We start from the raw sequence: 72,089 nt of genomic DNA on the forward strand, positions 1-72,089 counted from the left end.
GGAGTTTAGATACAGTCATCTAAATTTGTAAATTCTGTTGAAACAATTTCCTTTAGTTAAATAGCTTAGGAAAATTATTACAATAATGAAACTAATATTGTGTAAAAAGAACCTCAGAAAAAGCCAGCCCTCTCTTTACAGTGAAATCCTTTACAATAATTGAATTTTTTTTATCCTTCTTCATTTCAAGGAGGTGAATAGGGCTAGTGCATGATATCGTGGATAGTCATATCCCAGTTTTATTTCTACATAAAGTTTTAACTGGGTAGGTGACTAGCCTGCCGTAGTTTTTTCTTTATATCAAATGTTTAAAGGTTATTAGTTTTTATTGTTTATTTTTAGTATCAAATATTGTGAATATGTGAAAATTACTTGTACCCTAATTTGTTAAAGAAGTCACCAAAGGTCAGGTCACAATTATTATTGCATACCCATACGCAATTCAATAATAGCACGAAAATTCAATGCTTCTAATATATTTATTGCGTTACATTTTGCTTTAATAAGATTTTGATTAATTGCAGTGTAGCACTCTAAAGGAATTTAACGCAAAAGTAAATTAAAAAAGTTAAACAAAAGTTAGTGCTCTTGATTTTGAATCTTGTTGAATAACTAATTTGAAATATGTGTAATTTGTTAAACCAGGGAAATTTGAAGGTACTGTAGTATATGTATTTCTTCTTCTAATAGAGGCTTTTACTCATTTTCAAAATACAATTCTAATTGATTCTAACTGATTTCCTTCATATTCGTTGTTTTATTTCCATTCAGCAAAATTGTGGATTATAAATTTTATAACTGCGAAGATGATACCAATATTTTACATAGAGTACATCTTCTTCAGATTTATCGTTATTCTGGATATCTACACGAGTAATATATTATTGTACAACGTTGTACTTACAACTATATTTTTTTTAAAATTTATAATATAATAATAATGTACAACAAAATTAATTTAATTTATTATAAATGAGAAAATTATTTGAAATGTTTCAATAACAAGTAAACTCTTGGATTTACAACATTTACACTTTAGAGTATAAAATAATATACATATAAACACACGTACTTACAGTTTTTGTTCTTATACAATCAAATTTGGGGGCCTATACCTACTTCTAAACAGGATATTTATTTTACTACTTCATATATATAAAAATATAAAAGAAGAGTTTCACATTTTTTTTTCTTGTGTTTTTGTTGCTTTTGAGAACTCCTTTGAGGAAACTTTAGAAAATTCATCATTTTCAATATAAATTTTTATTAAATTATTTACAAATTTAATTCAATAGAGTATAGAGAAATTGTGGTTTTAATTTGAATATTTTTTTTTGAATTTTATGAAATTTTGAATAATTTTTATTATTTTTATTTAAATTAAATTGATTTTCTTTTATGAAATTCTAATGTGATACTGATAGCAATTTTATTCGATTTCCTATATAATATAATTTTCGGAGGAAATTTAAAATTGTATCTACCTATCTTTATTTACTTATGTAATAAATACAAATTTAATATTTCCTATTTAAATTTTTAAAATTGGTAACTGAATTCTGTTTTATTATTTTAATTTTAATTTGAAATTAAGAGAAGAAAGTGAAACGAAAAAAATATTCTCCAATATTGTTGACCAAAAATACTCAAAATAATTAAAAATAACTAAAGAAATTTAAGGATACAAAAAAGAACAATTACTATAAAAGTCCAAAATTTAAAAAATCCAAACTGACTGAAACCATAATGTCATGTCGTCTCTCGTTAACTAAATTGATGTCAAGAGCGCATTTAAGCAATATAATTTTCGCATTTTGTTTAAAATTGACTACTCCTAATGGAGGAAAAAGACATTTTAATATAGAGCACTCCATATTCAGTGAAATTTTAAAATGATTGCTTTTATATTAATTTTTGGATCACTGAGTTTACTAAAACAAAAGTCCATAGTGGTTAATTGTACGGCATTGGAATGATTGAATCACCAAAACCATTTCTGTTGCACCAAATTATACAATGTCCTCTTATCTCTTTTAAGGGTTTATTACATGTTTTTGGTTTTCAAAATTTTCATTGTAATATCAAAACTTATACAGGTTAGTTCAAGAGCTTCTATTGACCAAGTAAAATAAAAATTGTACGAAAAGTTTTCAAGGTTAAGATTTTCTACAAAATCTTTAAGTCAGCTTATTGAAAATTTTCACTTTTATGGACATCAGGCTTTGGTAAAGTTTCCACGGAGTTTGTCAGAGTCATTTTGGAATGAAGGTCCTACATAATGTTGATTTGAAATAGCACACTTAAGTAAACTACACTGTTAAAACAGGGTATATCTTCAATCAATAATAATTAAAAATTCATTGAAATTCGAATTTTAACCCTAATTAATACCATTTTTTATTGGGATAGCCTTTAAAACAGCAACTCTCATGTCTGAGACAAATAAAATACAAAATTTATATTTAGAAAAAACTTATAGTATCCCAAGCCATATACAGAATAAAATATATATCCTATACATATACAAGATATATATATATATATAGGATGTATATATGAGAATAGTATATAGAATCGATTTATCTTCAACAATATTAACCCCAATTTAATACTAAAACATTTGTATTGAAAAGAAAGTAGATTTTGAATAAAAAAAAATCAATTCAAATTACTTTTAAATTAAAGATATAATTACTCTTAAATCACTTGTATTCAACATATCCATACACACACATTTATGTAGAAGAAAATACAAAACTATTTTTAGAATCTTATATTATTTATGTTGTAGTATATAGAGTTATTTTTTCTATATATCCTTGAATTAAATGTTAGAATATCTTATAGTATTTATATTGAAAATTTTGTATTATTTGGAAATTGTATTACATATGTATATTATATTGTGCACACATATGTATGTGTGTAGATTATTGGTGAGAAAAAATGACGAAAATTTTTATTTTAAGATTTCGTGACAAAAAGGAAATGAAGTTGTTTACTTTTCTTAATAGTATAGTAATTCTTTTTTAATGATGTTATTATAGTTAAGATGCCTTAAGAATTCTAGATGTATTTTACAATTAACTAAAATAAAATTTTTGTAAATATTTTGAAGGAAATTTCTTATAAAGAAAAATTTGTAAATCCGAATAAGATATCAATGCATTAGGTAAGACCTAAATGGTTTTACTGTTTCACAACATCTACAATTATGATTGTAGTCAGCAATAAGTTCAATTTTCAGTAAAATTGACTATGTTAAATTGAAATATGCTTGCATTTGAAAAGTGATTTGAATATTGTTTGAACATAATAATTCAATTTGAAGAAGTCTCAATCTAAGTCTAGTAATTTACTGTAACTGTTATAAACATTCCATAACTATGAAAGAAATTTAAAAATTGAAAACGAAGAAAGATACAAAATTTCTTATGTATTTCGTCATATATAGGGTGATTCAGAAAGGTATACAACAATATATTCCATTGCTTAGAGGATCGAAAATGGGTAAAACATTTGTTTCGGACTGGGTGCCAAATCTCAAGGCTTTCCGAAATCCAGGGATTTTAACGAATTTTCACGAAATTTTTACTTATCCAAGTTTTTTTAATTATAAAAAACATGGGGACTTCAAACAGTTTCTGAAAGGCCTAATAAAGGGCTTAAAATAAACATGTTGCTTGATTCTGTATTTTATCTATCTTCGGAATACAAAGCATTTTAATTATAGTCAAAATCAAATTTTCCGTTTTTTTATTTTTTCAGGTTATTTTAACTAGAATAATTTCGTAAGAAATTTTTAAAAAAATTGAAAATTTTTTTAATGGAATTTTTCTTAGCTGTTTAAGCTTTAATGTAAGTCGTCAAGGATTAAAAAATTTTTTATGGTACAGAAGATATAGCACTAAAACCATTTCTAAGTAAATATTTTAAAGGCCTTATTTTTCACTATTTTTGATTTTTATTGATTTTAAACGTTGTTAATAAGTTGATACTCCAATTATCAAGAGTCACAATTTTGATGACAAGAGTCACTCAGAAAAACCGTTGACATTTTTAAGAGCCAGTATGTCCTGAAAATTATAAACCATCTAAATTTTAATGTTTTCATTGAAATGTAACAAATAGTAACAAAATTGAAGCGATATTTTATACAAACTTTTAATTTGAAAAACAAAAATTGATTTTAAAAAATTTTAAATTTTTGAAAATAAAAACTAGAATTTTTTATTACGAAAAATAAAAGAAAAATCTAGTAATCAAAAATTTTTTTTCGAAACTTTTCTTGGTAAAGAAAATTGATAGTTTTTAATTTTTGCCAATTTTTATAAGAAATGGTACCTATATGGTTTGAAATTTTTAAATGCATTTTTCTCAGATTGGGTGCAATTTAAAAATTTGAAAAAAATATTTTCGAAATCTAGGCACCATTTGGCATCTGAATTTATAAAAATTCTCCAGGTGGAACGAATTTTTAAAGACATGCCATATAAATTTTGATTTTTGTTTTAATATAGAAAAAATTTTTTTTTAATAGGAAAATTTAATTTTTTACACAAAAAGGAGTATGTAAATGATATTGTATTAAAATTATGAAGCTAATAAATAATTAATAAATAATTCAATGGAATTAATAAATTTCAAACATATTTCTACAAAAACTGAAATTGGTATACGGTTGACGCAACTAAAGTAGAAGTTATTATTTTAATATGTTAATTATTTAAAATAAATAAATTATGTTAATTATTTGTTCCAGTAGAACAAATAATTTAAAACATGCGATTGAATAGAAACAAATTTGAAGGAAGAAAAACATAAATGTTTTCCGAATTAGGTGAATTTCATAGAAGAATTTTGTGTTCGTTTTGAGAAATTTGTAAAGTTTTTGATAAAAGAATATTAAATTGAATCTAATTTTAGTTTCATCAACATCTGGTTTAATTTTAATTGAATTTGTGGCTCACAATATTTGCAGTTTTTGTAACATAATTTTTTTTAATGTTTAAGGACTTAAATTAAAGTTTAAGCAGCTGGGAAAAATTCTGTAAAAAACAAATTTCAAGATTTCAAAAAATTTCTTACCAAATTATCCAGCTAGAAAAAACTGAAAAAATTAAGGGAAAAATTTGATTTTTCCTAAAATTCGAATGCTTCGTATTCTGAAGGTACATAAAATACAGAATCAAGCAGCAATTCTATTTTTAGCCCTTTACTAGGCCTTTCAGAAACTGTTTGTTTGAAGTCCTTATCTTTTTCAGCATCGAAATTATAATCAAAAAAACTTGAATAACTAAAAATTTCGGGAAAATTCGTTAAAATTCCTAGAATTTGGTAACCTTTGAGATTTGGCATCCAGTCCGAAAGAAATGTTTTACCCATTTTCGATCCTCTAACGAATGGTATATGTTGTTGTATACCTTTCAGAACCACCTTGCATAAACTTCCAAAAATGAGGCTTTAAATTAACAATATTATTTAGGATAGGTTCTTTATTATTTATCAGAGCAATTTTTTTCTTTTACACGACAAGTGGAATTTTTTTCAAATTCATATAGTCGATAAATATTTTATTATATATTCGAACCGAATTTTATTGTATAATTATAATGTGAAACTCTGCAAATATTCAATTTTGAGTTCGCAATTCCTGCAATACTATAAATTTCATTGAAATTATATTTAAAGAAAAATGTTGCAGTTATCATTGCCCTTTACTGTTATCATTGTCTGTGTTATCTGACAATAATTCAAAATTTCACTTGATACAAGATACTATGAATATTATATCATCCTTGAAATCCGATTGAAATCATAATTAATATAAAACTTTTATTTTCTTAAACCTTTACAGATTTTTCAAGACACTCAAAATTTTTTCTTAAAAACATACATTTGAGCTCACGTAACTGAATATTTTTTATTACAACATTCTCTTAAGATCACTTAGATTATATTTACAATTTAAGAGTTTTGCAAGCATTTAATGTACGACAAGAAATACAAAAAAGTTTCCCATAAGTGAATTTTACCCCCAAATGTATTCCATAAAATGTAAAAAATGCATTTTTCTTATTGCCAGGGCGACCATTTCTAAATTTCTCACACCCATAGCCCATGCAATTCATTTATTCTCTCTCTATACATAAAATAAAGATCTTTTGTTCAATGCCATGTTGATATTTTAGAAAATTATACATTTGAAATAAAAAAAGAATTATTAGTAAAGAAGAAATAAAAGAGAAAAAACCTCCTTCGAAATTATTTAAGAAAAAAAACAAAAAAAAAAAATGGAGAAAAAATTTTAAGAAGCTCGAAGGAAATGTAAAGGCACAATGGTCTAACAAAGATAAAAAAAATAAAACGATTTTGATTTCTTTTTTTTTTTGAATTTTTGTGTGGTTTCTTTCGTATGGCATTATAGGAGAAAATAAAAATATATAAGGATATGAAGGGAGGTGAGATAGCAATAATAAATTTTCATTCAATTTTTACATGCTTTCGGTAATGTTTTATGGTTATATAATAGGTTTCAGGATATAAGATGAATGCAGAAGGTTTTTCACTCTATATCTATATTTTTGTTAGATAAAGTAAAATAGAAAAATTTAGTACAAATATTATGAACATTTTTTAACGTATATGATGTTAACTCTTGCGAAGCAAAAGCGTAAAAATGCTGAAACGGAATAAATTCTCGAATAAACACAGTCATAGAGATTCACATTCAATCTGTACAATTCTACGCAAAATATCATTTAAATTACATTCAATTGTTGTAAATTGTTACACACATTATAATATTATTTTGACACAGATTCCAAAAGACTTCGAATTGATGCAAGAATTCACATATTATTGTGATAGAAACCATAGAAATCCTGGATAAGCTAATAACCTAATAAACTTGGAATTTAATTTCTGCAAAGCCTTTCTGCAAAGGTCTGTCTGTCTTTGAAAAGTGCTGGAAAACAAAGTTTTTATTCCTTTTTTTCCCCTTTTATGAAATATAATTCAAGCTTGATGTTTTTCAGCACAAACTTCTAGGTACATATTTAATTGTTATACTGTATGGAAATATTTTGTGAGAGTTTTTCGGCGTATTGTCACTAAATAAAAGTTCAAATTTATTTCGAAATTATGGCATAATTATCAAAATGTAACACAACGCAGAATTCATGGAATTTTTTAATATCCCCTGGAGAAGGTTTTAACTGGTAATTAGAAGAAATGGTCGCAGAAAGTAAGCGTTTTTGCCGCACTTGAATTCACATTAATGAACAAGGTAACCAAATTTATGTTTTATAGGCAATCAACGAAACTATTTTTAAAAAATTTTAAGTGTTTTGAAGTCAATTACTTCATCTCGTTAGAATAAACAATTTCACTTTTATATTTATTTTCAACCATTTCGGGATTTCATTTCGTATCCACCAATATGAGCTTCGACAGTATTTTTATTTAATATTTAATATATAAGTTTTTCGCAAGTCAAGAAACTATATGACTGACATTATTATCGTTATTAATTGTGGAAAGTTGAAAAGCTACCACGATTTCAAATAATCGCAAGAGCTATTCTTAAAGGATTAATTTCCATGAATTACTTACTTTGAAATTTATAACATGCTATTTCAGACAGCAATTTTTATGGGTCTAAATTCTATGAAAGTATTTTTGAAGCTGTGAGTTGTCTAGTCATATTTTTTTATATCAAAAGTTTTGTTTCTCTTCAATATTCTTGCAATAATAATTTTTTATTTTTTTTTCTCTATTGTTTTTATATTTCTTTCCTTTTCAATCCTTTTCGATAACGTCGCAGTTAGTTGCTTTAAAGATGGGATTTTTTTTAATATTTCATTTTTTTATTATTTTACTCGTTTTTTTTACAATATTTACTTTTTTTTTATAAATGCTATTTTGGACCTTTTTCAAAAATTTTTGAAGCGTATCTTGTACCTACACAAGATATAAGAGGTCATTTTAAAGCAGTAAAATAAGAAAAATGTATGTAATCTATTATTTTATTTATTTACATTATGAATGAGGTTGTATAGTGGAAAGTATTACAAATATACATAAATAGCATAATAATATAGAAAACATTAGCGATTAAAGATGGATAAGAAGAATGAAAAGAAGAAAATTATGAAAAAAACCAAAAAACTTATTTAAGAGAAAAAAGCTACATACCATTGTAGGTGAAAATATGGTGGTTAAAAAGTATAGTTTTGGTGTTCTTAAGATTTGCTTTCATATTATTGGGAACAACAATACGGATAATTTTTGTTGAGATATGATGCTATAAAACCATGTGCTAGGTCAGTTAAATTTTTCTGTTCCATAAATTACTTATGCAAAAATATTGGCTTTGTGATCTAAATATACTGCCTTCAAAAATCAAAAATCTTTTGTTATATTGTACAGATTTAGAGTCTCATGCGTTTATGCATCATCGTACAAGTAAAATTAGGAAGGACGAAACCATCAAAATGGAAAAGCAAACATTTAATTCTTAACATAGCGCAGAGCAGACTAATTTTGTTGAAGGATTTTCATGTTCTAATTTTTTATTTTCAATTTTTCTCATTCCGAACATTTTATAGTCCATTCCTTTACGTTGAAAGTTTGTTATATATGAAACGTTAAAAAATTGTGATATTATAGGAACAAATTTTTTTTCTTAATTTTCTCTAGAGATTTTGTATAGCTACAAAAGATTTTGAACAAAAATTTAATTTATAAATTTTTATTTAATATGTGCTATATTATATACTACTATATATAGAACGTATAGATAGTATAACAATATTGGAATCCTTTATTTCATTGAGTGAAATTTAATAAAATTTTGATTTAAAATGGCTTGTTCTTTAAAATTTTTTATAAATCAAAATTTAATTGAATAAAATACTTATTTTAATTTAATTTTCATTTAAGAATTTTAATGTGTACATTGTGTAGGATTTCACTATCACTATACTGACATTATGCAATTAAATTTAGAACAATAAAAAATTTTAAAGAATAAAATTTTAAATATTAAAAATTTGCTAACGAATTTATTTCTCAATTATAATGTAGTCAAATAAATGTATTAGAGAAGCTACATAATAAAAAAATAAATATTTTCTTTTTAAAAACCAACTTACTATCACGAGTTGAAGCTCTTATTCTTCGATCGTTTTGGTTCTCTGATTTTCCCCTACGCATATGCAATAAGAATATAGAATTTTGTTTTCCACTTGATTATCAAATATTTTAATATCGTTCAAAATAAAGAGATCAATAATATTACAGTGCCGTTCATTGACTTGATTTAAGTAAATTCCAAAATCAGTCTACTCCTTTTCTCTTGAAATAAAACGTATAAATTTCAATTGAATTTTGAAGTAAATAATAACATTCTTTAACATATAGAAAGTACCAAATTTCCAATAATTTACAAAGATATTAAAAATTTAATAAAAAATTTAATAAAAAATCTACAACAATAACAGTTACTTAGTTTATATTTTTAACAATTTTCACCTTAATTATAAAATGGACACGATGTTGTATTGTAGAACTTGAAGCATAAAATTCGTAGTCGGATATTGTAAATATAAACTGACTATTAAAAGCATGTCTATAAAAATAAACTGAAAACGATATTGGAGTATAAAAATTTTTGGAGCAACAATTTTCATAAAAAAAAAATTTATTTCTTTCTCTTTAAAATTTCTTTTTAAGTACTCAATAATTGCATATTATCTGGAAAAAAAATTCTAAATGAATTATTTTTAAACGCCATAGACTTTAATTTTAAGGATATTTTTTGTGTATTGTTATTATTTTGTAATAAAATGTACAACAAAAATTCCTCGATCACAAAATAAGAAATTGGAAAAAATTGATTGCTTAAACCTTTACATCTTCATAAAAATTTATTACGTGATATTAAAAAAATTTATTTAAATCTTTTATATGATGGCCTTGATCTCATGCACACCTTCCTTCCTATCAACTACACTTAATTCAACATTAATTGCATTTAAAAATCTTTTAAAATTTACTCAATTTTATTGAAATTTTCATCATCCTACATACATATAAATAATAATATATAAATATATGTGTAGGTATATCAAAAAAGGTTTGATATTTCATAAATTTTTATGCCATTAAAATAAAATTTACCTTTATCCTCTAATATTTTGTTAGTATTGTTGTAATAATGTTTGTTAGTATCATAAAAATATTTTTCATGAGTAAAGGTCAAAAAGTTTTTAGATTAAAATACTTGCAAGGATGAATATTTTATGTATATGTATAATATTCCTAAATATCCTTACATACATACGGTTAACTGCAATAACCTTTAAATTATTTATATTTAAATTATATTAGGTTTTTATTTGAAATATTTTTGAAAAAAATTTTGTAAAATGTTTTTGAAGAAAAAATTCTTATATTTTATTTGTATGTCGAAAAATAAAATGAATTTAATATTAATTCTGGTAAAATGTACTCCTTTTGCCTACAGCGCATTTTATGTATTCAACATGAAGTATTTTTTAGTCGGATATGAGTAAAAATGTACATTGTTGTTTTATAATTTAAAAAAAAAGAAAAAGTTTTTTTATTAAAATGAAATTTATTAAATTGGTGACAGCTTCCTTGGTTCATTTTAGAGTTTCAAATTAAATTCGAAAATTCAAAATTCGTATACTCTGGAATTTTTTGACATTTTACACAATACAACTGGAATAATATCAAAATATTCCAGAACCAATTGGGGCACAATTTATTAGTAAAAATGAACGACTAAACTAAAAAATATTCTAGTGTTGTTAAATAGTTCTCAAATTTATTTTTAATTTGAGCTAGAGCTAGTTATCAAAGTAAAAATTTTGAGTTTATGGAAAAACCATATTAATATTTTAACAAAAGGTAGCTACAAATACAAAATTCTGGTACAGGGAGAACTTTTAATTTGTTGATCCCAGATTTATGCAATTTTTTGGAATTTTTTCAAAAACAAAATTGGAATATTCAACTTTTCTCCTAGTAAAACTCAATAATATCTCGTTTTCCATTTCAACATGTATTATTGTTCAAGAGGGTCGAGTGGCAAAATTAGTTTCTTTTTATGTGGAAAATGAAAGTTCTTAAATAGTTTGCTTTATAACAGTTTTGTTTTGTGCTTATATAATAGCACATGTTGCAAAGCTATCTCATGTTTAATATTCTATTTTTATCTTACTCCCGATCAAATATAAGTTTTTTGGCAATATTATTCTGTAGAAAAGAATTTTTATCAAACTTTTAATAATTTTTAAACATTTTCCTACAATATCGTTATGATAATATATAAAATATCTTAAATTATGAAATAATAGCTCACAATTACCTATTTCAAAATTTAAAATTAATACCAACGTTAATTCCCCATTTTGTTTGATTTAAGGATAATGAGTTCCAGTGAAGTTTTGAGAAATACGTATAAGATTTAAGATTACAGAATTAGAGGTGGAATTGTGTAGTCGGGTTATAAAGATATTTTAATTCAATTCGAAAATCGAAGTCGGATGTGAAATTGGCATTAAACTGATATTGGAATTAAAAAATTGCAGTCTTAATTCAAGCTATGATTAAGTGAAATTTTTTTTTTCCATTTCACCCATGCGAGGAGTATAGGGTTGGTGCATGATATCGTAGTTAACCATGCATCAGTTTCTTGTGACATTGTGCTTTTTTTTGGCTATAGATAGGTGAGAAGTCTACCTTAGTTTCCTTAATAGTAAATATTTAAGGTTACTTATATTTATTATTTTATTTTGCTGATATTATTAATATTGGATAATATGGAAATATAGTAAGTGGTTAATGTTAATTTTTTAACTGGCAATTTGACTCTTTGGTTGAAGGAACGATGCAATAAACACTGCACCATTGGTCAGGTGTTAAATGAAAGTATTAAATATTTATTATTGCTTTATTTGAATATTTTTGATAATTAAAAAATATCTTAACCTAGCTACCTACATGATTATTATTTTTAATATGAACTAGAAATGTTGAAAAATAACTAGAAATTGGCGAACAAATCTAAAGAAGCTTTTTTATTCCTACTCGTACATGCTAAATTTATTTTACGCAAACAATAACATAAAATCTTATTTTACAAATTTAATTTAGAATGAAAATATCTATAATCTTGTTTGCTGCAGCACTCTGAAAAAAAAAAATTGTTAAGAAATCATTAAAAGAAAACTATTAAAATAAAACAAAATTTCAGTCATTTTTACACAAACGCTAATTTTCAAATTAAGTCTAGACTATAATCTTCTTTACTGGAATTTATAATATTCGCATAAACATATGCTTAAAACTAGTAACTTTTGTTTCACTTTATTATAATGAAAATATTTGCGTTTAAAATATTTTGCACTTTTCACTTTATCTGGATTCTTTTGTGTTTTCCACCCCCATATTTCTTGTAACTTAAAGGCTTAAAATTGAAACAAAACAAAAAAAAAACTGTATAAATTTCACTTCATCATAAACCTTCTTCCACAATATCACGAAAAATACATTCATGTTTCTTTTATCTCAAAAACATTTTTTTTTTATTACATTTCGTTATTATTCTGTTTTAGACGGCGGCGCGCAGCAATAAAAACAAAGATGATTGCTAAAGATACACAAAAATTTAATTTCGAATACAAAAAAATAAAATAAAATGAAAAACAGAGAAAAAATATTACAAAAGTTTTTCTCTTGTTACAGAATTAATATTAGAGCAAAAAAAAAAAAATTAAATTTTTATTTCAGCTAATATTTTAGCCCGTGCCTCAACAATACAAAATTTATTACTTTAATTTTAATAACTTGGCCATTATTCACAATTTAAGTGATAAACGTGCGTAAGTTTTGTAGTAAAACATAAATGAAAATTTTTTATTATAAACTTAAAAATGTAAAAGTGTAAAACTTTTATATTCAACTTGAAAAATATTGAGGCTAGTTTACATGTTTTTTTAATCTTAAAGAATTCTTATGAGTTGGTAATCGTAAATTAATGATTAATTAGCGAATTAATGGAAACTCAATTAAAATTGTATTAAATTGAAATTTAAGACTCAAATTATATTTTTTGTCATTAATTCTTTTCAGTTTGCTTAGATGCAGAAATAACTCGTCTGCTTAATTAAGTATTAATTAAATGTTAATTGAAAATTCTATCTGCAAATCAATATAACAGATTTTAAACCATTTTTTGAATTAGAGCTAGAAAAGCATATAAAATTTTATTTAATACAAAAAAATATATTTATTAAAGCCGAAATATGTCACATTTAAAGGCTCCTTGGTAGAAAATAATTGAATCAAACCTTCCCAAAATTAAAGAAATTTGAAGGTTAAAACAAGCTTAAAATTCATTTAAATTAAAAAAATTTAAAATGAAAAAAAAGAAAACTCAGGAAATGGACAAAGGATTTACTCGTAAAAAAATTTTTGCCAAACGATTAGATTATATGCGTTTATATTACGGAAAAGTACGGAAGAAAGTAATAAAAAAGTGAAATTCTATTTAATCGTAAAAAATTATTTAAAAATAAAATAAGAAAAGTTCATATAGACCTAAAACCATTGAAATTTCTTTTAATATTCTACAACGTACACCAAAACGTTCACTTAATTATTAAAATTTCCTTTGGAAATTTTAAAATTTTTCACAATTTCTTTATGCTTAAAATGTACTATTACTTTTATTCCACTGATTACTCAATAAAGTATGCCGGCATTAAGGAAACAAATGTTTCTATACTCTTATTCCCACTATTGTTTATTTTGATTCTTTTATTTGCACATATAAGTCATTTACACAAAGAAAGTATAGTAAGTTTTTCTGTTAGTCTAGTTTAATAATAAATTTTGTAAAGTTAAGGATTTTGTGTAGTGTTTTCTTTTTAATTCAACATATATGAAATGAAAATAAATTGAAAATAATTAGAGAATTTTATAACTTTTAACTCATACTATTACTGTTTATTTGAAAATCTTTGTTTATTTGAACGGTTTTTTAACAAAAGTACTCTTTAAAAATCATATGAGTTTTTTTTCAGAATTCACGTTAGTTATTAAATTTCTTTTAGAAATAGTTTTAAATGAAAAATAATGATTTATTTTCATGGTTTTCGGTAAGTTCATGGAAAGAAAGTTAAAAGAGTTCTCAAGTAATTGTTATATGAACTTTAACGCAAGGACTTAATTTTATAATTTTTAATGGTGTCATGATTGAAGATTTCTCTCTTTATTTGAAACGCTGCAAATATACACATTTGTAATAGCACTAACTTAGACTGTCAATAAGAATATACAAAATTTTGGAATAAAAAACTCTTACAATTTAATTTTTAATAAATGAGTTGAATATTAACATTTGGAATTACCACATTAATAACTTAATAATGCCGATGAAAAGTATACAAGATACAAGTACTAATGAATTATAAATTTGCTCTAATTATATGACTTACATTTTTGTAAAATTTTTGAATTCAAATTTTCAACAAATCAAAACTATTCAATTCCAAAATTATAAAATTATAGGTGCTTCTATGAGTCTCAAATTACTGATTGATATTTAGCTGAATTTCTTATATTTAAAAAACATAGTTATTGTTTTTAAACGAAAATTAGTTTGAACTAAGATCAATTTAAAAGAGGCTTAGTCTATTCTTTTTCAGGTTACTGCAATTATCAATTATATGGGCGTTGTATAATGCTCGTTAAAATCTAAATTTAGTAATAGGTTTGTGTTAAAATATCAAATTTCTGGAATTACAATTAGTTGAATATTATGATTTTTGAAGTCGAAATTATTTGGTTGAAGTTAAATTTTGCAAGACCCATTCTATGCATATTTTTATTCAGTTAAGCTATTTTCTATTTTAAGCGATCGGCTATTAGAAAATAATATTAAATATTTTTTTCTAACCGTCAATAATATTAAGACTATGTTAATAATAAATTAAGACCGGCTTTGTAAAGGCAAAAACAGTATATAAAGAACGCATAATTACTGATAATTTAAAACATAACTTTTGTTTAACAAAGATTCAATGTTCCTGTAACATTAAATTCCATTAAATACTTTCTTTATGCACGTATATAGGTCAACGAATCTTGATAAAATATTTTCTTGAATCGCTACACAATTTAAAATTTTACAAATATTGAACTCATGATAAAAAATTAATATTTTTTTCAAGCACTTTTTAAAATAAAAAAAAAAATAAAATTTTTCCAACTTTATAAATTATGTAGATATGCCTAAAATATTGAATTTGGACTGAATAAATTCTAAGATAATAAAATATACTTATTGTGTGTATTAAGAAATCTTAAATAAGGATTGATAAAGTTCATAAATATTTTGGGACAAAAGCCTTCTATAAGACTCCATAAGAAACCCAATTTTTTTTTTGCCCTTTAAAATTTTCATATTTTCAAAAAAAGCAAAGTAAAATGTAAAATGTCAGTAATTTTTACTCTAATCCCATTCCAATATTTTCCGACAAAGAAAAAAAAAATATTTTTTTTAACCATTACCAGTTTTGTTTCCAGTTTCCTCAGTTCCTACACTCTTTGAATATATTCTATTCTAGTTATTTTCTTAGTGTCAATGAAATGAATACTAAAGAATCTATGTAGTGTTCCTTAAATTTGATAGCCGCATATAAGAAAGAAAGAATAAAACGAAAAGGAATTTTAAGTTTAAATAAAAATGTTAAAACTAGACTCAAGAAAATATTTTCCTTTTTCTTTTTTAAATATGACATAAAAATATAGGATCATAATATTATAATATCCTTTTTTTTTTGTTTTCCTTTAAAGGACATTCAAATATGAATGTTTTATTTTTATATCTATTTTATTGGTTTTTCTATTCGAAAGGTTCTTTTAAGAAAATTTTTCACTAAAATTTTTTTTTTTTTTTATTGTTATTTTTGATTACATTTTTTTTTTGTTATTGTTGCTCAAACTTCCTTCGAAAGTAATCGATAAAATTATTATTTCAATTCAAAAAACGCAAAAAGAAGCTACTTTTTTTGAAAAAGGAAAGCAAAGAAAAAAAAATATTTTAAAAATTTAATTTAAAGGAAAAATTGCCTAAGTACAGGGCGCTATTAATTTTAATAATTTTAAAATCGGAGCTTATTGCACATTTCTTGTATTTTGAATATTCAATACGTGGTAATAAAATATTATTGTTGTTGTTTATTATTGTAGAATAAACTGTGGCATATATGAGTGATAATCCATAGAAATTAAAGAAAAAATTTGTGTCGGATTCATTAAGGTTGCATGTGCCACATTTAAAAATTACATAACTGTGTCAATTGGGAAAATATTAATTTATAACTTTCCCAATTTAACTTTACAATATAACTAGATCTTTTCTAAAACACGATGTTCATGAAATAAATCTACTTTATTTCGAGAAAATTTTCACAATTAAAACACAAATTGTATTTATTACTAATTATGATAGATAATAATTAAGCAAATAATAAACTTCCATAAAACACTAAAATCAGTAAACAATTATCTGTAGACAATATGTAGATAGTGCACATTTAAGTTATATTAATATGAAATTATTACAAGCAATGACAATTTGAACAAGTAGGAAGTAAAAAAGTTTTTAAAAAGCAATCTGATTGCAGCTAAAATATGCATTTATACAAAATTTCAAATCCCTAGCTGTTATTGTTCTCGAATGAGAAATTCAAAAACTGGCGGACGAGCAAATGGAAAATTGCTGACAGATGAGTGGATATAAAAAGTTAAAATTGAACTCAGGTCAAAAATAAATATAATTTATGGGGTTATCAATGTCTCCTTGGTGTTACATACGAATCAATTTATCTCCAACTTAAATAAGCATAATTATTACATTCGCGGATTCTGTGAGTTTTTGGTGATCACGACCAATTAATCTATTTCTTAAAGCGGATAGCCACAAAACTGGTTTAAAGTATTTCAAAAGATTTTTAAAAATATTTAAAAAAAATGTACTTGCTGCAGCTTATATCCTTTTTGTTCCTGAATTTTTTTGAAAGAGTGGATGTTAAAAGCGTTTTTTTTAAAAAACATTGATAATGACGTTGATATATTATTATTTACTATAAATGTGAGTAAATAATAATGTTCATTAATTCAGAAGTAGAAAAATATGTGCACATGATGACGTTTAATGTTTATGGAACACCCTATTCATATATTGCAGAAGTAAAAAAAACTCTTTCGTCATTTTGTACCAATAAAAAATTGTTTGTATACTTTTTCTTTATGATTTAGTTCATTTTTTATTTTTGTTAAGGACACAATTTTTTCGAATTCGTTTCTGAAAATTGAAGATATTAAACTTAGTATAACAGAGGAAAGGCGTATAGAATAGAAATTTTGTATATGAGAAAAAAACATAAGTGAAAGTTCTTAACCTTTCCATTTGGGGATATATTACGTAGGCAAATAAAGATCGGCATGAAAAAAAAAAGGAAAAAATAATGTTAAATCTTACGCCACCGCCATTTTTATAACTGTATCATGATATTGCACATAAACTCATATAACATGTATAATCATAAAAGAAGATTCAATTTTTTTCTCTAAATCATACGCAAACATAAACTCTGTGCTCTTCTGTTTGTATAATGTAAAAAAAAAATAATATTTTTTTTTTACTGGTACCATTGAATTGCCTTTAAAAATAGCCTAAATAAATAATATAGAAAAAACAACATGAAGATTTTCTAAGATTTTTTTCATTTTTTTTTGTTTTTTTTTTTTTCTTTTTAATAGCAAATTTTTAGTTTCGTGCTATTACAGATTTTATTTCATGGATGTTATTATGTATGAAACGTGAAAGAAAAATATGTTAGTCTGAATTTCCGAAATCATTTTAGCCCTGAATTCATTATTTATTTAAGAAAATTGGGTATCATAACTTGAACCTCTATTGGCGTATGTCCTGTCATTAGTATAAAAGCAATTAGTTGTAGTACTAAAAAAGATTTAATTATAAGTTGTTAATCAAAAAGGTGTTTTTAATTTCATGGAACTTCACTCCTTTAAAAATTTAAGTTAAAGAAAAATTGGTTATGTAAAAAAACCTGACAACATTAAAGCCTCTTTAGCATTGAGAAAATTAAAAAACGGCATCGCAGAGATGCCGTGTAAGACTCTGTATATAACTATAATTATTGTGAGAGTTTAAAAATCAACTAGAATGATGAAATACAAAGTGATATATTTTAATAGGTTGAATAAGTTGCATGTATTATTTTCAAGGCAAAATTTCAATACATGGAAAAAATTGCGACTCCGAAATTACAATCAAATATTGTGTACTCAAAATTGCAGTTCTTGTAAGATGTTTCTTGAAATTTAATATTTGAGAACTGTTTATTAAAATTGTCAAATTGAACCACAGAAAGTGAACCTTTACCAAAACCAAATATTCAATTTTCCAAGTTTTATTAATTTCAAGGAATTTATTGAAATAAGTGTTTAATAAGCGTTTTCGTGCCAAAACTTGAACAATGAGGTCGATTATGTGCTGTTACATCAGTTTTTTTTTTTATTGTCAGTAAACTGTAGTACATAGATGCTCGTATATGAGTTAAATATTGTAATTGCTCTCTAGAAGGAGTTTTCACAATGTATTTTAATGCATGATCTAACTTTTTATATCGACGCAATAATTTCGAACCTAGTAATTGTACGCACATTTAATTTATTAAAAATTATCACGAATGCTATTTTCCAGGTGTTTATCTTGTCTTCCAGGACTGATCGAATGCAAAACTTCTCATATAAGAAAATAAAAATGAAATTAAAAAAAAAAAACTTATTTTTTTGTTTTTTTGAATTCGTCAAAATAGAAAAAGAGAAATACCTACTTATATTCTGACTCTGAGAGAAAACCACCAGACAGTAAAGTCGCAGCACATTATACAGTTATCTGCTCAAAATATATATAACATTTAAGCCTAAAATCACTATGACGTTCGTTTGAGTTAACTACGTTTACAAAATTGTAAGGAATATTAAATGTCTATCAAATTACTTTCGAAATTTCATAGTAGCACAACATTTAATGAAAAAAGGTGAGGGTTAACTTGAAAAAGGAGAAGAAATTTGAGGATTTAAAAATGAAATTTTTTTACTTTTCGTATATACACTTTTCTTTTTTTTTGTATTATTTTTAAAACGATCCTTTAAAATGCAAAACAATTTGAATATTTTTATTTCTTTTTCCTATATAGTGTATTTGAATATACTTATGTATAGTATGTACGTCTATGTATACATAGTTATACTTTCCTTAAATATATTCCTATTCTTTCCTTTTTTTTAAGTATTCTCAACAAATTTAAATATCGAACGTAGGTATCAAAGATACCAGTTTTCTTTTTATTTTTTTTTTTCATTTTTATTATGAAATTTATAAGCTTTTATAAGAGTTCTTTTATTATTCTTCCAAAATAGAAGAACAACTAAAACATAGTTGAATTATTCGCGCAAAATAATTCTCTATAGAAACCATAATAAAAACCATTCGAGTTACAATAAGGAAATGTTCGCTATATGCCTATTATTATCTACATATATAAGACACCCCATATCTCTTTTAAAAGTATTATTGGAATTAACTTAAATCTATTCATAATCGTGCTTAATTGATTGGATTTTGTTCAGAATTTGATGATTCCCATTTAAATTGTATTTTTGTATTTCATTGTTTCTAATTTGCAATTCATTTTCTACAAAAAAAATTTATAAAATTCATTTTTATTAAGTTCAAATATTGTTTGAGTATATGGGGAGTTTTTCAAGAGAAAATTTTCCAAAAAATTCTTTATCATTTTTATTAATATTATGTAAATTAATCGCATTAATATGAAAAGTTTTTATACTAAAATGTAGTTGCTCCTGGAAAATGAAAATATTTGTTATTTTGTTGTTGTTGTTGGAATAAAATGTTTATCGCATTAATATTTTAATTTTATACCTTGTAAATTGTAATAAGAATTTCTTTGAAGTGTTTTTTTTGCTAATCTTCTATTCAAAATTACAGGATTAATTAGAATGTTATTGATAATAATTTTATATTGCTAAATAAGAATTAGTATAAGGATACAATATTTTTATTTATTTTTAAGAGATAGCGAAGCAATTCGATTAAAAATTTGGAAAATTTTTGTATATGGTGTATATTAGCGACTCTCAAGTTTAATTTATTATGTAATTTTCAAGATACACCTACAACGAATTCAAAGAACTTTCTGAATTTAAAAAAAGCACTCATTGGATTTTATATCGTTTCTGTTGGTAATTTAAAATGTTATGCATGTTTGAATTATTGTAAATTAAATTTTATTAAAATAATTTTTTTACGGGAATAACTAAACATACATTATTTTAATTTCATTATTATATGACTGAAATAGTTGTTTAAAGGTTAACACTTTGAATCAGATTAATAAGGTTCAATAGATTGTGTGTACTACATGCGGCAACTGTGTTACAATAATAGATGACAACATTATTAATCGAGATTCTAAATCTAACACAATGTAATTCAAAAATTTTCAAGTTTGCCAATATTCGATATCTAATGTCTCCTTTCTATTATTATGCTTATCAAAAACTTTGCTGTATTCTCTAATTACCTCAATTTAATTCAAATCTAGTGTTAGTTGACTCTGCTGTTATTTATGATTTAGATAGAATAAAATATGAATTTAGCGTATTGATTGTATGACCGTCATAGTTAGTACTTAATATCAATTAATAATTTTAAAATTGTACATTCCTGTAACATGTAGAAATTTATTCATTTTGCACGAATTTCAAATTACTGTAACAATTTTTATTTTTTCAAGATAAGGATATTCAAAAGCTTTTCTTAACACAGAATTCATATTTTATTAGAATGCAAGTTAATATAACCCTAACACAAACTCATAATATTGGATTATTGTAAGATTTAAAGCAATCGGATAATACTCGAATAGCAGGATGATATATTCCATTTTTTGCATTTTTATATACAACCCAGGAAATGTAGCACGAATACCAACTTAGTGCACTCATTTTAAAACTCTTAAAAGTCACTTTCCAACAATGTATGATTGATACTAAAGGCTTTCTTACTTTCAGAGGTTTTTATGTGCAAATTCAAAAGTTTTAAGAAAATTTCTCTAATAAATACATATTAAATTACCATGTGCTCCTAATTAGGCGTTAGTAACCTATTATTGTTAAGAAAGAATTTCCAAAACTATTCTGCTTAATTTGAAAATTAAAAAATTTGGTTTTCGTCCCTAATAATCGTAAAAACGGTTCAATTCGTATACAATTCACGCATGTTAAAAAAAATATTACAGTTTAAATCAAAAATTCCTAGCTTTAGTTCAAAATATCTTTTAAAAAATATTAACAATTTTATTTTTTATTATTGATTTTTTATTTGCTTTTTTTTGTTTTTTTTTTTTATATACCTTCCCAAATATATTTTATTCATGTTCACACAACCAATTTAAACAAATTATTCGTAAAATTTATTCAAAAAATTCACATTAATTTAAAATCCTTACATAGACGAACAAAATAATAAAAAAAAAGAACGAGAAAATAAAGGTAAAAAGAGTGAACGAGATGATAGAAATATGTATGCGAAGTAAAAGAAGAATAGGAAGGAAAGTATTTGTTGTGGATCAATTTTTAAATTTGGTACTAGAAGAATTCCGTAGTAGGTAATCATTTCATTCCAATTTAGAAGTGATTTTTGTATTCAATTTAATTTTAAAGGATTTTTGTTTTTTTTTCTTTTTTTTTTACAAATATTTTTATTACCTATTTATTTTATTTCTTATTTCCGCCAGGTTCTCACATTTTAATTCGTAAACATTATTATCCTATTTGTTTTTATATTTTTCTTCTCTTTTTTTCGATTTTCTTTTTTGTTTGTGAAGAAGTGAAATATTTCCTATTTTACCATTATACGTTTAAAATTTTTTTTTCTAATTACATGTGTATATATCAAATTTATTGTTTATACAGGGTTGTTGTTATTGATATTATTAAATTTTAAAGTTAAGTACAATAAACTTGAATCAAATCAATGAATCGTAATGAGAAATGCAAAGTAGCATGTCTCCTTTGAATGTATTGTTTCTAGTTAAACATTATTAATTGTAATTTTAATTTTAACTTTTCAGGGAATTAGAGGCAAGTCCTGTTTATAATAGAATATTAGGAAATATTAAAATTCATAATTCCTAATCAACTGAATCTATTTTTACCAGAAAATATGATTAAATTTTCAGCATTGCCCCAGTTGAAGCTCTTATGTAAATTGTTACCCGATTTTCCTGGCTTTCGTAAATCTGTGTAAAAATAAAATTTCTCATTTTAGTAAAATAATTCATATATGTATTTTTTATTGACATGAAATTTGAATAGGAATATGAAAAGAACTAATCTTCTTGTCAATTGAAATTACAACTATAACTTGAAATGTTTAAATTATAGTTGTAATTTCAATTGATGGACTAACTGGATTTTTGAGGCAGCTAAGAAATTTCAAATAAGCATTTTTGAATATTTCTGTTATTTCACATATTGTTATTACGATGTATATGCATTATTTTAAAAACATTCTTTAATATAGTAATTTTTTAATAGTTTATAAAATGTTAGAGAAAAGGAGCAAATTCAAGCTCACGAAATTCAAGCGATAAATGGCTTGTATGGATGTCCAGTTTGAATTGGCAAAGTTCCAGTTAATTTGAACAGCTCCAGCCACATTCAGAATAAACTTTCATTATTACCCATCTATTTATTGAGCATTCACATTTAGGCGCCAATACCATCGGTTTTCACATGTGAGACTTGTAATTTTTTACTCTAAGAAAATGAAAAAAATTGGAGAATGCTACATAGAGTTATCCCAAAAATTATTTGTGCATAGACAAATTTTTATGAATTGCTTTCAATAATCAACTGTAATTTCGTAAAAGAAAAATTGAATTCAATTCTAAATATAAAATTAAATTAATATTATTGAATTCTTTTTCATGATAAGAATGAGAAATTTTTGCCAGCGATGCATATCATAACAAAATAACTACCAAAAAACAATGTTAACTGGTCTATTTGAGCAAAACTGCATGCTATTTAATTATTTGAACTCAAACTTAACTCACACTCAAGCTGAAATATGCAATGAAGTGAGCGCAAACACATATTGCAATTTTCTCTTCTTTTATTTAACAGAGCGCACCTTATATTACAACAATGTATTTGAGAGAAAATTATGTTTATAGGTGGCGCACATATAAATAATAAAATATTCATCTTATAAAAACATTGAAAAGCACTTTTAAAATATAATAGGATAAATTTTGTGTATATTTTATGTACTTTAAGTATTAGGAAAAGGATGTAAAGAAAAAAACAGAGAAATCTGAAAAAAAATCAAAAATGACAAAATTCCAATAAATATTTTCCAAATATAATTTTGCGTAATAGAAAAAAAAAGAGAGCAATTTTTTTTCTTTCTCTATTTTTCACAATATTATAATTTTTTTCTTCCGTTACATTTCACTTCTACCTAGCATTTTTATTAAAAAAAAACAACAACAACAATGTTACATTTTGTGACATACACATATTCATTATTATGTTCATTATGTTGACACGTATGTACTTCTATGTGACGACATATTGACGTACCAATTTGTGCGTCTACCTTTATGATAATATCGTTTTATTTTATATTTTTTTGCAGTAACAGTATTACGACAGTTACTATGGCAAAAGTATTCATATTCGTTCAATTCTGTAACTTGGATGTGATCATCTCATATATTTTTATAAACATACACATGCAAACATAAATATTTTATGCTTAAATTTTTTTTTAAAAAATAAATTCAATAAAGTACCATTAAATTATATTTTTATTTATTGGTTTTTTTATTATACATAAAATATATTTTATAATATTTTTGAGTTGCAAGCATTTCTATAGGAACAGCTGAAATCAAAAATTGGATGCTGAGAACCTATTGCAGAATTTAGCCTTTATTATAAAAAATTAATTAATGGTAAGCAACGAAACACAAGAGATTAATTAAAATTAACTACAATTTGAGGTTGGTTATACAAAATAAATAAAATTAAAGAAGTTATTCGAAAAACATAGAAAATTAGTTAAAAATTTCGTAATACAATAAAATTTTAATGAATGTTAAATATGGAGCTATTAAATGTAGATACACCAATTAAGTTATAACACTATTAATTAACTTGTCTGACTCTCGTCTTAGCTCTTTAATGTTTTACCCCTGTGAGGATTATTTTTCTAACTCTTTTATTGTTATTTTACTAATTTGAAGAAAATGGTTGCCACCGAAGTTATAAAATTTAAGTTTTCAAGGAATTGTTCATATTTATATAAAGCAATCATTTAGAAAGGGGAAGGACTTACGATTTCGTTGATATTCACTTGCTCTAAATGCAAAATAAAAAGAATTTTAACAACAATTTTATCAATTTTTTTGCAAGATTGAAATTCCATACGAAGTCCAGTAACCAATATACAGTTCAGAAGTTCCCTCATTTAATTTTTATTTAATTAACTTTAATTGAATATAGAAAATTCTTCAATTTTAATAAATTTAAATTTAATAAGAAGCTGTAGATGTTTGGATGGAAGTTATATAATGGTTTAATGTAATGGGCGCAGCACAAGAACTCGAAATAAGTAAAATTATTTATTGCCTAAATGACAATGCCTTTTTTCTTATAATTTATGCTCTAATTTCTCTTTTTATCAAATTAAAGGTAATATTATATTCAAAAGAAATCGAGTATAAATTTTTTTACTCTATTTCCAGTCTTAAACTGATTTCAATGAATTGGAAAGCTCAATCTTAAGAATACCTTCAAAGAAAAAGGATTTCTTTTTTGAGTAGAATTATATACGAAGGTAAAAATTGTTATGAATATACAAAATATATAAAACTATATACATATATTACCTATGTATGTAGGTATAAACATATTTTATGTATTTAAATTCATATATTATAAATTCTATTTGACGCCTGGCTTCTATCATAGGGGAATTTTATTTATTTTAAAAAGCGACATTATTTTCTCGTTTGATTTCTGTTTTTAGAATATAATGTCTTACATTCTTTTATATACTTACATAATATGTATATCTGAATTTATATATATTATGGGTATGCATAATATAAATTGTCGAAAGAACGTTAGGTATCAGTATAACATGTATATAGCTATGTCTACAAATTACAAATTGAGTACCATTGAGCTCTTACAATAACAATAATAAATAAAATAAAATTACAATAAAATTTTTAATGTTAAATTTTATTTATGAAAAAAATTGAATCCGTACACTTGTTGTATAGCTATAAAATTGAAAGGGGGCCAAATTACATAGAGTTGCTCTCAATCACATATACCTGCTTCTTTTAGAGTATATTTATGTTTAATATTATATACATATACTATTGATTCTTAAAATTAGTTTCAATCTCATATAAATGCAATAAATATCACATGATATACTTACGTGTATTTTTTAAAATTCACAAGGTTGAGCTGTAAAACACATCATTTGAAAATAAAAACGGGGGAATGGAGAACAAAATAATAGTAATATGAGGGTTAATCGAAATAATAATTTTAAAAAATGATATAAGGGTTTCTTTAAAGTTAAATACTTATGGAATTGTTAGATGCTAACATTGATATGTTTTTTGTTTAAATGTATGTAATTAAACTCATATTGTTAAGGTATTAAAGTGTAATTATTCAAAAAAAAAATTATGTGAGTACATGAGAGAGTAAATTTATTAAATGTGTTATTATTTTTCACTTTCTTTAAATTGTACAATAATTCTAGAAAATATTATTGAACAAAGTAAATTTTTTTTTATTTTAACTGCATTGAGCTTTATTTTATTATATAGTCAAGGATTTACACTATTTTGCTTTATGTTACACACCTAAAATATTATGATAGTGTGTTATTCATAGTCCACAAATAATGGTACTTTAAATACCAATCTAAACCAAATTAATTAGAGTAATATCAGTGGGAGTAGTAAAGATATAGTAGAAGGTTTCAGAAAATTATAAAGCAGGATGAATTCGGGAAATTATGCAATAACAGTAAAGCAGTATGCAATAATAGGAACAAAATACTAAGACCTTATTTACTCACTAAGAACTCACCAAGTTACTCACTAAGTGAGAAAGAACAACTAAGTGATTATCTTTTACTTATATAATGTAATTTCAGTCAGAAAAGTGTTGTTCGAGTGTTTAATTTCGATGGTATACAAAATGTAGTAATTTATCCATTCAGTTGCTCTCGGCTTAGCCAAAAAATACTAATTTTAAGTATGGCGCTTGATATTATTATAAATTATTTTAATATTGCATTGAAATTTCAAGTTAAGAATTTTACTTACTTATTTTTTTAAATTTAAAGATGATTTGAATAATATTTAAGTGAACTTTTATTCAAAATGAAAATTGCTTTAATAAATAAATAGTCTTATGCAGTTTTGAGTTAAACCAGAAATTATACTTTTCCATTTTATACATTGGGAACACTTTATTATGTTCCCTGATGCAGTTTTTTTTGCTACAACTACAAAATATATGTAAAATTTAAGTGCATTTTGAAATATTTTAAACACTTCTTATTATATTCCAAAGAAAATATTTTTCCGGTTCAATAAAAAAAACTTTCTAAATTGGTTGATTTAACATTGCAATCGCACTATATGTGTAGCATACAGATACTCTATACTTTACTATATCTATATAATATTTTATAGTATGTAGATATACATTAAATCATATGAAAAGCAGAATGCATCTTAATTACTGACGGAAAATATTTTATGCCCTTTACAATATCCTATATACTCGTACGTACATCTACAATAACATGCCCGTATATGCATTATGATATAGTCGTAAGTTACATTCTATTTATGACTAGAAATTAGATAAGGTAAAACACAATTTATATAAAAAGGAGACTATAATTTACATTTCATATCATCATGAAGAGTCCATGCATGCATGCATATTATTTTATACATGCATGCATGCACAAATACCTTTTTTTTACCTTATCAACTCTAATAATATAGAAAGTGTATATACATGAAGAATTTATGTTAACATTAAATACCGTATTTGTAGGTAACTATTTGAAAATGATATAAATTTTATAAAATGGCGTGAAAACATGCAATATTATAGGAGTCAAGTTTTTGAATTTATGGTGATTTTCGAATGAATTATAGAAAAATCAAATTTTCATATTCAATATGTGTGCTTTTGTATAGTTATGTAGGTGTTTTTTTTAAATAGTAATGATTATTCCATAAATGAAAACTATACAAAATTTTTAAGAGCTTTATTACCAGATTGGACCTACATATTATATTATTGATATGAAATCATATTCTGTGAATCGTGGACATGCTAAATTTATGAAGTGAGAATTAAGGAAAAGTGAACTACAATATTATTGTAAATTGATGATTGAAATTATGAGAAATTGTTGCTTGATTTCAATGTAATTGGAAAAAAAATTGTTCGCTTAAAATAATGTCTGAAATTTAAAAGGAATACTAGTAAGCTGAAATTAGATACTATTTTTATGAACGTTCATTTTCATAAGATTTAAAATATAAAAATGGACACTAATTTTTCTTTAATTATTAGCTTCAAGTACTAAATATTGGAATTATAAGACGATCTCCTAATTAAATGAAAATAAATTTGAATATTATTGTATAAAGGTCTGAGGGCTTTTATCCAACATCTTTAAAAAGAATTTTGAAAACGTTCAACGAATTTAAACGAAAGGCAAGGAATACATAAGTCATGGTATAATATTTTTGAATTCATCTACATTTCAAGGTACTCTTTATGTAAAATAAGCAATTATTCTCAAGACCTTCTTAATAAAGGTAACAAAAATTATGACTCAATATTGTGTAGATACTAAAAACATCTGTCCAAATTAAGTTTATTAAATTTTTAAATCAAATTGATGGTAGATGACCTTCATTTTCCCTTTACATACAATTTTATGATCTTTATAATTATTTTTAATGAAATTTCTTTTTGTTTTTTAAATAAATACCTTGTTAGAATGTCCAATATTTTTAATAAAATCGGTCGTATTATTAAGAAATGGTTTAAAGGCAAATATTTTGTATGAAGAATATTTTTTATCCTAGTGATTGAAGCTATGATTTAATGTTAAATTGTTTGAATTTAAAGGATTTACAGAAAATTTACATTCTACTTATAATGATGGAATGGAATAACAAGAAGTTTAACCTCTCTGAATTAGTTACGGAAATTCTGTCAATCATCTGCTTACGTACCTATTATAATCTTATCTTCCCAATATTATTAGATTTTTGACTTTAGGAAGGCTATTTTTTACTGAATTTTTTATGCCCTATTATTCTTGTAAAAATTTAACAATAAATTGTCAAAAGTTTCTTTATTTCAGAGGTTTTTTTCATTTGGAATTTGTCAACTCTCTTCCATAAATTGCGTTGGTTTTGCAAATATAATTTTCGTATTTTAATAATTTTTGAGTATTTTTCAATTATTTGATTCAATGAACTTTTAATTTGCAATATTTACTTAATTCACTATAATTTCTTTATTTATTCTAAGTCACTTGCTTACGGTTTTGATTGTAAGAAATTTTAAAGAAACTTCGAAATTCTTTTCAAGAATTCCTTTTTAAAGGAATATAAATTTGCTTTTCACATTTATCGAAATTAATTTAACTTTTCATTTTACTGTAACACAAAAATATTATAATTTTAGTTTGGATTAATCTTCTTTGTATATGCTGTATTTAGATCAACGTTTACACAAATTTAGAGCCATTATTATTATGTCAACACATTCTGTACGTGAATTCTAAAGAATAAGAAAAAAAAACAAAATTAAATTATTGATACTAGTTGGAAAACTATTGATACTTTTAAAATTCTTTACAATTCTCATACACTACTAAAACTTATACATAAATGGTATGTAGATTCACTATCACAGGATGCATGATCATTTGAACAATACACGTTTAAAATGTTTGGTCATTTGCATTCTGAACAAGAATTTTTCATATAGCATCTAGCAACACAATAATAATAATGCTCTCTATAATCTTTGTATATTTCTTTATTTTCTTTGTATAATAAAACGCGCTTATATTTATAATAAAATTGTACTGTTTTCATAATGAGTAAGTATAGTATGTGATTACACAATACCCGTATTTTATACAACAACTTGCAAGTTACAAGAATATTTTGTTTTTTAGGTCAATATGACCTTTAACCAAATCTCTATACTAAAATCTAACATAAAATGAACATAACAAAATTAACATTAAGTATTATGGAGAAAGGAAGGAAAAACTATTTAGAAAATGTTTTCCTTTTCTCGGGAAAATATATATACATATAAAATGAAAATAAAATATAAAAAGAAAGAACAAAAACAAAAATTATTTTTATATGAAAAACAAAAAAACAAAATAAACCATTGAAAATTGTTTGTTGTTGTCGTCCCCGGTTTGTTAAAAAAAAATCATAAAGAGGTTTTCTTTTTCCTTTTTCTCTCCATTGAGAATTGAACATGATTGGAATACAATGAACGACAACCTGAAGGCGATTTTGTTTTACTTTATATTTTTGCTTTGTAAATATCTAAAAATTTTGTATATGATATGTGTAAAATGTGTTTGTTCTTTCTTTTGTCCAAAAAAAATTTCACCTGTAGTTAAAAATATCTAAAAATAATTTGGTGAATAGTTTTTGTTATATGAAAATGTTAAAAAGAAATTCTATACACCGCCAATATTATAGTAGTAGTTGTCATGATTAGCTTTAAGTAGCATTTACAATTATTTAAAGGTCAAATATTTAAAAAGCCCGGACATTTTTTTTTAAAATTGTCAATTTGGGATTTCACTCATTGTTACACAGGTTAAAATTTCAAAATATGATAAAACTCATTTAAATTGCATTTAACATAATTGGAATGAGTATAACTAAATTGAACTGCATAGTACATGTAATTGAATTTAATTGTATTTTATTTGAGTGGAATTTGCGTAAAATTGACATGAACTGCTAACAATTTAGTTAATTGCATAATATAATTGAGTTGATTTAAAATCAAATTATGTTGAATTGGATGAAATTAGAAGTTGAGTTGCAAATCCTTAGCAATAGTTGTTATAATTGTTTATTAATATTTTTAGATAATTTTGTATTTTAATTTTTAACTAAAAGGTCTTCTTATGCATTATGTGACAAATCTAGTGTATTATTTTTACAATTTCATAGAACAGTCTGCTGCACTGTCTGACTAGTTTTGGTACATAATTATTATAATATAGCAATACTTAAAAAACCTGACGGACATTCTAAATATGTATTTAACATTCAGTTTTATCTGCTCCCTAGATTTTTATCTAAATAAAATGAATGATCTTAATCTAAGGCGATAAAAGCATTGTATATTAAAATTTAATATAAATTTCTGATATAAAGATGAAAATCCTTATTTATATTAAATTCAAATATTAAACTACAAATATTAAGAAAGCGATATAGATGATCCTATTAAAATAAAAAACAATAATTTGTATACCATTTATGTCACCCAGTTATGTTCATGGACCATTATTAAAAATTTTATTATGAAAACTTTTTATAAAATTTGGTAACATTATAATAAAAAAGGAAGTTAATAACACTTAATGAATTAAATTACTCAAATAGTAGGTGACCTTAAAGTTTGTCAATAAAATTTAATTATGATTTAACGAATTTGTTTTAAATTGATGCAGGAGTGAACAGACTTAAGATAATCTTATACAATAGATATAAAAGTGACCTTGCAGGCATATTGAATATAAAAGTTAATGTAAAAATATAAAATGAAAAAATCTTAAGAAATTCAAAATATTTATGACCTTATCATAAAATTGAATAATTATAAGTTTCTATTATACAGGTATTAAACTCAGTGGTTTATTAAAACTGTCATACTTAAGAGATTTTAAGCACATAATGTATACCTAGTCAGTAATTAGCTATTAATATTTCTATTTGATTAAAATTTTCAATTGTTGAGTGAATGAAAGTTCTATACACAAAATACAGAAAAGCAAGATTTACGTAATTGATTGCCGACAATAAACATGAGTATACTATTGCGTCCTTATTATGAACCAAAACTGTATCATTCTGATGGAAATTTTTTGACTCAAATAAGTAAAAATACCAGACTTGGTTTCCAGAAAATTTTATTAAATGTCAGATCAAATAATAGAATAACTTTACAACTATTCATTCCTTTCATAACGTTAATAACATTAAATGGTTTCTAATGTATTACCACTGTAAATCCTAATTATAAGCAAGACTTATAAAATAGTTCAAAAACTTAATAATCGACTAATTCAGAAAATATTTATTTTACTTTTTAGCACTTTTCGACAAAAATTTTGAAAAAAGTGTTACTGGTTTAAATCTGTTCGTCCGTCCGTAAACGTGTTTACAAAATTTCTACACTCTTGAAGATAGAAATCTAAAATTTTCATATGTAGAACTCAATTAGAAACCGATTTCCATAGAAGAACATTTTTACCATTTCTCCCTCCCTCCCCCTTCTTAAAGTTATAGCCCCTATTGCCAGTTTTTGGCTATTTATTTTAAAGAAACCATCAAAATTTTTTTAAGATTTACCAAACGCAAAAAAGAAGTGGCTGGTTTCTTTGACTGTGGCACAGCGTAATCAAATACACATTGAAAAAACTAAATGACTGCTAGAATTAACCGTTATATAAAACCCGTTTTTTGTCAAACTTTAATAAATAGTTTATTTCGTTAAAAGAACATTTCTTTCCATTTCAAGCTCCTCGTAAGTTATCATCTGGAACCCTTTATATCTGAAACTGCAAGCTTTTCCAAAATTTTCAAAATTGCAGAAAGCTAAAGATAAATGCCATACCATCAAGAAGTAAATTATTTAATTTAACTCACGCAATTCAACTCTTAAATTCGACCATTATGTTAACGCTTCTTTCAATTTTTTTTTGCTTCATCCCAAAATTATGCAATTTTTGAAACATTTTGGTATATGAATGAGAGTAGTTTTAATAACTTAGTAATCTAGAGTTTTTTCAAAAGTAGTATTTTAATCGTTTGAAGGGAAAAGTGCTACATTAAAAATCATTTGTTTGATCCAACTCTGGAGAACTGTATTAAAAGAAATTGGAAAAATTGATTTTCTATATTTCACCTTCGACACTTGCTTGCAATATTAATATCATTTTTAAAATAATCTGACGGAGAAATATTGAACTTTGTTACTTTTAAATTAGCCTATATAAAATAGAGTTAATTTTTAGTCCCATTAACCAAGAAAACTAAGGAACAAGCTGTACAGGAAAACAAAGAAAAAAAACCCGTACAGTATGCAATTTTTTTATTTTATTTATTATAAAAAGAGCAATTTTGTAAGCAATGTTCATTAAAATAAAATGGAGAAGTATTAAATTTCCAATAATTCTTTTGCATTTTATTATGTACAAACAATTTGTGTATGTATATATAAATGATATAGATTTTAAAATATATGCAATATTGGTTAAAGTTCACATGTATGAGTTTCCGCAATAAAAAATAGTATTACAATAAAATAACCCACTTAAAACATAATAATTTTGTTAAGCACTTAAGAATAGTGCCTTTGAAAAGTTCTTACACTTTTCCTGTATTCTATATTTTCCCATCAATATTAATGAATATAGAGAAGACAATATTTTTGCATTATTTCCAATTAAAATTTTTATACGGATTCTTTTTATAAATCTAGTTAAATTTTAATTATTAAACAGGAATAACAGTTAAAAGTTTTTCAACTTACTTTATAATTTAAATTAGAACATATTGTTGAGAATCAATAAAAGTGAAAGCCACAAAAATCAATTAAGTACCACTAGTGCAACTATAAAATTAAAACTTGTGGTTAATTTGAATAGTATATGGATTTTGGTTTAAATAAATTTAAAGAAGTTATTAAACATCTGTGGTCGCCCTTCTTATGTTATAAAATAATGACTGCGTACAGTGTATAATGTTCATTATGTTTAAGATTAGATACTTATATATTATAATCCATATAAGAAATTTGAATTAATTAATTAAGTATTTATAAAGAAAATTTATATGATTACAATAATCGTTGTTTTAAAGCAAAAAGTAATTAAAAGATGACGTCATAAGTAGTGTTATAGGAAGAACTGAAATACATATTAATAATTGTGTGAATTTCAAATCAACCAAATATGTTTTTAGGCAGCTAGCCAATGCCATTTCCATTGTAAAAAATTCGAGAGAATTATTTTTTAAATTATTATAAGTTTTAAATAGTGCACCAATTTTCAGGAAGAATTAATTTTCAACCTTCACACTTATGACACACGCAGATATTCTGAACTGAACATGTATAAAGTAATAATATATTATGAAGGTACTATATGTAAATATATATTAATACTATACAAATGTGTTTAGGTTAGTTTTCGTATTAAGCAACATAATATAATATTATGATTATTTCACTATACACTCTAAAAAATTTTGGTTGGATTTTACTACTTTTAAAGTAGGCAACATGTTGCCTACTTTAAAAGTAGTGAATTCCTATTAAAGTGTTATTCTAATTTTAGTGTAAAAAAATTTCTCCAAAAGAGTGTGTTTTCGAAACAAATTTTTAACGCGAATTTTCCTAAAAAAAATTGTAAAACGCGCAAAAAATAAATAAATCACATGAATTTTTCGACAAAACTCACATTTTTAGTGTGAGTTACCACGATTTAAGTGAAAAATTCTATAGCGACATCGTAAAAAACCACTATAGTACCGCGAAACCCCACCAAATAAATGTAATATCCAACATTAATATTTTATAGATTTAAAAAGAATTTATCAAAAAGAAAATATTTTTTTTTTAATAAAATTTGTCAAGTTGACGAATAACTTCTGTATGTATGCTTTACATATTACATCAATTGCTTGAAAATTTCATTTAAAAAAATATTATTTTCTTTTTAATACATTTTTCTCTTTAAATATATAAAATAAAAGTACTGGATGTAAGTGTGATTTTGAACCACATAGAAATATAAAATATAATGGTATAAATATTTATAACCTCATTATCTAATAGCCATTTAAAAAAATTATGTATGGAATGTTCATTTTGTTACTTTATTGAAAAGTATTAGTTATCAAATTATTACAGTACATATTACTATTTTGATAAAATTTTGAACAAAAACATATAAATTTTATAACATTTACATGAAAATGAGAATACCTATTTATTTCATATATAAAATTTTGTTCAACTAAAAATAAAAAGAAAATTAAAGAACATTTCAATAATTCTATAACGAAAGTCAAAAAATGTTTACATTACTTATTATTTTGTAATCCATTTAAAAAAAAAACATAAAACTTAATACTTAAAATTTAAAGTATTTAAATAAACAACAAAAACCAAAAAAAAAAACACATTTCAACAATTAAATTAAATCAAAAATTACTTAACAGCACAAACTTAATAAAATTCAGTTTTGTCTTATTCAAATATGCACTTCTTTAAAGTGAACTAAGCTTTACTATTAAACTATTAATTTTATTTAAGCTGTTCATTGATTTTTTATTCCTCGTACACCATCTGGATAATGTTGAAGGAAGTATCTAACAAAAAATTCCATAAATTGCGAAATTTCTTTGGGAAATATTATGTTAAGCACATAATAATAACAAACAAGTAACTCCAACATTCCGATAAAATCAGAACTTACGAATTCAAACACATTAACTTGCACCTTTTCAATAAAAATGTAAATTAAAGCATCTCCCTCCAAATCCGTTTCTAAAATTAGAAATTGTAAACTTGTAACTAATATAATACCAAAAATTATAAAATCAAAATATTTTTAACTTACGGACTATGCCTGCCCATGGTGTATTTGTAGGAATCTCATCCTTCAGTGTATTTAATGTTGTACCAAACTGAAATTGAAACCAATAAATTAAACTTAAGTATTATTAAACAGAAAATAGTACTTACTGTAAATTTTTTGAAAATAAAGTTGACATCTTCTTTAAAATAGCTCACAAGGTTTGAAACAATATTTTCATCAGTCTCTAAATTATGTTTTCTTATATCCTTGTTTTTACAGTTTAGTAAAAATTCCTTAATTTTGGTCTTAGCCAATTCAAAATTAAGTTTTATGTTTTCTGAATCTTTTTTCATTAAACAACTGAAGTGCTGTTTCAAAATATCTTTGTCGAAAAGATATGGCCAATTGGTTTTGATCTCGCAGATATCGGGAATGACTTCTCTATTATTTAAGTACAGTCTTTGTTCAGCATATGTTTCTTTCATATATTCCTCTATTTTCTTACAATTATCAGCCGTTATTTCTTCACATTTACTCATCTCTTGCAAAAATTTCTGCTTGAATTGTGCAGAAGTTGCAGTATGATTTTCAGAGTTGTGTTTCTTTAGTTGCCAATTAGGACAAGTTTTTTGAAGAACATTTGAGATGCGTCTAGCTTTCAAAGGAATATTTAAATCTATTTCTGGTATTTTTCGTTTAGGTGCACGATTTAAAGTATTATTCCTATTTTTCATTTTTGTAATCAAAGCCAATGGTTCATTAGATATAAATTTACCATTTTCATCTTTCTCAATTATTGAGTCAGGAAATTTATCAGCTGCTTGCTGAGCTACTGATCGAAAGACTGACATCGGGATGTAAAATGAAAAAGCTCTTAATTCGTCCACAATTACATTGGCAAGAGCTGTAAGTCTTTTATTTAGCTTTTTTTTGTTTTCTAGCATTTCTGAGACGTCATGTGGCATTTTGTTCCAATTTTAAACTGTGAGAACAACCGTGAAACTTGCGAATTTGTTTCAGATTTTGATGATAAAGCCGTGCTACTCATAGATAATGTCGTATCTAATGAGGGTGCAGGACTGGAATGCTTAGTAATTTCGTTTTCAGCTATAATAATATATTCAGTATTTTCTAAAATTCCGGATATGTTATCGTTGACTGGAGTTTGTACGTTATCAGATTGTATAAGCTTAGCTTTCGAGTCTGCTAAAAACCATTCATTTTCTGAGTTTAATAACATAAAAACACAATCAGATTTATTTTTTGAATAATATTCTAAACGGCATCCTCACACACGACTGATCCATTAGATTCCAATACTAATTTACTGCCTTGCATATGAAAACATTTTGCTGAAAATATTTAATTTATTTTTAGTTTTAACTTCCATATTAATTAATTTTGAAAAAATTGTTGATATATATTTGTAAAATTTACCTTTGTTAATAACAGCTTCAATTGATGGATTGCACATGAATACATTTTTGACTTTTCTGTCATTACTCCAAATATGAAATAAATATTGATCCATTTTATATTTTAAGTTGAAAGTATTTAAATTATTTTATTTAATATATTCGATCTTATTTGCTATATCTTTATATTAATATGTGTTTATATAAATTGAAGTTAAATTAATATTTTTGAGATTTTGTTTGAATAAAATTAATTAATATTAAATTTGTCAATATTTGTAATTGAATTAAAAAATTTAGAAGTTGATTTAGAAAAAAAAAATTAATGTATTATTTGATGTTTATTTTTTAAAAATATGTTATTAATCATTATAAGACAAATATTTTTATAAAATATGAGCGCATTCTTCGGAATAGTAATATTGGTTTCGAAGATTTAAAATATTTATTGGTTTCACTTCTAAGATGTTCTTAATTTCAACTAAACAATATGATGGTTCGATTTTATAGCTTTCATGTAAAATAAGATTTTCATTGTACCACATTTTTTTTAACTTCCCATAAAATATTGCTTGATCATATGATCTATTCAGGAATATTGCTTTGATAATTAAAATTTCTAAGTTGTTATCTTCATCTAAATCAAAAAGAATGGCATCATTTTCTTTATATATTGTGTTAAGATACGAAATTTTTTTGGTAACAAATACAAACTGTGATGGAATTTCTATATTGAACAATGTTTTTGAAAAGTATTCAACGTGATCGGAAACTATAGTGTGTTTAAAACGACTCTCATTAATATTTGCCTGGCTTTCTTGATGGCTTCTTGCAAGTGTGTAAGTTATATTTTTAAAATTTTTACACAATTTAGCTTTGTTCTTGAAGAATTGGTGTTTTTGTTCAAATGGTAATGTCCACAAGTTTCTTAGCGGCCCAAATTTTCTTATAAGATCCGGATAGTGGTGAATAAAATGGTGCTTTGGTCTTAATGGTGATTCCGGAAAACAATCTTTTCTATATTCAAAATAAACGTTTATATGAAAAGATAATAATGAAACTGCATCTTCAGATATAGTCGGGGAGCTAATTATGCGACACATTTCAATCATTGTTGCTAGAAATTTCCACACTGATTCTTCAAAGTCATGAATTTTCCCTAACATTATCAATGGGATGAGAATTAAAATATGAAAAACTTCATTGCACTTTTCAGGAATTTTTTTCATATTTTTTTCTATATTCGGAAAGTTTAAGTGTAGCTTAAATTTTTTTCTAAAATATGATAAAGAAATATTAATAAAATCTAGTGATATGTCATGATTTTTTATAAAATAATTTATTATCAACATCAGATCATACGGTATAATTCCTTCATATAAATCGTGACCCAAACAAGGAGGTAATCCAGGAAAACAAACATGAAAATATTTAATAGTATTTAGGCAAGAATCAAATTTTATTCCGTATACCATATTTTCTATTCCAGAATGTAATTCGACAACACTCATATTATAGTTTTCTATGCTTCTTGTTTCAGAACGGGTGAGATCATAATTCTTAAGCTTTTTACGTGTGTAAAAGCAATATCTGCAAAAGAAGTCCGTGGAACTGAAATTCTCACAAAATCCCCCTATTTGATGACTACCCAAATTATCTCCCAGCATTGCATACAGTGTACCGAAGTATTGCGTTTCAAGTTGTGTAATGGGATTAAAAATTTGAATACCTTCATCTTCTAATATACGAATATCTTGAAGCACTGGTTCCAATATTTTGTGAAAACCAAAAGTTTTGACGTAATTTTCCTTGCATAAAAGAACAAGTTGAATATTTTCAATTGAAGATCTATATTTTTTATTTAAATTTCCTATGACCATATAACATCCAAGAAGTTTATGTTTCTTTTTTGAAGATGATAGAGGACTGCATATCTCAAATGCATCTTGAAACAATATTATTTCAATTTTATTTCTATTTCTTAAAAATAAATTTTCTTTGAAAACCGTTCCGTCATTGTAATCCCTATAGATTTTATCTTTTGATTTTTTTGGTTCTGTAAATATATGTACGAAAGATCTATTTGCCATCAAAAATTTTATAGTTTCCAAAATCGGAACATAATAAGTAAAACAATTTCTATGGTATAAATCGTTTCCTAAAAATATTTTTTGTGGACTTACATATTTATAATTATCCATTACAAACTTTTTTATTTTGTACGGGGATTGAAATTGTTTTAAATCGGAAATTAAAGTCGAATGTGTTATAATATCAATGATTTCGGTTTCATGTTGTGAAATTTTTAGAAGCTCACATAATTTTTTTAGTTTTTCAATATTTTCATTTGAGGTATTAAGTAAAATTTGATGAAGTTCATTAAAAAGAAAATTCAAAGCACTCTCTGTTAATTTAAATTTAGATTTTAATTGAATAAATAAAGAAGAAAACACAGTATTTCTCTTATTTTCATTCGATAACTCGTTAGCTGAATAACTTTCATTCACCAAATCCATACTTTCACAACGTTCATCTTGATTAGAAATATACGTATCAATAACTTCAGAATTTTCAATTGATAAAGCAATATTTTCGAAATGTTTCTGATATTCACTGTGATTTCTATATGTATGTGATCTTAACGTTGATTTATTTTTTATAAGAAGATGACAACCAGGAAAGGGGCACTGGATTGTCGAATTCATATTTAAATGAGAATTTAGATGAGTAATAATTTCTTGAACAATTTTTGATTGGAAACTGCATTGCTCAATAGAACAGGTTAACATTTTCGTTGAATATTGTTTTTTTGCAGCCTTACCTTCCTTTATATTGAAATGAATACGAAACCAATGACTCTTATAAGCCTCATAACTTGAAAATTTTTTAAAACAATTTTTGAATAGACAATCAAAGGGAACATTCTTTTTTGTTCTATGTAAATACAGATGTTTATGATACAAGCTAAGAGCTTTAGTTTTGAATAAATTACAAATATTGCATTTGTATGAACTCATTTTTGAAAATATAAAGATTTAACCTCAATTTACGCAGTACTTATTATAATTTTATAATACGTGTATTATATTGTAAATACTACTTCTTTTTATAAAATATTATTAACTTTTATAATTAAAATTTTATTTTTTTTTATTATTTTTCACTCCCGATATTTATTTATAATTAAATTTCAGCACAAACTTTTGCAAAAACTAATTCACATCGAATGAACATAAACAAATTACGACCTGTCACAGCGGCGTCTCTTTTCAACTGAGCAAAACAAAACATGACGAAAAGGCAACAAAAATTTACCGTTTGTGTTGTGTACCAATTAATGTGCGTGAATTCCTTCGTAAAAGTGTGAAAATATACTAATTTTGTGATTTTTAACATTTACATAATATCAATCACGAAAAAATTGGGGATTTACGCTAATTTTGAGAAAAACGGCTATCAATGTGAAATCGAACCCTCAATGTTTATTTTACCGCATTTAATATGTGTTTTAACACTTTTTTTAGGTTTATTATCGTGCAACTTTGTAGGAATTTACTATCATTTTTTAGAGTGTACTTGAGAACAAATTGTAATAAATTAGAATTTTCACAAAAGTTAAAGAGATAAGTAAACACAAAATTCGTACTAAATTTCTCGCATGTTTTCATATTTTGCTTCTATATATATAATATGTAGGTATTTCTATTTCTTCTAATAATATCCTTTTGAAGTACAAAAAACAATAATAACCATGCAAAGCCATAGTTTTTTTTTTTGTTTCTATTGTAAACCTATAATTAATTCTTTTACATTTTACTGCGAAAGAAATGTGTGCAAAATAGCCAAACGTATTGTCCAGTCATATTGAATATTGAAATCAAATTTGAGAAATGAAAATACTGCTCTTATAAATTTTTAAAAATATTTCAAGAGCAAGGCTTCCTAAAATAGTAGTTGTCGGTAGAAAAACTTTCATCAACAGCCAAAATTTTCTAATTAACTTAATTCAACTTCCCTAAAAATGTTGATTATGATTATTTTTTTCGAATTAGTCATTTATTGAGTGTTCTAACCACGTAAATTGTATTTTTCTCAATGAAATAATATCTGTTTACCAACACATACACACATTTTTTATTACAAACATTTGTCGTAAAATGTACTCTAATAATGTTGAAATATTACATATGGTTATTTGTTGGAGAGTTTACATTATTACACATTAAAAAAGAAAATGTAAAAAAAAATTTTTTTTTTTGAATTCCATGCAATTAAAATAATTTTTCATTGTCCTTTTTTATCCTTTTCTAATTTCTTTTGTTTTTGTTCTTTTCTGATGTTATTTCTCTTGCATTTATTGCAATTTCCGTGACCATTAAAACAATAAAAATTAAAATGTTTCTTGTTTTTCTTTTGACTCTCTCTCTCTCTTTTTATTGTTATTAATTTTTTTTAATTTTGTACAGATACAAAGAACCGTAAGGAAAAATCGCTAATTTTTTTTTGTTTTCCTCTCTTTTGTCCTACATTTCCATTATAAAATTTTGTTAAAATTTTGTAATCGAAAAACATCGGAGGATGAAGAAGACGGACGGAGGCTGAATATTGTGTGAATAAAAGTATAAGAATAAACATAATAAAAAAGAGAAATATTGTTGCCATCAATTAAACAGTGTGCTATTACTGCCGCGCCACCAAGTAACAATAATATAAACGATTGTGAATTTAGCAATTTGTTTTTTTTTTTTTTATTTTTAACCTAAGTACAAAAGCAGTTCAACATTATTTTTTTTTATTTTTTCATTTTGTGTTTTTTAATGTTTTCTACTGTTATTGTAATTATTTCTGTTGGAATTGTAATTATTATTGTAGATGATGATAATGATGATATTGATGTTGTTAATAATAAAGATGATGATTAAAATAATAATAACAATAATAATAAAATTATAATACCAACATTTAATTGTATAGATGTTTATTGTGAATGAAAATTTATTATTGCCATTGTAAATGAAGAACATTTTTAAAAAACTGTGTTGGTTTCTTTTTTCTCTCTTATGTATGTGTGTTTATTAAAATGTATGTAAATGTGTAAATAATGTTATTTCTACATATTTTGTTTTATAAATAAATGTACGCATTGCAATTTTGTGTTTTATTGTACTTTACAAAGAAATATAGCAGAGTAAGATTTTTAAAATATAAACAATTTTTACAAAACATATAAAATTTATGTTTTAAGTATTTCATACACACATCCGATATTGTTCATAGTCACTCTCAAAGAGTTCTTTTTATACCCTAAACCCTCGTGAATGGTGGCTATATTCATTTTGTTATGGAGTTTGTAATCACTTCAAGGAGTCGTCTCCGGCATTGACATACGTATATGTATAAATATACTCTCGTATATTTATATACACTCAGCTCGTCTGTCTGTCCATCCGATCGTACGATGACTCAAAAAAGAATAATGTTATCGACACCAAACTTTCACAAGTTGTTTCTTTTGTGCCAACAACAGTTGCTATTGTAATTGGACCAATTCGGACAACAGGTTCGGGTAGCTCCCATACAACTCAAGAGTTTTTTAATATTAGTTTTATTATATAATATATTATTATATCAGTGGCTTCAAGCACAAACGACTTAAGTCTGTTTTAGTGATTTCGAGATAAATGCATTTTAAACTTTAAATTTAATTTTGAAAAAAGTTATGAAGTTTTTTGAGCCAATTTTTTTTTTGATCGAAAGATAATTAAAAAAGGAAGCGATTAACTCATAATCTGAAGTAAAACAACTAATAGTATTCTCATAATTATGAAAAAAGTGAGATAGGCGGTTATACAAAATTTATAAAAAGCACTTTGCAAAGCATAACTCGACTTAGGCGATTTGTGAAAAATTACTTTTGCATTTTCGTCAAACTTAAGTCGACTTAAGCTGTTGTTGCAAAACTGAAAATATGGTTTTAGGTGACTTAAGTTATATTGAAAAGGGAAGAAATATATGTATTATTTTTACGTTATTTGATTTTTCACTCTTTTTCCAAATCGTTGTCATAAAAAACATAAATTGAGGTAAAAAATGAATAAACTTCAAATAAAAATTTTTTCTAAAAGTTTAAAAATAATTTTTTCATTAAATTTAAGAAAGGTGACAGTATCTTTTATTCTCTCCCGGATTCTCCAACTAAATATGGATGAGTATCTGCTAAATCTCCAGTCTTTATCGTTTTGTAAAATTTGTAAACCAACAGATAAAAAAATTACATCAAGTACTCTAAGTTTTTCTTTTTTGGTACTAATTTTCTCTTCTTCTTCAATTTGGAGCATGTGTTGAAAATCTAACTAGTTAACACCTCGTCTTAAAATATAAAAAATCTTTGTATAAACTGTTCTGTGGTGCGACTCTTTCCACTTAAGAGAATTTCAAAAAGTAATTCAATTACAAAAAGGCTTCATTGTGCAACGGATCTGACAAAGTTGTTACATTATTGTAAAAATTAGTACATAAAGTAATTTCTAAAATGAGTTTATGAGTTTGGTGTTTGTTATTTTATTTATGTACTATAGTCCAAATGACTTTCTTACTTGTTCATAATGATACTAAATGCGAATTAATTAAAATTTTTAAATCAAAAACAAAATGAAATCGAGTGTGAGTCATTACAACTACTGTAGTGAAAGGTCAAATTTGATAGTGAACTCGAACTCGTATAGAAAATAATAATTCGATACTTGTGAAAATTAAATCTTTCAGACGTATTATTAATTACGTATAGAAAATGGTTTGTTCGTCAGTTTTTCTCTAAGTTCTGCCGTAAAAAGTATATAGATCTCCTTAAAAAGTTGTGGTAAAGTAAATTGGTTCGGAATTTCTCCTATCATAGAGTATATAAGTATTCGATTATCAAATAAACAAAGAATATTGTAAGTTTGCTCGACATTTTTATTTTAGCTGTCAGCATTTACTTTTCAATTAAGACTCCATACAAATTAACCACGAGTCAGTTTCGAGCGTTCATGTACTTGAGTGCATTCAGCAAGCCCAGTCGCGAAAGATTAAGCGAATTTTCTAACCGTTCGGCAAATTGTAAAAGGATTTTTCTTAAAAGAATAAAAGTAGAAAGCCTTTCATATTTTTTTATCTCTACAGATATGTTCACATGCCCTATAGGACTCAAAAACTTGCTTTTGAAGGTTGTCAATTTTAAAATCAGGATCTTTAATACAGTCACCACGACCAAAGTCAATTGCGGTTTTCAAAACTGTATTAACTTCGGTTTTCAAAGTAAGATCTGTAGTGTAAATACTTGTTTATTAACTATAGGACCAGTTTCGCTAATTTCTGTGCTTTAAAACACACTGAATCCGTTACGTTAGTTTCAAATATATTGCAATACCTCTAACATCCGCCACAATCATCTCAGCTCTCCTAGCAAGTTCCAAAATTTTTAACGTACATTTATTAAGCGTGAATAAAGTTTATATTGGATAATTTTTGCATTATTTAACAATTTCCAACATCAGCACATTTAAAAACAATAATAAAAAACTGTCTTTGTAAAAAATACTTCCTTCGAAATAACAAAAATATAATAAATATTTGAAAATCGAAGAAATTTAATCTTACGGAAATGAGTAATAAAAAGTATAACAAAATATTGTTATTCCCAGACGTACCAATTTTATTTATTGAAAACCCTTGCAAATTATAATAATTTGAATTTCCTAAAAAAATGTGTTTTACTAGTGTATAATAAAAGTATTGCTTTGTAATACAATCATTAAAATAAAAACTCTTGTTAAACACAAAAATTTGATCTTCCTAATAACATGTGTTTTACAAGGGCGTAATAAAACAACACTTTACACTTTCTTTAATAATACAATTAGACCACAAAGGCAAAACAATCTGCCATCAGGTAGCTAGCCACGTGTCATTTTAACATGGGAACTTCGTCAATTGAAAAAAACATTTGTCGCAGGTAAATCACGAAATGACCTACAAGATTATTTGTTAAATAAAAAAATTCAAATCTTAAACATGGGATATTTGGGTAATTAGAGCATTAAAAATTCAGGTAACTTGTGCAGATGTTTTATATTTTGGGTTAAAAAATACAACTATCTTACTTGTCTTACATTTAGCGACATTTAATTTTAACTATAGTGAACAAGTTTTAAATCACGGACATAAAATACCTACACTATATATCACATAAAATAATATGTTAAGCGTTATAAAATATTTTTTATTATAAAAAACTAAAAAATATTCTATACTGATTATGCATTATTTTGAACACTAAACGCTTAATTTTGATGTTTTGTTCTTACTTGCACGCGTTATAAAAACCTAACTCGACATAAGAAGCCTTTTGGAATATAATTGTATTTGCAATAATCGCCTAACTCGAGATGAGTTTAAAAAACTACCAATTTTTATTTTACACAAATCGCTTATGTCGAGTTAGTATTTAAAAAAACTCAAAATTAATTTTGCAACAAAAGCCTAACTCGAGATAAGCGGTTGTAAAAATTCATACAAATAAAAAAAAATGTCACTAATTTCGATTTGCAACAATAGCCTATCTCGAAATAAGTGGTTTGTCCAAAACATAAAAAAGATGTTTTCTGCTCTTAACTCGATTTAGGCGATTAGTGCAAGTGCATATGGTTGCCATTTCGAGTTAGGTCATGTGTGAATCCGACAATAACTCCGGCTGCAATAGTCGTAGAACCACCAAAATTTGTGAGCATATGAAACTCAAAACGGAGAATTCGCTGGTAAACATATCTCATTTTTGTCTTAACTCGAGTTAGGCGGTTTGTGTTTGAGGCCACTGATATAATACTATTTATATTTGATATTAATATCAAGTTTTGCAATAATGTGCTCAATTAAACTTTACATATGTTCTGCAAATTTCAATGGAATCGCTGCATTGGTTCGGTTAGCTGCCATACAACTCCCAAAGTTAAATTTTAATATTTGGAAAAATATTAAAGCTAGATTCATGAAACTTTACAGTCGTGTATCTATATACAGTCTTCCATAGACTGGTTTTACAAGTTCAAGTAATTGCCATATTACAATGAAATTTTATTCTAGATATTTCAAAAACAAATTTTTAAATTCAGATTGTCCAAGTGCTGGACAATCTGAATTTAAAAATTTTAACCTATATTATTCAATATGGGTTTATACCTACTGAAACATTTTTACTTGTTTAAAATATGTTTTTGTATGTCTAATAAGAAATAAGTATTTATAGGTATTTGACACTATAATCAAATGCTTCCACACTTTTTATATTTAATGCATAATATTATGTAATTTTTATGTGTTATGCGAATATTTAAAATATTTAGTAATTTTCATAAAGTATATAATAAAAATTTTTTTTTTTTTAAAACGGGAAAAGGAAAAATTACTTTGTCAACTCTGTGGTAGTCAGCTATTATCTAATTCAAAACATCTTTAAATATTAAAAATATCAAGCAATACAGCGTATAGCTTACATTTTCCGAATTTCGATTAAATGATCAAAAACACTCCTAAGACCAGCTCTCCTAAGTGTTAATCGTACTTTCATATACAATTTTGGCTGATTTGTCTATTGATGATCCTATTTTTGAACTACTTAATAATACAGAGTTGTTGTATACTACATTGTGGCATTAATAGCTTTTAAAATACAGTGGAATTATTTTTTGGAAATGCATCTATTATGTCAAATTTCTTATTGAGAAAATTAGAAAAATTTGTATATGAAATTACAGTGATTTTTATTGCATGGCTTACGAAATGCAATTTAAAAACAATTTTTAAACTTGTACGAAAGTTGTCCGAGCTTCTTTCTTAAATTGAATAGGGTTACAGCATTCTTAATAAACGTATACTTTGCTAGCTTTTAGCCAACTTATAGGCTAATCAATACAGACAGACAGGCTGAGAAGCAAACTCTGTTATAATTTGCCAAAGTTTTTCTAGAAATGTAAAAATAAATATTGAGCTAGTACCGGAATTATGATTTTTGTTATTATTTTTCTAATGTAACTTTTATAAAAAATTAAATTATGCAGCAATCTTGTAGTATAAAATGTGTTCGTAAATTAAAATATCTATCGCAGAGGATGTACACAAGAAAAAAATTTAGAATATTCCAAATACGCTGTAAACTTAAAATTTTATCAAAAATTGTAACTAAGCACCATTATTTTTGTTATTTGGCTATTCCAGTCCAAATGTACATTATCGAATATACATTTTATGTGTTCGTATAGCAATTACATAAAGTTTAAAATATTTCATATGCTTGATGATATTATGACACCATTTTGTAACAGAAAACTTATTATAACATATAAATATTAACCAGTAACAGGATATAATCATAGATTAAAATATATCACGCGAAAAAGAAAATGCCAGGAAATTAATTGTTTTCAATGAACGAACAACGGTAACGTAAAAAGAAAATGAAAATATAATTTCTATAAAAATTTGTTTAAGTAATTGTCATGCAAAAGCGCTGTGTACACAAAATATGTTTAAAATTCTTAATAAAATTTATGACGATCACATAAAAATATAAAGTGGCAACACAACGAGGCAAAAAAAGAGGATTCATTTTTTCATTTTGATGAAAAATTTGTTAAAAGGAAAATTGTGTTAAAATTGCAATGATTTTAAAAAATGAAACACGCCAGGCAAAATATGAAATAATAAAACTGATAAATTGATAAAAAGTGAAAATTAACAAAATTACACGCACTAGGATCATTTTATATCATAATATGCAATTCGAGGATAACTATGCGGTTCTCTTTAAAATTGCAATCATATTTTTTCTTTGTATGATAAAACTTTATTTCTGTAAAATATTTTTATAAAATAAATTTTTTTCATATAATATTAATTAACAATACAGTAGGTTACCCTAGTATGAAATACCGCCTTATTACCTTATTATGGAATATCGGTACGTGTATTCAAAAGCAACAACTCTGGAGGACTTGAAAATCATTTAAATAAAATTGGTCATGACTTATCTAAATAAAGTAGTCATGAAATCTAAAAATCTACAATTTAGTCATGATTTTTTTAAATTATTTCAAATACTTAAGTAATAATTGTTTTCTAATTTAATTTTTGAAAATATTAAAATATTTTGTTATTAAAACGATTTCAATGAAAGTGAACGCATCCAATACGTGTTGTATTTTAGTTAGTGATTAAAGTGATTCAAAAGATTTTTTGTAATATCTCCTAGAATATTGATCTCTCAGATTTCTATAGTACAAGTTACTCACTCAAAGTAAGTAAGTTACACACAGGCGATCACAAAAACAACTCAGAATCGCCTTGTGTTTCGTAGTTCGGTAACAAGCAAATGAAAGAGATTTGTGATTATATTTCATATTATTATTATTGTAGAAAATCCAACAAAACAATATTTAATTTAAAATTAAAATTCTTTTTTTAAGCTTCAATATTACACATAGGGTCGCGTATTTCGCCTTTTGACTCACTATTTTTGTGATTATAAATGGAGTTTTCTGTATAGTTCTCATGCCTTTAATGTAGTCAATAAATAAATTAAATAAATGTACTTAACAATATTTACAAAAATAATTTCTATCGTTAATAAAATGAAATTTTTCGCTTGGAAATCTCGTTCTGTTCAAAAATCAAAAAATTCACTTCTATTCTTTCAAAAGGTTTATAACTAATAATGAATATTACTAACACGTACTAAAATTTAAACTAAAAAGATTAATAAATTTTTAAATAATTTAATTTAATAAAAATAAAAGAAAAAACACATTCCACTTGATTTCATATTTTGTAGCATAAAAACTAAAATTTTCTCTCAAACTTTTCGCAATTCCTTCAGCACTATTCTTCTTCCTTTAATTTAAAGCGAGCTACTTCAGCTTGAAATCCTTTCTTTTTTCTTTTTTTAATAGTGTGTAAATAACAAGTTTTTTTTTCAAAAAATATCCTTTTTCCTTTATTTTTTTTTAATTTTTCTCTCCAACTTCGTAGCATAAATAATTTTTTGCTTATTGCAGTTTTACACAAAAGATTAAAGAGATTTTTCTGTTGAAAAATAATTTTTTTTTTGTTGTTTGGTATTTGTGAAAGAATTAAAATATTTTCTCTTAATAATATTCAATTTTATAATAAGTTGCCAAACATCTTAATAAATATAAGAGCTAAATAAAAGAGCAGAAGAGTATTTGAATAACAAATTAGTATTATAGTTTTAAAGTTGTAAGAATATTAGCTATCTGCTGAAATAACTTTAAAAAGGAGTTGAAATTTAAAATTTATATGATAAAATATTTAATTTTTTCCTTTTAATTAATTGCAGCTTCATCCAATAGCTGAAATGGAAAACATTGAATAATTTTCGATTGTTTGCGTATTTATTCAGATTAAATAAAAAGACTAGATTCTTATATTATAATATAAACACAGAAACATAATAAAATCAATTAGTGATATATTTTCTTCTTTTATGAATAAAATTAAACAAGAACAATTCTAGTTACATGGGAAAATATTTTTCAGATCAATAGCTTTTTAATTGACAGCGAGAGTTTTCTATGTTTGTGAGTTTGAAGCACTCTTATTTTTCAAAAACCTTCACTTTATACAGCAAGCTAACATTATAGCCTTTATACTAAAACAAAATTCATACAAAATTTATACAAAATGTTTACTATATTCGTATAGTACGTAACTACAATTCTTAACATTATGTAAATACCATGTGCGCTGATAAATAAATTATAAAAACGTTTACTAACAGAAAAAAAAGAAGAAAAAAACCAACTGGCTCTCGTTATAAAACATTTTCTTTAATTATTTTAAATTCATTCCACTTGAGAAGTCTCTATTGTAACGACAAGAAAAAATATAAAGTTTTCCTTAAGTTTCACTATACATATGTGAGTATGTGACAATGTAAAAACAAATTACGCAACTGAAAATCGTAAAAAATTAAAAAAAAACACACACACAACAAAAAAGTAAAAGAATAATAAAATATACGAAAAGTGAACAACTTTCTCTATTGTATATGCCCTCTCTGTTTACCATATTAAAGTTACGAAGTGCATTTACACTTCATAACTTTGTGACATGTACAAAAAAACACACACACATACACAAAAAATTGTTCTTTTATGCACCAAACTATGAAAATAATGGGCTAAAATAAAATTTACATGTTCCTACTGTGAAAAGTAAGAGGTTGTTCAAATTTGTCATGTTTCTTTTAAATTTTCAAAAATCAATAGAAAAGTTATTGCACGTTTATAGCAATTTGCCATTCAATTTGAACAAATTATCGCTTTTAAATAAACAAAATTTTTATTCTAATGAACGCTATTCTAAAGTGGAAAATTAAAAATCTGAAGGAATCAACTCTCTTTTTAAAAATAGTTGGCAGCACTGCATAAATGATAATAAATTTGTGAAACCAAATAAAACCTTTAAAATTTATTTGAAATAATCAAAATATAATCTTTTATTGATTCCCCCATCTTTACTTTATAATAGCTTTTCAATTGTATTTTTAGGTCTTGTTAGTTTCTGATTAGCACCATTAATCAGAAACTGACAAGATCAGCACCATTAATTTTCAATATGAGAGTAGATCTTTCAAAGTTCTTTACACGAAAACGATCTGCTTTTTGCAGTATTGTCACAAAAACGCACTGTCATTTTGCTTAACATCTTTTGATACACACGTCTGTTATTACTTATGACAATAAATAGAAGAAATGTCGAAACTGAGAAAGACTTACGCATTATTATGTGTAATAATGGTTAAGGTAAAAAAAAAGGTTAAAATAAATTTTCCATACATGGGCCAATGAATTCGTATTGTATAAATAAACTTTATTAAAAACACTGACACACTTACAATACTGATAAAAATTATGGACACAAAGGTGAAATGTAAATTTTAATCCTATAATGTAAATGTATTACTCTTACTATTTTTATGAATAGGAAATTGTTCACAATATCGTAGGAAATAACACTTTTTCTAGGCTGTAATAAATTTTACATTTTAAAAATTATTTCTGTTCAAAATATAATTTCTAAAATATTGAATAATCCTTTGCGAATTCGTTAAAAAAAATGAGAGAAAAAATGTTGTTACTTATTTACAATCATTAAAAATGAGAAACACTTCAAATTACCTGACTTTACATGTACGTATATTTTTGGAGTGGGTCATTATGTACACAAAATGTAAATAAAATTGTAATTATTTTGTGTACACCATAAAAGCAATGTAATTTTTTTTCTCTTTGTCTCAAACAAATAATGTGCTTATGTATGAAAATATGTGAAGTGCTATGTATAGAATCAGAATGTATAATTTGACTATAATATAATTATCTAATTAAGCTTTGTATATATGTACACTTTAGAATATGCTCAATAAGAATTAACTAAAAATTCTTCTTTAGCTTATTGAGATTTAAGGCAGTGGTGGGTTAAGGAATGACAAAATTTATATTAAATGTAATAAGCTTTATCTGCCAATTTACTAATTATCTTACTAAAATATTGTGGAAGTGTTTTAAACGAAGGACATGGTAATACATTTTTTCAAAAATGTAGTAGGAAATTTAAAATGTTCTTTTGTAAATTTCTTACTGTATCGTAAGAAATTTGAGAATAATAATCTACGAAATTCGGTTTTATTTTAGGATTATAGAAAAGAAAGCTACCAAAAAATGCTAAGTGAAATTTATTGTGAGAAAGATTATTTTGCTCAAACTTCTTGAGTTCAAACTTGATTTCTCTCATTCAAACTTGAGTTTCGAATTTTTTCTATTTTTTCGTATGGCTAAGGATATTTGTTATACTCGTATATAGGGCAAATTTTATAATCCTATTTTAAGATTTATTAATTTATTATTTTTTTAGCGATTTATTAATAAAATTAAAAATTTCACTTAATTTCCCAGAGTTTCTTAATGAGTCAATAACCAGTAATTTTGTAATATTACCTACAATATTAATTGAAATTTATAGTATCTTTTTTTGAATTTGCAAAATCCCTATATAAAAATTTAGATCAGATGTTGCTCAATTATTATGAATTCATATTCTTTGTATAAGTTCTTTACTAAGTTATGAATTTATTATTTGAAAAACACTATATATTCTATTTATAATATTCTATTTTATTATGAAAAGAGATTTAATTATTAAATACAAAAATTACTATCACTTATGCATATTAATCAAAATTATTCTTAATTTAATATTTACGCACATGAAATCTTGTCTTCAATATAATACAATAAATTAATGTTATACAATGTATGTGCATTTATTCACAAAATATATGTAATTTATGCATGTCCTTAATATTATTTTGTACACCTGTATGCCTTACACACAAAATATATAAAACGATACAAATATACATATGCCTCTATAGTAGATAATATTAAAATATGCATGCCAGAAATTTAATTCAATATAATAAAAGATTTTGTTAAAGTTTCCATAAATGTACATCAAATTTTGTATATTTATTACCTATATAATATTTTACATAATAAAATATGTAAAAAAAAATAAATTATGCTAAAGGACATATTATTTAAAATTTAATAGAGAATGTATACAAAAATAAACATAAAATTTATCTAATAGAGCATTTAAATTTTGAAATGGTATACAGAATATTTTGGTTAATTCAAAAAAAAATTATTATTCACAAGTACATAAATATGTTGATTTGATATATTTAGTAAATTTTATATAACAGAAAAACAGAAAATTAAATTTGAAAAGTGTAACATATTTTTCTCAAAATTGAAATTATTTAATTTATTAGTGATTTATGTACTTGTATGTATAATGTACTTGTATATATAAAATGTGACTGATATTTCGAATAATTTTAACAAAGCAACGATTCATTTTTGTTTCTAGTTTATTGTATTTTAATATTTTTAGATACAAAATATTAAAAACTCAAATCAAAATGAATGAAATAGTTCGCGAAAAATTTATTTGTTCTGCATGCAACCACACTTTACAATTATTGCTCTAATTTATTTATTCTTCCTAAGAGAGATGTAAAAAAAAAAAATTATTACGAAAGCTTAAGAGCAGAATCCTATTTTGAATTTTAAATTTATTTTTACGAAACTATTTTATGAAACGGTTCGTGAATAGTGTTAATTATATCTAAAAATTAAAAAGAAGTTTTGAAATTAAAAAATTGCATATTTTCTGGAGAAGAATCAATAAAATTGTCTTTTAACTTATATCTATATAAATCGACTGAGATCTGAAAGTCATGCGTTAAGAACTCTTTTAATTTAAATTAATGCTGAACATGCAGTCATTTTTATTCTGGCTTTACACGCATTCTTAAACATTTTGTTATACAATTTTCGAACTTTTCGCAGAAATTTTTTTCAGCTTTTTTACAGTTCGTTGTATTTAACTTTTAAAAGAAAATGAGTTGCAGTAAAAAATAAGAAAATTGTTACAGCTATTGGGTTAAACAAAAAGAAATTTTGGTTAATAAAAATAGCTAAACGAAATTTTACAAATTTAGAAACCTGATTTCCTGTATACAAAAAGTAATTGAAAGTAAAGAAATCTAAATGATGCATTAATGATTTTAATGGTTGTACAGAAGGTTTTATATAGATATGAGCAAATTCCTTATTCACATGTAAATAAACAATTAAATTTTAAAAATTGCATACTTTTAGGGATAATTTGATAATTCACATACTATTTCAGTATATAATAATTCATGCAATAATTCAATGTAAAATTATCCAAAATTTAAAAACAGCCACTTTCATTTGTAATTTCTGTACTTTTATTCAATAACAAACGGTCTATAGCTAACTACTAAGGAATACAACATATTAAAATTTTTTTGTTTTACCAACAATAATTCGTTCTATATAGCCAGCTAGGCTAAGTTTATTTATAACCTTTAATAATACCACTTTTTAAGGTTATAGTAGCAATTTATTGTACTTCAAAATTTGTTTCACATCCTATTCAAAAACAATAATGTATTAGAAGATTTCATAAATATTTAAATATTCCACTACACAATGGGTCCATTTGGTTTATTATTGTTACAATGATTCTCATGTAAATATTCAAATTTTCTCAACAATACTTCTAATAGTACAAATTTCCTCATATAAAACGTCAATTATAATGGCAATATAATGTGCCTATGAGTGCCTATATAACAAATATTTTACGTAAGGGTTCACATAATTTAGAATGCAGTTATACATTAATTTTGCATTTTAAAGATATTACGTAAAAAGTGATTAATCACTCAAATCAAATGTTGAATGCATGTAAAGTATCCAAAATGGATAAAATAATTATTACAATAAACTTGGATGACATGTAACATTAACTTAAATATTTTATGCTATATAAATTTATAAAATGGTTTAAGTAGAATCATATATGAAATCATAGTGGTTAAATAGTAAGAGGAGTTAAAAAACAGAAATTGTAAAATTAACATGTAATTTTGTCATTTCATTTTGTTATTTTGTATTCTATTAAATTTGAAAAACTTAATTGACTTTTTTTTGTGTTTTTTCAAAATTCATGGAACGTAAAATTTTGCTATTGTATTTATTAGTTTTAAGGTAATACAGAGCGAATAAATTATTTTATATAGTATGTATAAGAGCAATAGGATAATGTCTAGTAAAAGTAGCAATAGAGTCAAAAATTTTCAAAATATTTTTATTTCTTCTAAATCTGGAAGATGTAGTTGTTTGAGAGCTGCATGTCCTTTTGTAATTTATAGCTCTAGTTAATGAAAATTTTTTTAAAATTTTGTGAAATAAATCTTCCTTTGATAGTTAACGTTATATATCACACTACCCTCTCTTCTATGTCAAAAATTAAATAGGGAATTTCACGAAACAAATTGGACAAACATCTTTTTCCTCACCTTTAATAGTATACAACCTTATAAAACTCTAAAAATTACTTGTTTTGACAATTTGTTGCATTCAAATCATAAATACATGGAACGAAATTTTTTTGAGATGCGGTGAAAATTTTATGCTCCAACTCTCCAAAATTTCACGAATCCAAAATGATTTTCGAGAAATAAAATTGTGATAAATAAAGAATCATGCTATTGTTAATCGTTAATTCAATGTAACAATTGTGTCCTTGCAATATTGTTATGAGAGTTTAGTTATCATGTGGGATTTTGAATTAAAAATTTTTATTATTCTTGTAATGTTTTCAATAAACTTTTTGTATTTTCATTAAAATTAATTTTGAATTACTCACACTTCAATAGTTTTCAATTTATATAATTACACTTTGCGTAGACAATCCTAATAAGTTCTGGCCTAAATAATTTTATACCTTTCCTGATTATTGTATAACAATACATATGTTTAACTAATATACAAAACAATTTAGAAGATCAACAAAAAATTTCTTTTTTAATAAAAGTAATCGAAAATATATTTTTACCATTTTCTTTTTCAGAAACATAAAGGACTAATAGTACCCTTAAATGGATTTTTATTTTTACTCTCTTATTAAATTATTAAAACATGGTTCATAACATTAAAATGTGTATGTTTTCTAGAATATTACTAACTACATGCAATATTAAAAGTTAGATAGTATAAACTACCTATGACATTTGAATAAAATATGCTCTTGGGTAACAATCAAACTGCAGGTAATAATAATAATTATATTGTATCTGTATAACAATATCCATAAAAATAAACGTGTATGTATGTATACACATTAATGTTCTTTATATGTACATTAGAAAAATGAATGTGTAAAATCAAATAAATATTTTCTAGGTGTCCAGAAAGGTTTAACTTTTCAATGTACTATATTTGATTATTTAATTCAAAAGTATGTGTAGTAAGGATATTATAAGTAACAAAATGAATTCTAATGATTATAATAATAACAATTTAGTGTTAGTATAGTGTCCTTTAAAAATGTAAATATAAATATATATTTTATTAAAACAAATTAGTAATTCGGTATTAAAAATAGAATTAAACAAACATAATGTTGATTTATGAAAAGTTGCCAGGTTAGAAATAACTCCTGAATGAATAGCATTAAGCCAGTGATATGAAGAGGCATAATTTGTGTGGACTTAATAGTCAAGTTGAGATAAGGAAATTAGCTAAGTTAAATACTTCGAATTTAGATATAATTTAGAACAGCATCTGTCTAAGTTCCGCAAGCAATATGTAGTATGACAAATCGTATCATCTAGGAAAAGTATTTGAGAGCAAAGTTTATTCAATTTTCTTGTATTCAGAAATTGTCCCTTTTATATTAGAAAACAATATATAGCGTATGCTCATTCATATAGGACATTTTAAACACTCTGAATCATTACAGTAAATCAAAAGATTCCATGGGCTTACGTTTTTAGGGAAATTTTACAAATCTAACACGAGTATTAAATTATTGTCATTATGATTAGAAACATTAAATATAAAAACTCAGTTTATTTTAAGTGTTTAACATTGGCCGATCAAAGCATTTGTTGGCAAGAAGGCAAGTAAATATGATCAAAACATTATTGACTAAATAAAACGGTGGGAGTACTATTTTTAGGATTTAGGTTGAAAATTGTTGTTATTAAAATCCGTTTTTAATTTTTGGTCATGAAGTTTGTTGTTTAGAACACAGAATTTTGCAATCCTTAAAAAATTATATTAAAATTACAGAAAATGAAGATTTTTAAGTGACTACATTGCGTTTTCTTGAATTAATTATGATCTGAGCTAAAATGATCTGAGACATGCCAAGGTCAATATTTATAATATCTTTTGTCCAAGTGCCTCGCCGTTTTTTTGAATCATCACAGCACCCAAACAACTAAGAATTAGAGTTTGTGATGTTAAAAGTTACAGAATTAGAGCGTGGTGAGTTAAAAGCTGAGATGTACATTATGTTTTGGATGTCTTGTCATGACAACATTCTACATGATAATTTTTTTTTTAGGGAAGACAAAAAAGCTATTGAAGTTGAATAAATGGCAACCTTAATTTTAAATTCTTAGAATATAGAAATAGAGCTTTATAGAAATTATATTTTCGTATATAATTTGGTAGAATATCTAATGGATACATATTATAATGCGTAATAAAAGGTATTAGTCTAAATTAAACACAACTTAATAATTTTTTATGATATAATAATGGTGTTTCTATATTCACAAAAGTAAATATTTTATAATAATAAATATATATGTATATTATATAATGTTTATAAAATTAATAGCCTCCCAATTGTACAAATATAAACAAAAAGGTTGTATATAATATACTTTCAGTGTACATAAGAAAATTACTTTTAATTTTCTATAGGGATTTAGTATATAGCAATTATGTATAGACTTTTACTGTAAAATGCAAACAATAAGATATCATTTAATAAAATCCTTAATATCCTTAAGTTTAATTATATTATTATTTTTAATGTATATATATAATATATTTAAATGTGTAGGTGTATTTAGCTTGCAGAGGGTGCAAAAATTATATTTTTTGTTGTTATAAAATGCAATAAAAGATATTTAAAATTTTTATTTACCAATTAATATAAATGTTTCTGAATAAATGTTATGAATTTACAAATAAATGTATGTAAATTTCTTAGAATACATACAATAGCATAATTGGTATACATATCTACATACATTCTGTTTGATATCATATTTGCGTAAAGCAAGATATAAATATAAAATTGTAATTATAACTTTAGGCAAAAGAATTTATTACAAATTAAAATGTCAAATTTTTAAATCACATTTTAAAAAATGTTACACTTTGCTATTATATTATGAATTAAATTTTTTATTTTATTCATATTACATAGTAAAATTTAAATAACTATAGCTATTTCCCATTTAGAGGCTTAATAAATAGTGTTATTAGTGCATATTTAAAAAACTTTAAAATTTATATAAATTGCATACTTATGGGGGCATTGTAGAAACCAAAATTTTTATTGTAATACTTGAAATTTAATGGTAAATTTTACTTAGAAAAATAATTTTACTTTAAAAAAATTTATATTGTAATTTGTACTGATTGTAAAAAACGTTTAAAATAAATACTGTGATTATAATAATTTCATTATAGTTAGTTAATAGAAGTTATTTAATTTTTAGAAACTTTGATTGTTACGTAAAATCTGCATAATTTTAAGTACTAAATTTTATTTCAGCTTATTTGAACTTTTATAAATATGAAATTTTGTAGAGTAATTTTGGTTTTCACAATAATATCTCTAATAATAATTAATTTCGTTATCGTTAAAACAGTATAAAACTTACTTTCCATGCAATACTAATTTAGGCATTTGGGATATAAGAGAAAACACGATTTAGTATATTGACCAGGTAGATTTAAAACAAAGTCTTATAAAATCTATTCATGAATAAATTTTGAAATTTCTTAATTAAAATAATGATGTCATCTATGATTGTCTCGAAAAGTTAGGTGGCTAAGCGTAATATGAAAAGGAGGTCATATTTAAAATTTTAAGAAATTTTGTTAAACATTTTGTTAAAAATAAATGAAAATATTAAATCGACACGTATTTAAGGCCCAGTTCCTGACATATCTGAAAGTTGAAAAATTCGAAACGCAATTAAAGTAAAAACTCAAATAGAAATTTTTATTCAACTCGGTTCAACTGGAATGAAAATACACTAGTCCATAAACAAACAGTCAGACCGAAGACTGACCTCTTTCTAAAATTAATTTATTCTGTAAAAATAAATGTAAAAATGTGTGGTAAAAATAATAAATATTATAATAATAATAAGAAAATACTAGTAGTTTTCATTTTCCTTCATAGTAGTGTGAAGGCAGGCTTTTTTGTTCAATTTTTCTTATTTTTTTTTAAATTAAGGTAACCATTTCCCTAGTTTAATTAATAAATGTCTAGCATAATAAATAAATGCGGCTAACCGAGAATACACTTAGGCTAAGTAGTTTCGTTGTGATACCACTAGATCTCCATCGTATTCCCATCATCCCCTTAATCCGCCCGAGACTTATCATGTTAAAGCGGTTTATGTTAGCTTAGTCATTATTTTTTATTATCGCTCCATTTTATTTATTGTAGCACAAACTAAATTTCCGTATAACAATGTTACTACAATAACGTGAATTAAAATGGAACAATTTCAATTTGTGGCCAAAAGGCTTCACAAAAAAAAATTTAAATCAATTCAAAAATAATATTTTTAAAAATATTTTACTCTATATGTATTTTAGTAGATTTAAAAAAAAAAATTATTTAAAAAAGTAGCTTTTTATTTTAATTTTGTAAACCTCAAAAATCATTTTTGGTTTTTAAAGAAGCACCAAAAAGTAAAAAAATTCAAAATTACATAATTAAAATACAAATGTAAATGACGTGTAATGTATGGGACATAATTATTATGCAAAGATTAAAATTTTCACTAAAATTAAATAAATTGTGGCTGAATTTTTTTTACTTTTTTCCAAAAAGAAAAAAATATTATATACTTTTATAGAAGACAAAGAGGGAGAGAGAGACAAAAGAAACAGAAAACCAATGTTTTTAATTTTCATCAAAAAAAATTTTTTTACAAACCAACTCTCATATTATCATCATCATCAGTGTTAATACGAAATGCGATAACATAAATTAACCTAATGAACAAATTAAATTAACCATCATTGCAAAACCATGTGTCAGTTACATGAAAACAAATTAAAATCAATAAAAAGCAAATAAATAAATAAAAAACAATATTAATGTTTACAAACGTACAAATAAACCATTTTGGTTTAAATTACCTACATATTTATATTCGAATTATATGTAAGTGTAAAAAGGGTCCAATATGGTGCATTTATAATTTTAATATCGGAAAAAAAGCAAATCCTTTTGATAAAAGCTATACACCCTTTATTTTTCAAAAATTTTAACTAATTTAACAATCAAACTAGAACCAAGCAAATGCCAATAAAGTCTCATACTAATGAATAATTTTAGCTAGTCCAATGGATGACGTCTAATTGGGAGTTTCGAATAGTTGTCCATAATTTGAATAGCAATTTGATCGTTTAGTGTTTATTTTCAATTTCCTTATTAAAAAATATTAAAATTCAATGTAATTTCAACACACCTCTTGCAAATTTTGAAATCACAGGTATCGAAATTTACTTTGCATTTTTTAAGGGTCTAATTCTGTAAAGATACTCTCTATATTTTCAGTTAGGTACTTTTTTTAATCAATTCTGAATATTCTCATTTGTTTTAGCTCGATTTGTTATACTTTCTTTTGGAATACTCGTTTAATTAATTAAATTTTCTAATTTTCTCACAATAATGTTGTAAAAATTTTAAACATTAACTAAACTTGCTATCTTTTAAAACAAAATGATTCCAAGTAGTCAGTAAATTTTGTGAAACTACTTGGAGGCTGATTTATACATACATACTATGTCCTTTTCCGGTGGAGTAATGATGCGTAATACAAAAAGAGCTCGTAATACTCTTGATATGCTGCTTTTTTGAAACTCTAGATTTTAATTTGATTAATATTGGTAATATTGAATAAACATATTTATAAATATGATTCAGAAGCGATCAATTTCAGAGGAAAATCTACATCAAATACGGAATAAAAACTCGGATATGTCAAGGTTTAGGAAAATATTAGTCTTAAGCGTTGGTTGCTTATAGTCGTATTTCAGTTTAAAATTAAATTTTTATTAATCGTTACCATCGATTTATCCAAATTAAACTTTGTAATTATTGCAAAATTCATTTAACCAATTTTTAATTGTAAATAGTAACACATTATTGTAACCATTATTAAACCGTTTTATTATACCATATTAAATTTAATTTTACATAACACAGAATACAATATGTAGGAATATAGTTCAATTTTCACTTTTTAACCTTATAACATTGGGTATTCACAATCTGTTGGATTTGTAGATATTATCAGATAAAGGACATTTTTAATTTATTTGTGCACATTTTACATTTTATTTTTTATAATTTAAAAAATTTTAAATTTAAAGTCAATTCTTTTTATTTAAATGAGACTTTATAAATTATATTGTGTAGGTTTGCTTAAAAATTTAAATCCAACAAAGTCCATGTTGATAAAATCTTATGAAAAAGGTACTGTAGAAATTTTTATTTAAATATTCCATTTTAAATAAGACGTATGCGTGAATAGGGAAAAAGAGAGAGTCTCTCTTTATGAATCTACATGACTAAATCCTGAGCGTAAAATGACTAAATCCTGAGTTGAACTTAGAATTCCAAACTTTGCATTTCGTTTTTTAATTTCAATTATACGGTAAGCTTGATGGCAACAACTTTCAAATACGTTGTTCTCCTTGTTAATCTTAATATAAATTCAACTTCATATAGCTATAATAAGACGAAAACTAAAATAAGACGAAAAAAAATATAAAGGTCGATTTAACATAATTAATCATAGTTCAAATTTAATATTAAATTGAATATTAAATTGAAAATTGAATGTAAGTTTTAATTTACGATAACCAATTAATTCATATTCTAACATTACGTATTCGAACTAACATTAATCATAAAATACCATAAAATTTATAATAGAATTCACTGAAATTCGCCTGAAAGCTGTTTTGATCCACTAGCCACTTTTGTGATTTTTGACTAAAGAACACTTTTACAGGTTTTTAGAGGACGATCTTTTAGAATATTCGATAGGGTTTAGTTTTATAGATGTTCAAATATTACTTTGATAACACCTCCATTTTTAAATCGATTTGTGACGCATTTTGATCCACATCCAAAATTGATGTGGATACGGATCATAATGCGGATATGATATACAAGAGTGTGTAGTAAATAATGACACGTAAAGAACAGATTTTTTTTATTTATGTCCATAAAATTTTTATCCATGTCACAAAGAGAACAACATGGATATGGATCAAAATTGCACTGGACCAGCCGAGGAAATGTTAAATTTTTAGTTATTTTGCAATTTGTGAAAACTTATAGCTATTTCATTTGAAATTTTAGTAAAATAAAAATAAAAACTTTAAATGATTTTGAATGCTGGTATCTATGTAATTACATAAAACAAAACTAGAGCTTTAGACTCCACGGATATATAGTAAAAAGATGGTAAATCTGATTTCACATTTAATATAATTTTCAACTACAATTTTGATAAATTTAATAAACTATTAAAATTTGATTTTAAAAATATTTTTGATGGAATAATCTTTACCTTGATTAAACTTTTAATTAATTTTAAAACTTGAACAAATTGAATATGACGTCATTTTTTGATTAATATACTTATAGAAAATTCATGGTTAGTTCAAATAGACATTCAACTATATGGAATTTCCAGTGAACCTAGCTATTGTACAACTTATCATATAAGAATATTATTTGATCAATATGGCAAATTGGTAAACGCACTTCGCGCAATTAATTTTTTTTTGAGATTAACAATTTATATTGTAAAACTGCAATGCGAGTATAAAGAAATTTGTAAAGTTATCATTTTTAAAAGTCGATTCTCTTATAAGATATTCCTTAAGAAGTGCTCTTATAACAAACGCTCTAATAAAGTATTCTTTTTATTTGACAATTTTATTGTTTTTTAAGACGCAAGAGATTTCAGCTAAGCAACACTTTAAAATTAGAACACTTTTGTGGTGCAATACATGCTCAGTAATATCTACCATATGTTATGCTTACTAATAACAATATTATTTTTATAAAAAACTAGTAAAATTTGAAATATATAAAAAATCATAATACCAAATTCATTCAAATATATTCTTTAATTCTATAGATAATCAAAATTTTCTCTTTAAGGCATTAATACATAGACCGTTTTATTTTCATTTTGATTCCAACATCAAATTAAAATTCATAAAATTTTGTGCCCAAAAAAAGAGTTTCCAAGTATTTTCACTGCAACATGTATACATGTGTACCTACTAATTTTTAGAACCTTCAAAGAAAAAAATATGGCTATATTCAATTCTGATTAGAATAATCATACACAAATCTGGTTTTCGCACAATACAAAATAAGCCCATATACATAATATTTACGTGGCAGAACAAAATATGAAATTATAAAAATATAATATAGTAGTGAAGATTAAACACAACATGAAATCATAATTGCATTCTAATTACCTTTCAAAAAGTTATAAAAAAAAAATGATAATGCGCAACAAGGTATAAATTATACATGAATATACAAAAAACCATTTTTAATGTACGTAAACATTTTTGTAACTATACACATTCATTTTGTTTACATAGAGAGTCTAGTTCAACGGTGAATTAATCTGACATTAACGTAAAGCAACAAAATGAATTTTCATGATAAAAATGAAAATTTTTGATGAAAATTAAAATACTTATTAAAATTTCGAAATACAAGCTGCAACCCTCTAGAAATAGAAACAAAATGCAAAAAATACTTCTGCCACCATATCCTTTAACGATATGTCTTATATGGCCCACCACTTTTCAAATTATTATTTTTTTTCTTTCATATTCATGTATGTCATGAATTCTAATTGTAAGAATAATGTATGTGTGGGTGTATGTGGTTTGAATATTATTCTTTGTTTTGAGTTTGGCTTCTCTCTTAATATAAAATAATGTGAACAGGTGAAACGCATTCATATAAGGATAAAAATAACCTTGGTAATATTTTAATATTATTCCTATATGAGCGAGTGAAATTCGCACCAATAACTGGGAATGAATACGAAATTTTTTTTTCCATGTTATTTTGTTGATCTGTTGTGCAATATCTCTATTTACTATTCTTTATAATATATATACAAAATTATGACAAGTATGTATATAACTATTAAATACACAGTATAAAATGAAGAAAAATAACAAAAAAAAAAACAAATGAAATAATATTATGTGTGTTGATATTGTGTACGTTCTCGTTTCCAGAAAAATAACGTGCTACTATAATGGTATTCCAAATTATACGGTATATGAATGTTTAAATAAAAATTTTCAATGTATACCTATTATGTGGAAATGTGTGTTCTCATATACAAGTAGGTTATAATGTACACAATACAGTTTTTATATGTACGGTATACAATGCACACGCGTTTATATATTATTTTAGAAATGAATTTTCAGTACTCTTATACAAATAAATGTGCACATACAACAAGTATGTATATGAATTTTAAAGTACAATAATTGTATGTGTGTTTCAAATTTTTTTCACATATTTTTTTTTCCTTATTGTCGTTTTTATAATTTATTTTGAGAGAAATTAACTTTTTGATATGCAAAACATTATATGTTATTATTAAATTAGGTTCTTATTATTATTTGAATTTAACTTGTATACATGCTGTGCAAAAAAAGCAAAACACAACCATCAGAGCTACCAGATAATCTTATGTGCGTGAAAATTTTCCTGTGAATCCTTTAACAAATGAATTTTTCCACTTTTTTAAAACATATGACAAATTGTGATTAATTTATGTAAATTATTGAACTATAGCACATTAAACATTGTTAGCATAATAGCGATATTTTAATAATTATAATATCTTACAGTAAACCAGCCTAACCATGTCATCCTTATACTGTACGAAAAAGACTTCTTCCAATATTAATTAAATGATTGTTGTGTAAGCAGAAAATATTGTACAAAATTTTATTACATCAAAAGACTAAGGTTTTAGACTTAATAAGCAAAAAGACCGAAGAAGAAAGGGGCTTCAGACAAACAGTTTTTGAGGGCTTAAAATCAACATGTTACATTGTTTTATATTTTATGTACTATCAGAATACAGAGCAGTCGAAATTTTCGAAACAGAAGTTATAAACAAAAAAACGTGAACAAATAGAAATTTCGTGAAAATTCGTTAAAATCGCTGTAACTTGGAAACGCTTAAGATTTGGCACCTACTCCAGAACAAAAATTTTACCTATTTTAAAAACAATGGTATATTGATGGATCCGATAGCCAATGGTAAATATTATTGTATACCTTTCTGATCACCCTGTATAGGAGTTCATTATCGAAATTTTTTATATATGTTAAAAAACTCATTTCAGGGCTTTTTATTAATTTTATTATGCTAAAAATATTCCAATTTCCAAAATTCTCAATATGCATATCTGGTAACCCAATATTAATCATACTTCCAAAAAAAATAGTCTTCCTAGAGAATTTAATTTTGCGATGAGTGTGTTTGTACATAAATTTTAAAATTTTTATAATAATAAATAAAATTATTTGAATCTTTTTAAATTAATATGCAATTTAATTTATTTTATATATAAAAATCTTGTACTACATACATAAAATATTTTACTAAAAGGAAAATCGAGAAAATTTTTATTAGAATTAAAATAAAAAAACAAAATTACGTGCAAGTTCATATTCTAAATATAATTTTTTAATACAAAAATACAAAATTTTACACTATAGGTACGCAGAGTGCTATTTAGTTTGAAAAAAATTAAAATTTTGTTCCGGAATAGATAACTATTATCAATATTTTAAAATAATTGCAGTGCAAGATAATAAGAGTTTCGCATAGAATGTTTAAATCTCGTTCTTGAATTCACGTTAAATAGAAAAAATTTAATATTGAAGTCTCGGAATCTAAAAACGATTTATACTGGAATTTTAAATACATTTATTGTTTGTACAAAAGTTCTACATTCTATAGTGTTTGAGTTGAATTAAATTTTTCGAAGAGAGAAAAATACCTACTTATATAAATATATGGATTCGTTACAACACAGACAAAGCATTGAGCCCAGCTTAATTTTTTAATTTTTTTTTGTATGATAAAAATTTATGTAAAAATTGCATATTTTTAGGCCTACAGAACAATAAAAGTCGAATTAAATAACATGAAGAAGAGTTTATCATTTTAAGAACTTTTATTGAGAAAACACTTCGTGTACATTTTCTAAATTTTAATTTTTATCTACAATGTATGTAAAGCCTCGGCTATAATTCTGAAAGTAGTTTTAAGACTTCAAACGGATGTTAATTGCTCCACCTTGTACAAATTATTTAGCTATAAACCTTGATTTAAATTTTTTTACATTGTACAAATATTATCAACAATATTTCATTGAATACCGTTTAAGATTCTATATAATAAAATTATTATTAGTTTATTTCAATTACGTTTTATATCCGCCAAACGTTTTAAAAATTAATTTCCTTCATTTTCAACTTATTTGTTCTTGTCATTAATATTTCTGAAATTTTTGACAATCAAAATCATAACACGATTTTGATTTTCCTACTTCAATAGCATTTCTTTTATATTTTGCTTATACATTTACAACTATACAATATGACATATACATGAATAAAGGCAGCCATATTATAATAACCAAAATTATTATTGCAAAGTCAAGTCACGATATTGAATTCACAAAGGAGAGCACTAATTGAGTAGGTACATTGTAGCTATAAAATCTACTTCAATTTCAACTTTTAAAAGAAAATTTTCATTTTGTATAAATTTTACAACAATTTTGTTGATGTGTGTATGAATGTTTGTTGATGTGTAATGAATGTATGTAATATTGTTGTATATTTAAAAATTAATATTAGAAAGTACTAATAATTTTTTCTCTTGTTTTTCTTTTTGATTCACGATGAAAGTAAAATAATTGTAAATTATATTCCAATATAAATATTTACTTATGTACTTACATAATATATAGTATATAAAATAATTTCTTCTATAAAAGTGGAATTAGCGATAGAAACAAATATTTTCCACCTGTCGCTTTCCTTACGATATAAACATTTTTTATATGTGTATAGGTAAGTATATAAAATATTTGTGCTTATCCCACGTGGATTATTTTGCATATAATATGAAATTTAAATTTTTTTTATAGGGTTAACAAGAATGTAAGACATCGTTCGTAATAATAATAATCAGACTTCATTTAGATTGATGTAATAATATAGATCTTCTTGTTTCAGGTCTTGGAATTATTACGCCTTATACAATACGAAACAATAATATTGAGTTTTTGAGGTGGAAATGTGTTTTGTATCAAATATTATAACTAGTTATATAAAGTTTACGGTCAAGATTTGGGAAAACCAAAATGTTAGTTAAAGCTTTGTTAATGAAAATTATCATTCTACTCAATAAAAATTCATATTTTTACTTGGGGAATTTTATGTTAAAAAATATTGCACAAATTATGAAAAAATTTAATTAATTAGCAAATTAACGTAAATTTTTCAGAGATTCTGGAAGAAAATGTAGTCAATTTCAGAATTTTTTGTAATTGTCAAGTGTATTCGGAAATTGCTATCTGCATTTCTATCTCTTAGTTTTTTTCACCTTTTAACTTAAGTTTTTGAAATTTTTTATTTATATATCAAACACTTATGCATAAATTTAAAAAATTTTTAATTCTTGCTCCATGTTAATACGTATTTGGCACAAGTTGCAGATATCATAACGATGAGTGCTATAATTAAGCTTTCTAACAACATTTGTTTGATTATTTGGGGGCTGAAATTTTCCATTAAACCCATTCAAAAACAGAAAAGTTCGAACTTGGAAAACGTGCTTAAATAATCAATTCAAAATTTTTGAGCCATAAATATGGGAAAACCAAAGGAACATTTTCCAATTTGATTTTCTCTGATGTGAACTTTACAAACAGCATATATACCTTGTATTTATTTATGAAATTCGCAAATAAAAACAACAACACCCTTTACCATTCTATTGATGAAAGAGTGTAAGTAACTTTTGTATTCAATATACAACATTTATAGGCACAGGAACCAACTATACTTTAATATTCTAAAATATTAATCAATAATTTAAAAAAAAAAGAATGTTCTCTTGTTTCTTTTGATTTTCACAAAGTTTTCATATTATTCTACTCTTCTTTATACCCTGCACTTCGTGAAGGGTATATTAACTTTGGTATGGAGTTTGTAACTACTTGAAGGAGTCATCTGCGGTATGGACATATATATATATTCTTGCTCAGCGTAAAATTCTGCGTCGATTTAGACATGTCCGTCTGTCCGTCCGTCCGTCCGTCCGATCGCACGATAACTCAAAAACGAGTAATGCAATCGACACCAAACTTTTCACAATTTTTTTCTTTTGTGCCAAGGACGAGCCCTATTGTTATTGGACTAATTCGGACAACGGGTTCGGGTAGCTGCCATACAACACAAAGAGTTTATTTTAAATATTTCAAAAACTAATAAAGCTATAAATATAAAATTTTGTACACATGTGTCCAATTATATTCTACACATGCTCTAAAAATTATAATGGGATAGCTGCACCGGTTCGGGTGGCTGCCATACAACTCTAACAGTAAATTTTTTATATTCGGCAAAATAATAAAGTCAGATTCATGAAACGTGGCAGTCATGTGTCCAATTATAGGTCAAATATACTTCTGAAGTTTTAGAGGAATTACTTTACAGGTTCGGCTACCTGCCATACAACTCCAGAAGCTAATTTTAAATATTTGGGAAAATAATAAAGTCAGATTCATGAAACTTGGCAGTTGGATGTCCGATTATAGATCAGATATATTTGCGAAGTTTTAGAGGAATTGCTTGACAGGTTCGGTTACCTGCCATACAACTCCAGAAGCTAATTTGAAATATTTGGAAAAATAATAAAGTCAAATTCATGAAACTTGGCAGTTTTGTGTCGAGTTATAGGTCAGATATATTTCTGAAGTTTTAGTGGAATTGCTTGACAGGTTCGAGTAGCTCCCATACAAGTCTAAAAGCTTATTTTAAAAATTTGGAAAAATAATAAAGTCAGATTCATGAAACTTGGCAGTCGTGTGTCCAATTATAGGTCAGACATATTTCTAAAGTTTTTATGGGATTGCTTGACAGGTTCGAGTAGCTCCCATACTAGTCTTAAAGCTTATTCTTAATATTTGGAAAAATAATAAAGTCAGATCCATGAAACTTGGCAGTTGTGTGTCCGATTATAGATCAGATATATTTGTGAAGTTTTAGTGGAATTGCTTGACAGGTTCGGGGACTTGCCAAACAACTCCAAAAGCTTATTTTAAATATTTGGAAAAATAATAAAGTCAGATTCATGAAACTTGGCAGTTGTATGTCGAGTTATAGGTCAGATATATTTCTGAAGTTTTGGTGGAATTGCTTTACAGGTTCGAGTAGGTCCCATACAAGTCTAAAAGCTTATTCTAAATTTTTGGAAAAATAATAAAGTCAGATTCATGAAACTTGGCAGTTGTGTGTCCGATTATAGATCAGATATATTTGTGAAGTTTTGATGGAATTGTTTGACAGGTTCAGGTACTTGCCATACAACTCCAAAACCTAATTTTAAATATTTTGGAAAAATTATAAAGTCAGATTCATGAAACTTGGCAGTCGGATGTCCAATTATAGGTCAGACATATCCGTGAAGTTTCTATAGAATGACTTCACAGGTTCGAGTAATTGCTACACAATAACGAAAGGTGCAGGGTATAATTCAATCGGTTTATACCGACTGAAACGTTTTTACTTGTTTTTTTTTTGTTTTTGTGGCTTTTTTTTGTTGTTTTCCCTTTTTATTTTTTATATTATTTTTTCTTTTGCTTTTTTTCAAAAATCACGTCACTGTCTAGACTTTTCATGTGTATGTGTACATGAAAATTCATTAGCTTGGATATAATAACCTCCAACTACAGATTCAGTAGTAAAAATTTTATTCGCTTGATATTTTTTCTGTTTTCATATTATATTATGAAGATAGAATGAAAGAAAAAGACAAAAAAATTACGGTATATACTTTATTAACGGTAAGGTATATGATTTTTTTTTATTTTGTTTATACCATATTTTCCTTTCTATATCTACACTTATAATGTACGTACGGTGCCGTGATTTGTTTTTAAGGATAAATATGGATATGCCTTTTGGGGATTTATTTAAGAGTGAACGATGATTAGATTTTGTTCAACTTTTAATAGTTTTATTGTTTTTTTTTTCCTTTGTCTCTCTCTCTCCCTCTCTGTTTGTATAATATATACCTATCACATTTTATCTCTATATTTAGAGTTTAAATATTCATTACCGGAAACTATAGGTAGAATATAAGATTTTTATTCCTTTATACCTTTGTAGATTGAATTAGCTTTGTATTCGTATAGAAATTAAAGAGTTTTTTTTTTGTGAATTCTATTAAAAGTAGGTAGATCGTAAAGCGATTAAATTAACACTTTTTATATGTAATTAAAATTTTGTAAATTTTTGCTAGTTAAAAACTGTTATGTTAATTATTACATATAAAATTATTATACGTAAACTTTATTAGCTTAGTAAATTTATAGTATACGGCATAGAATTCTCAAACTGCATGATATACAACATAATAAACTAAGATAGAATTATTCAAAGAGTGATTTATAAAAGAAAAATTTAAGAAAATAGAAAGTTATTTTCGAAACAGAAAAGTTTTTAAGCAGAAGTGAAACACACATATTGCTAAAGATTTAGAATTCCAAACTAGATCATACTTAAAAAGAACCCTGGTTAAGGAAATTAAATATTACAGAATATTATGCCATTAATTTAAAATTCATGATTTTTAAGGTGACCTTGAATATTTGTGATAAGGATTCTTTGAAATGGAAAAAAATTAAGCATTAAAAACCACTTCTAGCTCGTTTTAGTAAAATGTTTTTAATAGTCACAAAATAAAATATAAACATGAAATTGTTCAAGGAACTTTTTTCAATTAGTTGCAAAAAAATATGCTAATTATGTTGAAGTTTAACTCATTTTAAACAAATTTCGCATTTTTAATGAAATTTTATAAATAATAAAATAATTATGTATTTTCCATTCTAGCGCTCATATAGCATTAATATTGAATGGAAATTTGCAATATTTTTGATTTAAGCAATAATTTTAAATTAAAACTAATTCAAATAGAAAATTGAAAAGTGTAGTAAATAAAATATTAGTAGATTTTAAAATTCGAAATTTTTTAAATATGATTTTAAAATTTTGAGTTTTATTCTTTAATTTTTCGAGTCTAAACATATATTTTTTAATCAGCAGTGTTTCATGTTTGAATCAAAATTACAAAAAAATTTTAGAAAATCGAATAATTTTAGTTAATTTTATTTAAAGGCAACATTCCTTTGGACAATTTTCAGTCCAATGTTTTTTGAAACGTGTAAGTAAAATTTTAATTTTCGACTTTATTTAAAATATTACACGTAATGCTAACCAAATTCATAATATTATACTAAAAAATTCGATGGTACCCTTATATGTGTGTAAGACAGTATTAAACATTCAGGTCTGCGTCCTCCAGATGTTAACAAAACAAAAAAAAGGAAAAGTATTTTAATGAATTGCCCTTTCAAAAGTTTTAATTGAAAAGGTATTAAACCCATTTTCATCATATTGAAACTTTAATATTATGGTTTATAAAATAATATTGAAAAATTTGCAAGAAAATAATCTAATTCGGAAAATTATTCAAAAATGACTAGACTTAAGAAAACCAACATTTGGTTTTTATGCTCTTTTTTTTCTACTTTGATTGAATCCCAATTTAATTTTTAATGTGGTTTTTGACTCTTCTTTTATAATAAAATGTATATAGTCTAAATTTACCAATTTACCAAAAAAAAAAAAGGAATTTATTAAAATTTATTATTTTCCATACGATTTGTTATTTTCCATTTTGAACTTATTTATTTTATTGTTTTTTTTTTGCTTTCACATTTTTATGGTTTCAATAAAAAATCATTAAATTCAAATTAAATTTATATTTAAGGTTATAAAGTTTATCACTTTTTAATGGATTTTTTTTACAGTGTTGTTACCTTATAAAATAATTCTACACAATGTTTAAATTTTTATTGATTTTAATTTTACAATAATATTGGGCTCGTGTATAACGTGTGTACGTATGTGTATCTATATTAATGTAGAATAACACGTTTAGTTAAAATTTTTATATAGTTTTAATAATAATTTACAACTCATATAGGAAAAATTTTAATCTGGATAGACAAAGTCATCATAGAAATTGATGCAAAATTATTTTTGCTCTTTTTGTTGTGTTATAATAGCTAATTCCAAAAATATAAGTAAAGTACACAAAAAAATTTGTATGCTAGTATAAAGTTTTATGAATCTCTGAGGCATCCATTGTTATTTTCTCTTATAACCCATAAAACTTCACTTTGCTAATGTGAGTTTTTTTTGTTGGTTTTTTACTAAAATAAATTTTTTAAGAAAAGAATCTGAACGGCTCATCATATAATCGATCAGAAAATATGTAGTATGCATACATTTTTTTAATAATATTTGAAAATTTAAATAAATTTATTCTTATATGAGTATACGTAAATAATTACAAGAACAGAGGAGCTTTGTGAAAT

The 72,089-nt window shown here is 24.7% G+C and overlaps 1 protein-coding gene across 1 annotated transcript; it reads right to left on the reverse strand.

The window, feature by feature from the left end:
- Positions 1–34,885: 34,885 nt before the first annotated feature.
- LOC129618883 (uncharacterized) lies at positions 34,886–36,677 on the reverse strand. The gene is made up of 5 exons (XM_055533910.1): positions 36,584–36,677; positions 36,142–36,370; positions 35,584–36,058; positions 35,189–35,255; positions 34,886–35,115 (listed from the first exon to the last, which is right to left on the reverse strand). The coding sequence occupies exons 1-5, from the start codon at positions 36,675–36,677 to the stop codon at positions 34,886–34,888; spliced, it is 1,095 nt and encodes a 364-aa protein (XP_055389885.1).
- Positions 36,678–72,089: the final 35,412 nt, after the last annotated feature.

Source organism: Condylostylus longicornis, unplaced genomic scaffold (genome assembly GCF_029603195.1).
Source record: "Condylostylus longicornis isolate FDR11 unplaced genomic scaffold, ASM2960319v2 ptg000010l, whole genome shotgun sequence".
In the NCBI taxonomy this organism is placed as follows: Eukaryota; Metazoa; Arthropoda; class Insecta; order Diptera; family Dolichopodidae; genus Condylostylus; species Condylostylus longicornis.

What these genes read in the sequence shown, in the direction of transcription:
- LOC129618883 (XM_055533910.1), bottom strand. Translation starts at nt 36,677, where the DNA reads ATGGATCAATATTTATTTCATATTTGGAGTAATGACAGAAAAGTCAAA. An exon ending in ACAAATTCGCAAGTTTCACG is followed by an intron (nt 36,059 to 36,141) that starts GTTGTTCTCACA and finishes GCTAAATAAAAG; the next exon opens with ACTTACAGCTCTTGCCAATG. An exon ending in ACCATGGGCAGGCATAGTCC is followed by an intron (nt 35,116 to 35,188) that starts GTAAGTTAAAAA and finishes TTCTAATTTTAG; the next exon opens with AAACGGATTTGGAGGGAGAT.